General features: G+C 33.3%; 2 protein-coding genes and 1 long non-coding RNA gene across 6 annotated transcripts; 1 reads left to right on the top strand and 2 right to left on the bottom strand.

The window, feature by feature from the left end:
- The first annotated feature begins 39,137 nt into the window (after window positions 1–39,137).
- On the top strand, window positions 39,138–39,869 carry LOC129939720 (uncharacterized). Its single transcript, XR_008780572.1, has 3 exons — window positions 39,138–39,433; window positions 39,498–39,607; window positions 39,670–39,869. It is a non-coding gene; the product is annotated as an uncharacterized LOC129939720 (long non-coding RNA).
- A 133-nt stretch (window positions 39,870–40,002) lies between these two features.
- LOC129939719 (putative nuclease HARBI1) lies at window positions 40,003–41,731 on the bottom strand. Its single transcript, XM_056047836.1, has 3 exons — window positions 40,951–41,731; window positions 40,213–40,888; window positions 40,003–40,160 (listed from the first exon to the last, which is right to left on the bottom strand). The coding sequence occupies exons 1-3, from the start codon at window positions 41,218–41,220 to the stop codon at window positions 40,030–40,032; spliced, it is 1,077 nt and encodes a 358-aa protein (XP_055903811.1). The 5' UTR covers window positions 41,221–41,731; the 3' UTR covers window positions 40,003–40,029.
- Window positions 41,732–47,626: 5,895 nt separating this feature from the next.
- Window positions 47,627–69,099, bottom strand: LOC129938584 (neprilysin-4). 4 transcript variants are annotated; one of them, XM_056046229.1, is made up of 4 exons: window positions 68,955–69,099; window positions 68,728–68,842; window positions 57,114–59,949; window positions 47,627–47,856 (listed from the first exon to the last, which is right to left on the bottom strand). In XM_056046229.1, exon 3 carries the CDS (start codon window positions 59,942–59,944, stop codon window positions 57,272–57,274), a length of 2,673 nt encoding a protein of 890 aa, XP_055902204.1. In that variant the 5' UTR covers window positions 59,945–59,949; window positions 68,728–68,842; window positions 68,955–69,099; the 3' UTR covers window positions 47,627–47,856; window positions 57,114–57,271. The 4 variants fall into 4 exon arrangements, with proteins under 4 accessions (XP_055902204.1, XP_055902203.1, XP_055902206.1 ...); XM_056046228.1 differs by lacking the exon at window positions 68,955–69,099 and having other exon boundaries at window positions 68,728–68,906; XM_056046231.1 differs by lacking the exon at window positions 68,955–69,099 and having other exon boundaries at window positions 57,122–59,949; window positions 68,728–68,862.
- Between the last annotated feature and the right edge of the window lie 2,990 nt (window positions 69,100–72,089).

Below are 72,089 nucleotides of genomic sequence, written 5' to 3'. Positions count from 1 at the left end.
ACTTGATGCTTTTTTGGTAACAAAATTATGGATATATTCATAATAAAAATGCCGGAAACAAATACGTTCAACAATACTGAACAACATAATATAACATGATATTGTCAGTTTAAAACAATGTAAGACGGTTGTGAATAGACAGATTGTCATAGAAATACACTGGTACTGATACTGATTGACATAACAAACCGTGACAGAAACTATTGTCACATGTGACATGACAACGAGGGCGATAACTTGCGCGAATTACCAACATTTTACACAGTCGACACGACGCGACTTTCGGTTTGATCGAAATATGGGCATAGCAGACAGGTAGGTGTGGCTGCGATTTACTGGCGCTTTTATCATAATTACATTTGTTGTTCAACTATTTGTCCCGCGCACAATACCGTTCACCTCACCGCGCCGCCGGCCGTCCGTACTACCACCGCAAAACCGCTAAATGCTCGTACAAGCTAAGCGTCAACAAATGCCAAATGCCATTTGAATTGATTTACAGCAATCAAGTGGTGATAAAAAATTTTGAAATTATAATTGACTTTGGCGTCATACGTTAATGTATGTCAATTTTCAATTCAATGGCGGATTTTAAGTTACCGTTATAGACTGTATAAGTGCGCTATAAAATAACCAACATTCCCATAATTTAACAGCAGCTGTCTCAATTGAATCCTATTTAAAGAATTAACATTATTATTGTTATTGGCATAAATAATACTCTTGTCGAGTCAGGTGCGGTGCGGTAAGATGAACAAACCTTTTAACCCATGAGATATCCAAAATTTAAGCCATAAGCCTATTGTCTATCTTAAATAAATATGCCAAGGAATTCCTTTGGAAACTTCAATTTTGTTTTCAAGTACCTTCATATTGTTGTCTTATCATTAAGTGGTCTTAAAAGCTTTATACCTTCCTCGAGAAATATTTATGAATTGTTACGTTTGGGATTAAAGTTGTGCCCACTTTATACCTACTTGAGAGGAAATAGTTTGCGGAAACTTGCTGTTGAAGTCGGTCCACATTTACACGTTTATACACAGCCTTCGGGCAAATTGTGACAAACGGTGACAGTTGTTTGTAGCTACACTTTGACGACGACGTTAATATTCTTTTTCGACTACTATTAACATCAACTTATGACATAATATTCGAAATGTTTTCATTATATGGACAATGCAACAACTTAAAGGTATTTAAATTATTTATATGTACATATTACAACTTGAACAATTATAAAATATGTTTTCTAAGTTGTTTTGAGAAATGGAATTACTCGAGTATTGTGGCCCAGTGTGCAATAATGAAGTCCGGTTGAAACATTCAACTGCAACTTCATCAAGATTGAAATAATTGAGATAGTTATATGTATTTCAGATTGAGGAATATAAAATTTGTAGCCTATTAATTTTGTATGCAAATTATGTTGCACATATACCCATACCGTAATATTGCAGGTGCACCTAAGTGTGAAACTCAAAGCCGAGCATGATAAATAACTATTATATGTTGTATGTCTATGTAGTGATTGATGCTTCTACTTGTCTTGAGCTGTCTATCTTCATCAAAACAAAATTGAAACGAATAGGTAAAAATAATTAATAAATAATTGAACAAATATATTACAATTTAACATAACTAGGGTAAACAGGTCATTAAATTTAAGGTAAGGAATTTAGTTTTGACTGAATCTAATATATCATTTAGCGGAAAATACCGATTTGACATACTAAGGTCATACTAAAAGAAAACAATCATAGCAATAAATAATTGATGGACGTTAATCGCAACATTGGGTTCGTTTTAAATTTCAAAGTTTTTATTCATTTTTAGCGAAATGGTAATTGCCATCAGATTTGTTTTATTAAAAATTTAACTGTCAAAACATTTAACATAATTTTGTTTTCAATTTTCATAGGAATTCCCTTGAATTCAAAACAAAATAAACTTGTTATTTAAAGCTTTAAACTTAAATATAAATAAAAATACAAATTTTAAGGGGTCAGTCATAGCTATCATTGAAATCAATACGGAACATTTTTTGAATGGATACTAGACCATATTTCCTTTTGGTTAGAGATGAAAATTCTTGATCGGAAATCACGCAAACAAATTTGTTTGAGAAATAAAGTTTAATATGTATCTCAGTTATTTTTCGATTAAAATGTAGTTTTCTATTTTCCTGACGGAAAATCATTTTCTTGGACAGATGATAGTTTTATGTTTAAAAGTGATCGACTTTCACACAATTCCAATGACAGATTTCTGTCAGTAAACATTTTTCGTCGGATTTCAAACAGGATATTTTTTTCAATGACAGACATTTTAAGGATAGCTATAAACGACATGCCAAAAGAATTCCAACGATTGGTATTAATGATGAAAACCAATTATTGGTATTAATTATGAAAACCAATGATAACTATAATTGATTCCTAACTGAGGACTGAGAACAAATTCATCTACTTTTGACAAATTAACGAACAAGGGGGGGTCATATGATCCATAAAGCTTATACAGTTAAGTTGTATAAGTAAAGATATCGTGGAAAGATTTCTTAGTAATTTAATCATTTTCACCAAAAAGCGGTTTGCCCTCAAAAACAACTAAAATCTATGTTTTCACGCAATTTACTAGTTGTATAAGGTCTTTTCTAAAAGAGAAGGCAAATTTTCAGGTTCTTAAGAAAAAACATTGAATAAGAGATCGCCAATTTGATAATATATTAAAGTTTAGTTTTTTTGACGACCATTTCAAAACTGATTTTCTGTTAAATACTAAAAAACTTTTGAGATCTAAGAAATTTTAAGAAATCTACTTTGTGAAGTGAATTTGCTTTTAATGCTCTAGAACTGAGATTTAAATACAAATTTCAAGAACGTTTGTGTCCCAAAAACAGCTAAAGTGACACTTTCGTTAAACTAGTGGCTAATTGAAAAACATAATACCTAACCGTTTTATATCTTGTAATTTAATAACTAAAAAGAGATTGTGCAAGCAATGTGTAGTTTGTGAGTTTCACACAAAATTTTCTCAAAAACTTATTTTCTTCCAAAAAAATACTACAAATTTTCTGTATTCTACAATATTCTGACATTGACGAAATGAAGATAGCTATATCTAAACTTAAGTCAAACAAAGCTGCTGGAGCTGACGGCATTGCTGCCGAACTATTCACAGCAGCAGGCGATGATTTGGTAGGAAGCATGCACCAACTCATCTGCAAAATATGGTCGGAAGAAAACATGGCCGATGATTGGAATCTCAGCATAGTATGTCCCATACATAAAAAAGGAGATCCTCTAAATTGCGCCAACTACAGAGACATCAGTCCTCTCTGCCGTAATATGTGAACGTCTGAAGCCGTTCGTCAACAACCTGATTGGTCCTTCAGACCAGGAAAGTCCACTATGGACCAAATATTCAATTGGAAAAAACCCAGGAACTTCAAATCGATACCCACCATCTCTTTACCGATTTTAAAGCCGCGTATGACAGCATCCATAGGGAAGAGCTCTACAGAGCAATGTCTAGTTTTGGCATCCCTGTCAAGCTTATCCGTTTGTGCAGAATGGTGATGGAGAATGCACGCTGCTCTATCAAGGTCGGAAAAGATCCCCTCAATACATTTGATGTCTGAAAAGGTTTAAGATAAGGCAATGCACGTCATGCGACTTTTTCAATATCATTCTGGAAAGAATTGTGTAAAACTCAACCGTCAACCGTAACACTAAAGGCACAATCTTTCAAAGGTCCATCCAATTACTCGGATACACAGACGATATTGACATAATAGGAAGATCGACGGAAGCGAAGAAGATGGGTTTAGTGGTCAATGAGGGCAAGACCAAGTATATGCTGTTATCAAAAAAGTACATTGAACAACGACGGCTTGGACAAAACGTCACCATGGACAGCTATAACTACGAGGTAGTAGAGGACTTTGTCTACCTAGGCACCGCTATAAACACAGACAACGACACCAGCGCTGAAATCAAACGAAGAATAACTCTTGCAAATTGCTTCTGCTTTGGACTTAGAAGGTATTTAAAATCAACATCTATAAGACACTTATCATTCCGGTTCTCAATTATGGCGCTGAGGCCTGTACCCTGTCAAAAAAAGGCGAGAGCGTCTTATTATGCTTCGAGAGCAAAATTCTTCGGGTGATTTTTGGTCATGTATACGTAGATGGAAAATGGAGGAGAAGATATAACGAATAACTGTACGGGCTGTACAGCGACACTGAGCTAGTTAGCAGAGTTAAAGTCCAACGGCCTAGATGGCTAGGTCCTGTAGAGTGAATGGACATCAACGCTCCAGCCCGGAAGGTCTTCAATTCCAATCCTGAGGGACGGCGCAGTAGAGGAAAACCGCGACTCAGGTGGCGCACTCAGGTGGGTGGAGACCTTAACCAACTTGGCGTGCAAAACTGGAGACAACTAGCTAGGGACCGAGCTGGCTGGAGACGCATGTTGGTTGAGGCCCAGGTCCGCCCCGGACTGTAGCGCCACCTTAAGTAAGTAAGTAACTGATTCCAGGATGGCTTTGTATGTTTTCCTAGTCATTTGGTATCTTGGACTACCAAGTCTATAGCGCCATACAATCAAATTGAGCCCCAGACGATAACGCCTTTCTTTGCTAAGGTGACGGTTTAAAAATCACTACTCTTTCCTCAGATGATGGAAACAATAATTATAACCATCTGGTCCATCTTGGTTAAATTTTTCGTCGGAAAAAATAACCTTCCCCCAATCATTTGCGGTCATTCCATTTGGCACATCCCAGCTAATGTGATCTTTCTCGAAACACAAGCATTTTTTCTTTCTTGAGTCATTAAGTGGTGGTTTTTTCTTAAGCTTCAGGTGTTTCAAGTGTATAGCATGGCGAATCTTGCATTTAACAGAGGATACGCTGGCCTGAACATTAGCTTTCTCCCCAGTTTTAGCTGCCAATAAAGCTGAAATTGACGCTATTCTAAGAATACTTCGCGTTTCGCGAAATCTTAAGGCAGAGGAAGTGATAGTAAGTTTTGTTCTTGTAATGAATCTTTTGTCTAAACAATTTTTTATATCAAGTTTTTGAAATATTTTTATAATTTTGAAAACTGGTATTTTCAAAACATGAGAAATAGTTAAAATTAGAGTTTAGATTAAGCACTAAAAATTGAGTCGTAAGCGTATTTTTCAAAACTATTTAAAGATCAAATTAAAGTTTTTGAAGGAGCTTTGGTTTCCACAAGGTCGTCACATAGCTCGTGCTTCAATTGATTTATTGAACTTAACGTTTGGTATAACCGCATAATTTCACAGGGTCGTGAATTGACCTCCAAGATCGTGCTATTTAACTTGACTATTTACTGTTGGTATATGTATGTGTACAAATTATCATCCAAGCCAGTCGTGACAGGCTCTAGACAAATTTAAATTAAAAAATTATCTTTTGAATAAAGTGAATTTCATATCAAATTACAGAAATCATATCTTTTTATTTTATTTCAAAGTTCTATACCTCTATAAACACACAACTTATAACCACTTTTTCAACCACTTCAGTTCCTGTTCCTATGAATAGCTGCCTTAATTTCCAAGAGGTAGATCATCAGTCTTCACTGTTTAGGAATTTGAATCCATATTTAAACTATAAACTATTTTTGATACTTGAGTTGATTTTCAAGCTACGAACCCCACCAAATTTTGACTGACCCTGACTGAGTGTGTACTGAAAAACTTTACCAGCATATTATTAAATAAATGTGAACGTGAAACTAAATGTAAAAGGAATTCATTAATTTGTGTTTATTTTTGTAAATTTAACCATGATAGAAAATGTCAGTTGCGCAATGTGCATATGTTCTTAAATTTAAGGTTGGGTTTTCAATTGAATATCATATCACCTGCCAACTGACAACGACATTGACACCGACTATATGCAGAATGACAATGATAATTTGTTTCCTTTTAATAAAAAGAAATCGATCGTCGTGGCGCCCGTTCACGTGGTTTGATACAAATTAAACTAATAAAATAAAATGTCTAACAATTACAACAAAGTGAAGGTTGAGAGTTGCAACCATATTCAATCAACATTTTAAAAATGTAAAGTAATTCCCTTTTTGTGTGACATTCAAACGGCCTAATTTTCCTAATCACGTTTCAAAAGGTAAAGTCGATGGTCAATACATTAATAGGGACATTTATGGACTTCATTATAGGGACTATAAAAAAAGAAAAATCAAAAACCGCACCTCGCAAATAATGGCATTTGACAAAGTTGGTGTTATACTTCAGCACAACTATATCTTTCCATCATATTGTCAGGCAGGCAGAATGTGGCTACAGCTATACAGTACAGGATGACTTGACATGGTGGTGGTCGCGGTTTAGGGTGGTCTCATTTTGTTGCTGATGGAAATCCAAAAACAAGGTGAAAGTACTATACATAATTCATATACACTGCTAACCAGTAGGATAGGGCCACACATTTAAGAATATGGATTTTTGATTTTTATAGCAGGTGTACCCGAAAACTTTTTTTACCTGTGAATAAGTACGAAATTTACTATTAAAAATTTTAAAAACTTAGTGGTAAATTGAAAACAAGCATTAGAATTTCCACAATAGTGTTTCATTTACAACCGTGGAAGTGTGAATGAAGGCAATAAAGTCAAAGGTCAAAAAATGCTTTTCATTTTTAGAAATGAGAGTTCCAGAGAGTTGTATTTTTTGCCGTTCATTATTGTGGACAAAAACTAAAAGTCGACTGTAAAATAGTAGATTATAGCTCTCCACACCATTGCACCCGATGTACCACTATGATGTCTTTCCAAAATAAGCTCATCCTTTCTCAGATTATGGAATTACAAGTTGTTACCAACGGGCCGTCAAGATTAAACCTTTTTTCACCCGAAAAGACAACGCGTTTCTTTTGCAAAACTCTTCCGATGTACATAGGGAACTTGCCTCAAAACAGCCTTATTTTTTAGTTTTCTTCTCTGGATAGTAGAGGATGGGGCGTAGTTACTTCTTTATCTGAAACTCTCGGCTGAACGGCTATTAATATTAGAGCGTTGGCTAGTTCAGTGTCAACAATGCAGTGGGCAAAGAAAATTGTGAGTGGACACGTTCAAATATAACTGTAGTGTGCAGAAGAAACATAATGGAGCTCCCAGAACCATCAGGACGCCAGGAAACATCGAAAGGGTAAGAGCGGCGATTTTGAAATTCTCTTGGCGATTCGCACAGAAAAATTTGGCTGCTGTAGGGATTTCTAGTCGCACTGTGAGACGAATTCTTCATGACGAACTTAATTATCATCCATACAAATTGGCAGTTGTAAATACATAAATTGGGGGGCGCAACAGTCCGTTGGGAATCATTCCTGTGTGCGAGTACTGTTGTCAGGAATGGAAGGGACGTACAATTTTAGGCCGAATCCGAACGGCTAATTTGAGAAAGCACTTTTTCATGACATGAATTACTCTTGAAGGATTTGTCAATTCCTCGCAAGAGGCAGTACCCGCGAAAATTATTTTTTTTTTTTAAATTAAGGTGGCACAGGCAAGGATTGTACCCAAGACCCCTTGCATGACAGTCCAACGTGGTTAGTGCGTGGGGTGGGGTGCCACGGTTACTAAAAATTAGCAGTTATGCAACAACTTAAACCACGTCGCTGCATACAGAATTTGTGACTGTTTGATGTGCAATAACCAGAATCGGCAATTTTGGCCCATAGTTATGTCAGCATGATTGTGGATTTTTTTCTGCCCATACTTGAAGAAATGAATATAGTGGAAGTGTGGGTTCAACAGGATGGCGCCACGGCTCACACGGCAAGAAGGTCAATTAATATTTTTCAAAAACACTTCCCCGAACGACTCATCTTTCTTAGAGGCGATCTTTAGTGGCCAACACGATCGCCAGATTAGCCCCATTTGATTTTTTCCTGTTATCCTTAAATCGTTGGTATTTACTGATTGTCCAAAGACCCTTCGTCATCTTAAAAATAATATTCGTGCTGCTATCGACGACTTAAGCACAGATATGCTGGAAAAAGTGGAAAACAATTTTAAATTCCAACTATCTCAGTGCATTGATGAGAACGGTGGCCGACTTCGAGATGTTAAAAAACATAAAACAGTCTATTGATTCTAACGAGAATCGTGTTGTTGCCCGTGATGCTTTCATGTTTGGTATACCGTACTTGCCTAATGAAAATCTTAAATCAATCTTTAACTTGATATGCAACACAATTAATATTAAACCACCAACAATTTCTAATATATATCGCACGCGTCCAAAAATTAAATCACACAACAATTCTGCAATCATGATCAAATTTAATTCAGCGTATGACAAGAATTATGTTTTAACCTCAATCGCAAACTATCGGAAAAATAATAATAAACAGCTTTGCCTAAACGATATTCACCTTGCTTTTGATAGCACCTCTACCTCCGCGTCTTCTTCAACCATCCATATACGCGAAAGCTTATCGCAACAAAACAGATTTATATTAAAACGTGCACTCGAGATGAAAAAAAGTAAACAACTTTCTTCTGTATACACTGCACGAGGAGTTGTGTATATCAAACGTCAAACTGAAGACACAGCTGTTTCAGTGAAATGCATCGAGGGACTCGAAGACGTTGCCAGATCAGCAGTTTCAAATGAAAATTAATATTATTGATTTAAAAGCTAATTTGAATTTATATTAAATAATTGTTTGCTTTTCTAATAACCCTTATTTAAATTTTGATTTTTTCACTTTATTTCAATTTAATTTATATCTTTCATTTTGTTATATTTTGTATATTAAATTTTTGATTAGTAAAATTTATTTTCCTTTTAATTGAATTCACTATTGTTATTGATTTTTCTTTTCTCTATCTTTCTTATTCCTAGTTTTTTACTCTACTTTCTTTTTTGTAGTTTTTCTTTTATATCTTTTTTCTTCTTGCTGTAGTAATATGACAAACAGTTCAACATTATACTCGATGATTAGAGTTCTGAGTAAACAGAAAAGTGGTCTCCGGGTTTGTCACATCAATGCCCAAAGTTTATTACCGAAAATTGATGAATTTCGCGATCTTTTTGTTGGTTCTGATGTTGATGTAATTTGTGTTACGGAAACTTGGTTGAAGGATGAGTTAAGTGATGAGGTTTGTAGTTTGGAGGGATATCGTATTTTTCGTTTTAATAGAAAGGACCGTATTGGGGGAGGTGTAGCAATTTATGTTAAAGGAACAATAAAGTGCAGACTTAAATTTTGTTCTGAAGCTTCTAATAGTATTGAGTATTTATTTGTTGATATAATAGGTAACGAGGGTAGTTTGCTTATAGGTGCAATATATCGGCCAAATAGGTACATAGACCTTTCACCTTTGTTCACACTTCTGGAGGATGTTTCATTAAGTTCCCCTAATATTGTTCTTTGTGGAGATTTCAATTGCAACCTGTTGAGTTCAAATATTCTTACGCATAACTTACTAACGTTTAATTTAAGTCCAGTTAATACTAGTACACCAACTCACTTCTTCCGTGACGATGCAACATTATTGGATTTGTTTTTTGTTAGTAACACAAGTGATGTAGCTTTGTATGATCAGCTTTCTGCGCCAGCTTTTTCCAAACATGACCTAATTTTTTTGACTTTGAAATTTAGTTTTGATTACTCGTGCAAGAAAGTTACTTATCGGGATTTTCATAATATTAATGTTCAACAATTGGAAGAGGATACAAGAGATAAGAATTGGGAACGTATTTTTTATATGCCGTCTTCAAATGACCAATTGGAATTTTTAACAGATAATATTAATACCTTATTTGATACTTACGTACCCCTAAAAACTAAAATCGTAAAGCCAAGCAATAAACCATGGTTCACCCAAAATATACGAACTTTAATTCAGAAACGGGATGACGCTTATAATAGCTGGAAACAATACAGGTTGAATGAGTTACGGCGCGAGTATTGCTCACTTCGTAATAAAGTTGTAATGGAAATACGTATGGTCAAATCCCGAATGTATTCCATCCAGCTCGGTTCTTCTTTAAATGGGCGTCAGTTGTGGAAAAACCTACGAAAAATTGGCATTGGAAAGTCAAGTCCTGATTCAACAGAAGATCTGGATGGTAATGCTATCAACAAAATGTTTGATTCCTTACCATCACAGCTATCTTGTCCTTTGAGCTTAGATCCTACTTTTTTATTTATGGATCAACCATATGCAGATGAACCTGGTTTTGGTTTTAGTTCAGTAGACAGTACTTTTGTTGTAGAAATTGTACTTTCTATAAAGTCAAATGCTATTGGTCTGGATGAAGTTCACCCTACATTTTTGAAAATGATTCTGCCGATTGTTCTGCCTTATCTTACTTTTATGTTCAATACAATTCTGATGACAGGTGTCTATCCACGCCTATGGAAGTTGGCTAAGGTTGTACCTTTTCCCAAAAATGCAAAAGGTAAAGAATTTAGGCCTGTATCTATCTTACCATTCTTGTCGAAAGTGTTTGAAAGGATTTTACAAAGACAAATCAGCTTTCATCTTGCGGCAAACTCGCTGCTCACACCACTACAATCTGGTTTTCGTGAAAAGCACAGTTGTATCACGGCACTGTTAAATGTTACTGACGATATAAGGCAAGCTTTGGATAAGGATGAGGTTACGTTTCTAGTGTTGCTTGATTTTTCTAAGGCTTTCGACACTGTCAATCACGTTAAATTGTGTAACAAACTTATGCAAAACTTTAATTTTTCAGCAGGTGCTACAAGGCTTATCTATTCTTATTTGAGTAATCGAATGCAAGCTGTGCAAATTGGGGATAGTTTATCTGATTTTCTACCTAACGTTTCCGGTGTCCCTCAGGGTTCTATACTCGGTCCTCTGTTGTTCTCAATCTATGTCAATGAACTGCCATCAATTATCAAGAACTGTTCGGTTCATATGTATGCGGATGACGTCCAATTATACATGAGCTGTCCCCTTGGGCTCATTGAGCATGCAGCTTTTTGTGTAAATGAAGACCTAGAGAAAATTGAAAAGTGGTCTCAATTAAATGGTCTCCTCTTAAATCCAAAAAAATCTAAGTGCTTAGTAATATCAAGGAAAAGTCTTGATCTCAACTATTTTCCTTCGATTGTATTGAGCAATGGTTCAATTGAATATGTGGAAAGTGCGAAAAATCTCGGGGTTACTTTCAATCGCAATTTGACCTGGGATAACCATATTAATGCACTTGTGGGCAAGGTATTTGGTGTACTACGTACCCTATGGGTTACACATTCTCTTACACCTGTTCAAACACGTTTATTACTTGTAAAAACTTTAATAATGCCAATATTGATGTATGGTTGTGAAATTTATTGTAATTGTAATTATGTTAGCAAACGGAAGCTCAATGTTGCGTTTAATAGTGCAGTACGTTATGTTTATGGCCTACGAAGATATGACAGATTGTCTAGCTTTGCTAGTAGGGTGCTGTCTATGCCTTTTGAAAGTTATTTGAAGTTTCGTACATTAATTTTTCTCTCTAATATATTAATAACGCACCAACCCCAATACTGTTTTCATAGAATTAGAACTGCAACCTCCCATCGATCTCATCAATTGGTTCATCCTCGATGTTCATTCTTAACATGTGAGCGTCAATTTTTTGTAAACTCCGTCCGTCTTTGGAACTCTTTACCACGTCGTATAAAAGATATACAAAATACAGCAAGATTTAAAAGGAATCTAAAGGAATACTATTCAGGAAATTTGTGAATTTTATGATTTCAACTGAAATTTAATATCTGATTGGTTTCTCTTTTTTTTCTAAATGATATGTATTAATTTATTGTTATATTTTTTTTTTTTTTGCTCTCCTTGTAAAAATTAGCTTGTAACTAAATTATAAGATATTGTATCTTACTGTTATAAAGCATTCACGAAATAAAAAATAAAAATAAAATAAAATAATGTCGTTTTTAAAAAAATATAAAACAAAACTTTAAATGTACTTCTATACACAGAAACAAATAATTAAATCAATGCTACCAATACTTTTAAAGTTATGATTTTTTTTAAATAAGGAAGTAACCACGCCCACCCATTATCAATTTTGTTGTCTGATACTCAGTTTTTGGCCCTTAATTTAATCGATGGTAGAGTGGAATTTGAGTCAAGCCGCAGAATAACCCGCCTTTTTTTATGTTCTTGTTTCTGCCTTGTACCCTTTTTGATTTTTGCCATATTTATAACTTTCTTGCTCCTGTTAAGTCTCCTTGCTCTTTCACGTCCAGAGAGTCGTACATCCTTCAGAGCATCTAATTTTGCTCTTTCTGCAGATGTTAGTCTAATCAGAGCATATTTGAATTTCAAATTAAAAAAGAGGCTGGGATGCAACCACACTGATAACTTCCCATCCCGCCTGTTGATTTGTCTTGCTCAAACAATATTTTGCATATGATGAAATAGTTTGATTTTAAAATCTATTTTAGTTAACGGGATTTTTAGTCGAAAACCAATTTTTACCAATTTTAGTAGCATTTGAAATATGAAGTCAATGTCTTCTATTCTTCACGAGATATCGAAAACGGAACATCAGTTTTTACCAATTTTACGTACTATTTTTTGTAGACTTCAATTTTTATGAAAAAACTGACAGTTGCATTTTTGTAAAAAAAATTAACTTAATATCGAAAACAATATTTTCTGAAGCCAAGAAAGTACATTTTTGGCCAAGTTTTAGTATTGTTTTTTTTTTTAAGTTGTTATTTACTATAAAAAAAATATGAATTTAAATTTTTCTCAAAATTTGACTGAATGTTGACAACAATATATATAAAAAGATAAAATAAGCTTAAAGCTAATATCTGAACATTTTGAAAAGATATTTGAGTCGAAAATCAATTTTTATTAGTTAAATAAACTGTCAATTCGATTTTCTCAAAACTTTACCTGATGTTAAAAACTTTATTCTCCGTTGTACAAAATTAATTTGGAAATAAAATGGTTTTTTTTTTCGTAAAATATTCAAAGTGACAAATATTTATTTTCGTTTTTTTATTTATAAAAAACAGTTAATTTTTTTTTGTTTGGTATCACGTAACAATATATAATATAACATTTATTTTAAGTCTCTAGTGTTATTGGTTCGTGAAACGTCGAGAAATGTTAAAATTTGTAATTCGACAAATCATACGGATTACAATAAATTCCTATGAGAAGTTCATTAAAACAGTGAATATTCTATGCAAAAGTTTACAAAAGATGGCTTTTGTAAAGTTCTTCACGGAAATATTCGCAATGTTCTCATCAAAGTGGATATTTTTTTTTAAACGCCTTTTTAATAATTCATTATTCGATATTGGGAAATTTAGACACTCGTTTTTAATTTTCCCTTAAATTGTATGAACTTATGAACTGAAAAGCGAAAATCTATTCCAAAAAGTGTGGCTTCATCCTAGTGGTTCGCATTGTATGTTTGTATGCACTTTTTAAACACCCGTAGTCAGATTTTTGTTTTATTTTTCAAGTGGGTGAAATCATTTTTCTTGTTATTTTGTAGTTGCGAACCTGCTGTCACAAGCTTTAAATGAGGCTTGAGAAAAAGACAATGACATTTTTTTTTATCGGGCAAAATGTCAATTCCAACTAGAGTTGGGTTAAAATGATTACAAATAAATTCAATCATAAGTAATTGTAAATCTTTATACACTTCTACGACTACTTTAAAATGTAATTGAAGATTTTCTATTACTTATTACTTGTAATTGAAATGAAAGTTGAAATTAATTAAGAAAAGTTATCATAACTTCCCAGCTCCTTTTCAAATTCATAACATTTCATAAATGTTCTGTTTAAAAACAAAAACTAAAAATAAGACAAAACGTATTTACTATGATTTCAAAATGAATTTTTATCTACGGATCTGATCCTTAATTTAAATTCGAATGGTATTACTATACATATTGAAAGAGTGTCAAAACTTATTTCTATTGTTAGAAATGTTTATAGTATATTTTAGATGCGCCTAAGTTGAATATAACCAAAATTAATTGCCCTATATACTACTATCTAATTTTACTCGAATAATATAGTTACTATAATATGGAAGTAATTTATTGGTTGTTGAAGGTTGAGTGCTTATGCTTAATAGTTGAGGTTTCGACGTGTTGTACAGATGCGTGCAGTGAAACTGAATCCCGACATGAAATCTTTTTGTGTTTGCCCGGCAAATATTGCACATCTATACTTGATAGGAACATAATATGTATCTAAACAGAAAATGTTGATTTTATTTATAGAGAAAACAAAGCGCTTTGGTATTTAAATTTATTTATTTTTTTTGAAAAAATGGTTCTGAGAACCATATTGAGAGACAGATATAACGGGCGAAATATTGGAACTTAAAAAAAATGAGGCACGAACTCGAACCACACTAATAACTTTCCACTGATGGTAGCAGCAAAATGTTTTCAAATGTTTTTTTTCAGTTTTTATTTTAAAACTTGAGTTTAAGCTGCTTTATGTAAAGATGTATTCGAGAAAACACTGGCTTGCTATACCATTAAGTAAAATTTCAAAGTAATATTCAGCAATTTAATAAGCTTAAAAGATGATTTAACTAACGTTAAAAAATGTTGACATTTAACAATTTGCTAAAATTTAAATTACGGTATGGCTACTTTAACTTTTTTTTTGTTTTCAAAATAGTTCTTCTTTCGTATCACGTCTTATCACATGATTGTGATATATATGTTTTTCGGATGTGGACTACCAATGGCAGCGTATGATAAACTCATTAAATTCTGATCTTGACAACATTGTCCAATAGGGAATAAAACAAAACATTTAACGCTTCGAATACTCAACGATGTCTTCTGTCGTATGGTTGGCATTTGCATTGAGAAAACTGTATAGCTCTCAGTTCTAGGTATGTGCATCACTAACCACTTGTTGTATAGTGATCATTTAATCGAGATCGCCAAAAATGCTTATAAGTGTTAAGGCTTTCTCCGACGATGCAAAAATTGTTTAACCCTTCTGATACTTGAGTCTTTCGTATAGATTTGAAAAAGAGCTTTGAAAATGATGGGCGATCGTTTTAAACTGAGACATTTGCTTTTCTTGCACACCGACAAAGTTTCATGCCTTTCATTGTTTTACCGATATTTTTACAGACAATGCTCTGGTGAAATAGACAGTTAAAGTTGTCGCCTCTAAAAATCCAACCGTAATATCCGTACTTTTGGAATGCTCATCATTTTACCCTTTAGATCAATTTTGGACCTATTGTTAAGTATATTGATTCTTTCCTCAGCCGCACTATATTTGCCACTCATTACAATCATTACTATTATTGATCATTTTAAATGTTTGAATCTTCTACCACTCTATGAACATTTATTGAACCCAGCAAGCAATCTGGGAAAAACCTTTGGAAAAACTTGTGTAAATTGAGTTATGGTAAACAAATTTCAGAACCTAATGCAGTTTGTGTCTTTATCTGTTCCCAAAACACGTAATTCAATTAACTCTCATGGCTCTGCAAAAGATGTTTAGAGTAATGAAAACGACGACCCTGAACAAAGTTTTAACTTTACTTGTTTCACAGATGAAGATATCGTCGAGGCAATGCTGTCCATTAAATCAGGCGCCGTAGGCATAGATGGGGTCAATCCGAAGTTCTTGAAAATTGTACTTCCTCATATTCTAAAATATGGAAATATGCTAAGATACTTCCTATCCCTAAGATTTTAAGCTGTGCTTAAAGAATATAGGCCTATTTCTATCCTACCATTCCTATCTAAAGTCTTTGAAAAACTACTTGATGCAAAGACAGCCTTCTAGATACAAATCAATCGGGGTTTCGACAAAAAGAAGCTGTAAAACGGCGCTTTTACTTGTTGTTGGTGATGTACGCAGAGCAATGGGCATGAATCTTGCTACTTTCTTAACGTTTCTAGATTTTTCAAAAGCGTTCGATCACTTTGTGCTGTACCAAAAACTTATGAACGATTTCAAATTCTCTCATTTTTCGGTTAAACTTCTGCAGTAATACTTACCTAATCGACAGCAGCCAGCAGGGATCCTTCAGGGTTCTATTCTTGGACCTCTATTATTTTCACTTTACTTTAATGAGCTTCCTCGACTGGTTAAATCTTTTAAAGTTCATATGTTTGCTAATGACGTCCAATTATACTTGAACACTCCCGTAGATAACATAAGAAATGCTATTAACTATGTTAATGAGGATCTATTAGTTATACAACAGTGGGCTCTCAAGCATAGCCTCACTCTCATTCCAAGAAAATCTAGAACTTTGTGTATTTACAAACGCGCCATTGATAAGTCAAGCTTTTCACCGACCGGTTCTACTGGGTGGCTCAGTTATTGAATTTGTAACGTCTGCTAAGAATCAAGTTATTATTTTTAACGAGACTTTAACTTGGAATCACCATGCAGCTAGTACAATTGGCAAGTAATATAGTGCTTTGTGTCTACTGGGGACATCCCAATGGTTTGTTCCTGTAAGTAGTAAGATGTTGCTTGTAAGATCTATTCTATTACCTGTTCTGCTGTATGGTTGTGTAGTGTGCAATAGCTTAAAAACAAGGCGAAAACTTAATATTATATACAACAACGTGGCCAGATACATCTTCAATATAAGATATTATGACCATATTTCATTTCAACTGCTCTACCCCTCTATTTAAGCCAAATAATTAAGCAGTTAAAATTTAATTAATTCGACCTTCACGCTTCTACTATAAAACAATAGTTTAAAAGTTAAATTTCATGTTATCATGAAAATAAAAATCATGATAATTTATTAAGAGTTAAACATAAGCAAATTGTGCTCATAATTCGACAACATTAATGGTAAGTTCTTCTAAAATGAAAGTCTTCAAACATACCTCTCAACTATGAACCATCATGATTTACAACAGATATTACCAGAAATGAATACAGCACCTTGTTAACACTTAATCCCTTGAAGTGGAACTATGTTCATATAAAAGAATCTAGGAATAGATATGCCTTCCATAGAAATAACTTTGAACAGAGACAGAAGACTTCCTCTTCAATTTCAATAAACATAACAACTACAACCCCAGGGGTAAATGTCTAAGTTTATGCAGCCGAGAGCTAAGCAAGTGGAAACACTTACAAGTTGTAGATTAATATTTCATGAATGCATAGTAAACAGTCTCAAATTTCCATAGCACCTTCTTCTCTAGCAGGATGAGTCTGAGTACTTATACAAATGGATAATGGGAACGTGTCCTTTACTATAGGACAATAAGCAAGGTACAAGAGCAAACCTGGCTATGTTCTTACTCTATGGCAAAGAGCAGAAGCCGCTTAGCATCAACAGAACACGCTCAAGATCCCAACTTTCTGCTTTATGTTGACAATTACTTTTTTGATTTAATGAAACTAGAGGGCGCTTTCTCATTGTTGTCCCCGTAGTCCCCGTCGTATCGTTTCAGTCAAAGTCAAACTGCCATCGTTTAGATTTCTACGCTCTCGCACAAAAGACAACAACGCAAAATACTTGGAAGCATCCATGTTGAAGAAAATTGTCGTTTTCGTTGTTGTGCCGCGGCCGCCGCAGGGTGCACCATGTCCGAGAAAAGTTAAACCGTCCTTAGTCGTTGTCGCGTTCCGCTCCACTCCGTTTCGTCCAACTAAGGTGGCTTGCTTCAGATTGATATTTTACATAACTTTGTAATAACACTTATTATAAAATTAATTTGAACTTTTATCTCATAGTACCACACCAATAATTAAGGATTATTTACCTATTTACTTGTTGATATTTTTTTAATCTTTGGGATTTTGTTGTTTGTTTGTTTTAATGGAATTAATTTTTGTGTCAGGAGGGAGCACAAGCACTCAGGCTAAGGGTCATAAATGCAGAATGTCTTATTATTTATTGGAACTCTTTTTTTTTGCCAGGTGTCTCTTTGTTGTATGATAAATTTGATGAGGTGCTGTGCTGATAGTTAACAAGTTGCAATATTATTGATCACTTGTTTGGAATGATTGTTCTTAGAATAGATGAATAATTTGGTTCGGAAAATTCAAGCCCAGAAGCTGTATTTTTACGAAAAACTGTCTGAGTAGAGATGAATGTTGAATTTTTAAGTAACTCGAGGAAATACTATACTTTACTCAGTTAGAATTATGAATGTATATCAAATACTAGCTCAAAACAATCTGGGAATACAAATATTTATGGGAATGTTTTAAATTAATTTTATTAATTTGTATGTGATGCTGATGTCTTCAAAACTTTTCGTCCACAGTAAAAAAATAAACTTTACTTGTGCACAGGATATAAATAAAAAAACATTCGTACTGTAAATTAGTAATCGAACACTTAAACAATGCTTTCAGAATTAATTACCCATCATAAACCATACGCATTTAAAAAATGGTTATGATGTTATTGGCTGAAGACACAATGGCGAAGCTGTAGCTTGTGGTACTGTCAAAGTTGAAAACTACAAAAACAACACACAGCGCTACAATGCGAAGTTGAAGCCGACTGAAGTTCAAGTTGGGTGAACTTTTACTTTTGACTTCATTCTGAAATTTGTTCGGTTTATATGGATAGACTTCCAGTCGTTTCTTATGAAACCCTTTGCTTTTAGCGTTTCTTTAAGCTTCGAGCTTCATTCATTATGTTTTGGAGGAAAGTTGGAAACAACTGGGTGGGTCCAAAGTGACTTCCTAAAAAGTAAAAGTTTCATACATTTTATTTTATATTAGAATTTTAGTTTACTAACTTCCCATATTAATTTTGACATTTCCCGACGTTTCAAGGTTCCTTAAGTCGGAATGAAAGATTTTTAGAAAGATGTCTGTGCGTGCGTGTGTTCTTACGTTCGTACGTTTTTTCGTCGTCCAAAGCTCAAGACCCAGTTGAGATATCGACATCAAATAAATTTTCTTATACAGATAATAATACAGAAAGATGCAGAAAGGGCTTTCAAGAAAATTGCGGGGGTGTTTTTTTTTACCATAGCAGTTTAAAGAAAAGGTGAAAATGTTGGTTGACCCTAAATATCTCTCGAACCAATAACGCTGGAGACTTGAATTACATTTTATATTATATAAAATACATAAAACCAGTATATTTTTGGAAAAAAATCCAATTAACGGTTTTTTATAAACCAAAAAAAAAACATTACTTAAAGTTGGTAAAAATTGTTATCGACTCAAATATCTTTTCAAAAATTCAAGATTATGGCTTCCAACTTATTTCATCTAATAATAAATATTGTTTTCAACATTCGCTAAAATTTCGAAAAAAAATCGAGTTCACATTTTTTTACAAAAAATAGAAACGTAAAAGAAATTTTAACAAAAGTTATTAAAAATTGATTTTCGATCCAAATATCTTTTCAAAACTGTGAGATATTGGTTTTAAATTACTTTTATCTTTTAAAAAATATTGTTTTCAACATTGTGAAAAATTTTGAGAAAAATCAAATTGACAGTATTTTTTATAAAAATAAAAGCCTAAACAAGAGAATTAATAAAAGTTGGTAAAAATTTACTTTCCACTTAAATAGCTTTTCAAAAATTAAAAATATCGTATTCCAATTTTTTTTTATTTCACAGAAAATATTGTTTTCGATATTCAATATTTTTATTTTTTAAAAGTCCAACAGTCCGTTTTTTTCACAAGAAATAGTACGCAAATCTGGTAAAAATTGATGTTCAGTTCTTGATATCTCTCAAATTCATCCAATTTGTAAAAATTTAAGGAATGCTTAAGTGGGTAAACATTTGTTTTCGACTAAAAATCTTTTTAACAATACTAGATTTTCAAACTAAACTATTTCTTGATATGAAAAATATTGCTTGTAATTTTAAAATGTTTGAGAATAATTCCAGTGACAACTTTTTTAACAAAATACGAAAACCCACAAACTTTTAAGCAAGACAAATTGACCAACGGGATGACAAGTTATCAGTGCGGGTCGCATCCAAGCCTCTTTTATATTGATATTTTAGTTTATTTTATATTATTATTTGATATATGATTTATGGTGATTTTTTGTGTTAGGTATGGAAGGAAATGTCCCTTAAATGAGCACCAGTATCATGTTGGGCGTAGCGCTTGTATTTTGGCACGATTGATTAAATTGAACTGCAAGATAGTGGTAGATTTGCAAACGTACGCCTTACTACTCAAATAACCACAAAGGAAAAATGTGAAACGTGGAGTTTAATTAAATCTTTAGGTTTTGAAGACTATTCGGTTGCCGAAAGCTTCAGTGTGGAGCAAAAAGTGTGCCTATAGTAGCTCCATCCTGGTGAAACTATATTTTAAGACTATATGCATACGCTCAAAAAATATTTTAAGGTAGCCCCTTATCTTTCACCATTTTGCTTATTTGCACATGATTCTGGACTCTACACAAATCTTAAAAGAATGCCAACACTAAAAATAAAAAGAGGCTGATGTGCGACGAACACTGATAACTTCCCATCCCGTCTATCGATTTGTCTAGCTTAATAGTTTAGTTTGAAAATTTAGTTTTTTTAAATGCATTTTTAGTCGAAAATAAATGTCTACCAATTTTAGTAGAATTTCTTAAATTTTAACAAATTGGATGAATGAATTTAATTTGCGAGATATCAAGAACCGACATCAATTTTAACAAATTTGGATAGATATTTGAGTGGAAATTCAATTTTTAATAACTTTTAGTAATGTTTTTTTTTAGGTGTTTATTTTTTATAAAAAAAAAACAATCACTTCGATTTTTCTCAAATTTTTCCCAAATGTTAAAAACGTTACTCTTTATTGCACAAAATTGTTTTGGAGATAAAATCATTTTGTATTCGGAAAATTTTCGAGGTGACAAATGTTTTTTTTTTAGTTTTTTTGATTTATAAAAAAAACGTGTATTGGATTTTTTTCGAAAAATATATTTGTTTGGTATCACGCTAGAATATATTATATAGAATTTTATTCAAGTTTCTAGCGTTTTTTGGTTCGTAAGATATTTAGGGTTAACCAAAATGTTCACCTTTTTTTAAACTGATATACGTTAAAAAAAAACCACGCACGCAATTTTCTTAAGAGCCTTTTCTGCCTTTTTATCACAACATTTATTTGAAGTCGATATCTCTTCTGGTTCTTGAGCTATATGGACAACGAAAAAAACGTTGCGAACGTACTGACGTACGAACATACGTATAGACGCACGCACAGACATCCTTTTAAAAATCTTTTATTTCGACTCTAAGGACCTTGAAACGTCGAGAAATGTCAAAATTTTTAATTTGACAAATCGGGCCCATTAAAAAAAACCTCTTATGGGAAGTAAATAATACTCATAACATTATATAGGAAAAACATTTTTTTTAAATAAGCCAGAAATGTCTCGGGTCTCTAACAACATCTTAAATAATCCTTTGCTGCCTGCATTGCACATTTAAGACCAGTGGCAACATTGTCTTGCAGCCATCAGCGATGCCGCCTCTTAAATGTTAGGTTTCACATGGCCACTAAAGTGAAACTCCTGGTTTGACGACGACAACAGGCATACAAAACGGCGCTGCATAGAAGGAACAGAGCTGCTCGCGAGCTCTACGACCAGAAGAGATAGAAAAAAAGGAGAACGAAAAGCGCGTGATCGAGGGGATAAAGGGCAAGTTTTATCAAAAGACAAAACAAACTAAATTTAAGAAGCCACGAACCGAGGAATATGGAAAGAAAGCTTCTCCAAATTGAAGAACGATGACGAATCGAATTCTGTTGTAAGGGAGAAAGAACCATTCAACCTAGGCGACGAAGAACAACAATTCCGCCTACCCGACTTCGTCAAAGTACATATATGTAGCTACTTATATCGAAACAGAATTCACACAAAGCTGTTGGAGCACGGCATCGCTGCCGAAAATTCAAAGCAGCAGGCGATGACTTGGTGAGGAGTATGCACCAACTTAACTTATCAGCGAAATTTGTTCATCAGATACTTTCTGCCGTATCATGTGATCCTCTGAGGCCTTACGTCAACAACTTGATGGATCCATGTAAGTGTGGCTTCAGACCAGGAAAGTCCACTACCAACCAAATATTCACACTACGGCAGATCTTGGAAAAAACCCAGGAACTTCAAATCGATACCGACCGTCTCTTTATCGATTATAAAGCCGCGTATGAAAGCATCTATGGGAAAGAGCTTTACAAAGTAATTTCTAGTTTTGGCATCCCTTTTAAATTTATCCGTTTGTACAGAATTTCGATGGATTTAGAAGCAAGTTGAGTAGTAAAACCATCTATCGATCAACTACTAGGATGCTTCGGTAGAAAAATTCTTACGGTGATTTTTGGTCCCGTCTGTATAGATGGAGAGTGAAAATAACGAAGTGTACTCGTACCTTACCACCAGTGCATTTCTCAAGAACATCTTCTATTGTACCGATTTAAAAGCCAACTCCAAGCAAAATAGTTAATTATTTGAGAGTCACAAAGAAAATAAAACACGATTGAAAAGATGTCCACTAAGAAACTTTTCTGAGAAAATCAAAATAGTTTCAATTCTTTTAAATTTCTTAAGGAGTACACTTTGACTGAACCCTTATCCTTAATACCTTACACCTCATATTTGAACACTGTTTTGTTTGGTATAAAACTGTTCCTTAAAAAAAAAAAAAAAAACGTGTAAGTGCTCAAAAATATTATAAGGTATTGAATGGGATCCGACATCTTTGATATTATAACAAAGGTCACCTAAATACCAACACCGGACCGGATATCCCTTCAGGTAAACCTAAATGGCAACTTTTTGTTGGTCTATTTAATAACCTATATGTACATATATATCTACTATGTCTTTTATATTTAAGGTTAGAATGTTTTATCGATTCATTTGAGCCTTTTACAATATATCTTTAGAAGCTGTTGCCATGACACTCAATAAAACAGCTCGAAGGACCAAATAGTATCGGAGAAGATAAATTTATACAGACTGCAAAGTATATCCAGGAGATGAAATACTCAAGCCTCATGTGAATGATGCGAAATCACAGGAACAATTGGATCACGATTGTGCCCTGAATTCAAATGTGTTTACTCTTAGGGTAAGAACTTTTGAGGTAAACGAGAGTAAGAGTGTGTATGTGGTAAGAGAAATTACCGCCCTCTCCTCTAGGACGTAAACGAAAAAAGATTTTGCTTGAAGATGGTTGCCACTCTCCAACTTCTAACAAATTTAATGTGACTTTTTTATTGAAATTTGCCAATTGTTACTATTTTACAAAAAGCCCATAGAGGAAACTTAGACTTTGAAATATTTTCAGAATATAACAGATATGGCAAACCATGAAATAACTTATCCAAAACAAATTTGCAAATCACTGAAGGGTTTAAAAACCTGCGACATATCCTAAAAACGGCTAAAATTTACGAAAGAGTGCAATAAATCCAAAATAATTTGTATTTTTAGAAAATTTCAAACCTTCTATACGCGGCGGTGGCAACACTGAAAGCGGTTCCGTGACTTTATTATAGTATCTCATAGGTACTTAAAGGTCTTACAATATTCTGCCAGGTCATGGATGAATGAATGAAAGAAAACACAGAGAAAGAGGAGAATAAATAAGTTGAAAACATTTATTTAGTCTTTCTTTATATTTTTCGGAAAAAAAAGGTATTTTTGTTTCATTAAGTATGCAATGGAGGTAAACGAATGAAGCATGAAATCAAGGATTAGGCGTGTGTTATTTATTGGATTTGAGACCAAATCCTTCCTTAGGCATAGGCAAAGTCTAGTAAGTGAAGATCTCGCTATATACACTAATATGTGTATTTGCATTTGATGAAGCTGTCTTTATGAAGATTATCATGGTAGTTAAAATAAAATGCTTGTCTATGAGCTAAGCATATAAACAATCCTTTGAAAAAGAGTGAGGTTCATCCTAGATGTTTTGAATAATAATTTTTTTTTCTTAAAAAATATGCAAGGAAAAGAAAACTTGCTATTCTTATTGAACATTTAAAGTTCAATTCTAACAATAATAAGAATTAAATTATAATTTCTTATGAATAATATAAAATTAAATAATGGATTAGTAGCTTTTTGGTGATGAAAGAGTTCCAATTACTGAGTACGTACTGATCTTTTTAACAAGTTACATCAAATTGGTATAATATGCATCACAGTTCACCTCTTGAGGAATGACCTCTTTCGACATTGGATAAATTGCAATACTGACGATATAAGATAATTTAAATAGCCTTTATTCGTCTAAATTTGGGTGCATAGGAGCTTGATCTTCTATGATATGCTGAAGTCTTTTAAACTAAAAGTGAAAAAGAAACATAAAAATGGCGACAAATAAACGTCGATAAAACACATACTTACTTAATAACTTTTTTCATGATATTTCTTTTTTGATATAAAGTTTCAATGTTGAAATTATGTGTGAAACACTAAAATTTAAATGACCATCACGTGAACTTTTGCAAGCATCGATTCTTTTGATTCGACCACTTTTTGAGACATATTGGGCTGTATCTTAGCTATAACTGGACGAATGTTAAACGAAGGTTAATCTGCATAAACACGGTCTTTCACGTAGCCCCACAAAAAAAAAGTCCAGCGGTGTCAAATCGCATGAGCTGGTGACCAGTTGATATCGTCACGACGAACAATTACGCGGCCAGGAATTGTCTCTTGCAATATTCGCTTGAGTTGTGTGGCATGTGGCACCACTTTATTGAAACCTAATGTGCCGTAATACAGTCCTTATTCCTGACAACGACGAGGAATTCACACATTCTGGTGTTTGGCAACACTTTCACTTACATCAGTGATATTTTCAGCGGTTCCAGCTTTGGATCGTTGCCATCTCCATTAAAGATGATTGACAAGTATGGACTGTTATACAATTTGTAGAGACAGAATCGAGAAATTTGATAGCGGCCTGGCTATCAAAGAAAATACGGATATCAGATGTTGATAACACGTTTTTACGACAATATTATTTTATCGCCAAAAGTTCCTTCTTGAAAACGCTACATTGATTGGGAAGGTGGAAAGAGAAAATTAATTTCAGTCGTTCTAAGTACACACCTTCATTTGTTTTTGATCCACCAGTAAAAAAAAAATTGAATTGACTCGACTCGACTTCCAGGAGTACCCTATCCTCCCAGAAAGATTCGGAAGGTTCAGAAATCTGAAAGTTTCTGTCGGATTGCAGTTGGGGGAAGTTGTAGTCTGTGTCTTGTTCAGGAAAAAACCATTAAAATCGGTTCATTAGTTGCTGTGAAAATATTTCAATCAATATAAAGAAAGCTAAAGTTGTCCCTAGACGTTCAATATTATTGGGCAAAATATTCATTTCTAAAAGGTTTTCAATAAGGGTGGGAAGATGTGGCGTTTGTGTGTGGACGTAAGTCCGTTCTGCTGGAACTACATGTCCTCTATGTCCAAATGGTTCAATTTAGACCATACAAAATTAGATATCGTTATGTAGCGCTCGCTGTTGACGGTGACCGCCGTCTTTTTCAAAAAAGTACGCGCCAATTACGCCACCGGCCTAAAATCCACAACAAACGGTAACTTTTTGAGGATGCATTATCACCTGGTGAACCTCGCGTGGGTTGGTGTTGTTCCATATACGGCATTTTTGCTTCTTAACACAGACATTCATCTTATAATGAGCCTTGTCAGCGAACAAACTGCGTTGTCTATAGTCATGAACTTTGAGCTCCTGGGTCAGCTAGATCTTGTACGGGTGTAGGCAAAAAATTTGCCAAGTTGAAGTCTGCGAAAGTACGAGTTCGGCGCAGCGCTGCACGGCTACCTCAGGTTCTGCTGTTCACTTTTACGGGCCGCAGCGATGTTCTCGGCCGATCTTGTGTTCCTTGAACGTACGGGTGTTGGCTGATTGTTGAACGTTGAAGAGTCGACGGCGTTAACGAACACTTATTTTGATAATAAAGTTTTTTCATTTGAACGCGCTGTGTAACTTGCCACGATGATTTGGCATAAACAACTGAATAACAAACAAAAGATTTGACAGATGCCAAGAAAATAAAATGGACGCCACGGGGCCACAAAATCTACCAACGCAAATTTAGAAACCCTATATAATTGGTGCTCAAGAAATTAAATTTCTGTACTACTTGCTGTTTATCAACTGCGGAATCTCTTTAACTGTATTTTGAGAGTATTTTTTCATTGTGCACTTTTTATAAGAATTGCATTCATAAGAAATTTCAAGCTCGATATTATAATCAAGACTAATAACGATGGTAAAGGAGTCAAAAAAAGTGAGTCCCCTAATTCCGTCCGTCTGATTGCCTGCTTAAAAGGTTTAAAGGTTTTCGTGTTTTATTAAAAAAAATTCAGTTGAATTATTCCAAACAAAAATTTAAATAACCAATAATATTTTCTATTTTTTTAACGAGATTTTTATTCGAAACCCGATTTTTACCACTTTTAAAGATTTTTAGTCGAAACTCGATTCTTATCAACTTTAGTAGAAATTCTTCAAAGTTTTAATTTATTATATAATCAAATACAATTGGTTGAATGGAACTAATTTGAAGTCAATATCTTTTATTGTTCACAAGGTATCGAGAACCGAACGTCAATTTTTACCAATTTTGCATACTATTTTTTGTAGATTTGTTTTTAATTGAAAAAAGGGATAGTTGGATTTTTATAAAAAAAAAAACACTTAATGTCGAAAACAATTTTTTCTGTTGGGTAAAATTAGTTTAAAGCCAATTTTTCAAATTTTTGAAAAGATATTTGAGTCCAAAGTAAATTTCTACTAAGTATTGTTTTTTTAAGGTTCGACTTTCCTCAAAAGTTCACCAAATATTGAACACAAGACGAACGTACGTACACACACAAGCACAGACATCTCTCTAATGATCTTTTATTTCGACTCTAGGGACCTTGAAACGTCGAAAAATTTAAATTTTTTAATTCGACAAATCGGACCGATTACAATTACTTCCTATGGAAGGTTAAAAATGCTTGAAAAAATTTCAAATGGGCCGTCTTCTAGAAAATTTGTATTTTCGATTTTGATAAAAAATATTAGCCTTAAAAAATAGCAAAACGTGAAAATACTTTAATACTTGCTGATCTGCAATGCAGTCCTTATCTTTTCGAAGCGTATGTCCAATCCATTGCCATTCACGCCTTTGTATTATAGAATCTATAGATTCCTGGACTGTCCTTCTATGAAGGACCTCATTTGATATACGGTTTGACCAGAAAATCCTTAGAATGTTACGAAGACATCTACTCACGAAGGTTTGTAGCTTTCTAAGTAAGTAAGTAAGTAAGTAACAAATTCATTTTTATTAGTATATAATATATACAGAGTTAATAATTATTTATATGAATATTAAAGCTATGGCTAAGCCGTCAGCCTGGTTGGTAAATATAGGTACTTTTATTATTTATAATATTTAAAACTTTAGATAATAGATACAAAAATCAAACATATTCTGTTATTAAAAGCATTCGGTATTTGTAAATTGCACTCAAACCAGTCACATCCGTTTAGAATTTGAAGTGTTTCTTGCATTGTTAATGTTTGTTTACCAAAGAAACGTATCCTTTGTTGTTTAAATATAGGACATATACTTATAACATGAAAGCAATCCTCTTTGGATTTAAGATTACAAAGGGTAAAAAATTGATTGAAGCTGCCGTTGTAAGGATTACCGTTTAAACTGAGTGTCTCGCTTCTTGCTTTAAATATTAAAGATATTTCTTTGTAACTCAGTGAATCGTTGAAGTAATTTCTATTGAGTCTTGTATTGAGTCTTCATTCTTTTGGATAATTTTATAGAGCTGATCTTTTACATTGCACAAGTTGTTTATGTCTATACGGAGCATTTCTCCGCAAGAGCTTCCAATATATTGCCATTTCGCGAACCACCAATCCCTATTCCTCAATTCATATAAAAGCATCTTTTTGGATACTCTGGAGTTCTGAAAAGCACATATTTTGATTATAAAATCAGCCTGTGCTTTAAGTGTATTTGCCATGAGTTGAGGTAAGCTTGCTTCCAAGTAGATTGCGTAACTTGGTGTGTTGAGTGGAAGATTGAAAAGTTTTTTCAAAAAATTCCTTTGGAATTTCTCAATAACCTCATATTCCTCTGATCCCCAAACCTGAGAGGCATAGCACAAGGTTGATTTCACAACAGCATCAAAAATTTTGTATTGTATCTTTCTATTAATGGCTGAAGTAACCTTCCAAGTGCTGCACGCATAAAGAATCACATTTGTGCGAAACAGTTAAAGTTTTGTCCTTATGCTGATAGAGTTATTCCTCCAAATTTTCGACAACATATCGAACGCCGCTTTTGCTTTGCCGATGCAGCAGATGACGCCTTATTCGGTTCCGCCTTCGATGAAGACGATACTTCCTAGGTACTGAAAGCACTCCACTTTTTCCACCAGTTGCGAGGAAATATTTATTTGAGAGGATGGTCGGGTTACGATACGAGGCTGATCATTTTTATTTTGCCTGAATTAATTGTCAACCCCACAACTTCTGCTTCTCTCTCCACACGTGTAGTCATTTTATGGAGGTCCATGATCCTAAGAGAGAGTAAGCAAATATCGTCTGCGTAATCCATGCTTTTAATAGGATGTCAAAGTCCATTGGAATCCTCCTCTACCTGACAAAGCTGCTCGCAGTACATCGCTTATCACCAACAAAAACAATATTGGCGACAGAATACAGCCAGTCTGACTCCACTACGGATTTAAAAATCATCTGACAACCTACCATATTGTAGAACGCGACATGTGTTGCTTTAATATTAGCAATTAGATTTTCTGAGATGCCTCTCCTCCGTTAAGCTAACCAACTTTACTAACTTTACTCCCTGTTAAAGCTATCAAAGGCCTTCTCGAAGTCGATAACATGAAAGTGTACTGGTGATCGATATTTACGGCACTGTTCAATAATGATCCGCAGGGTGTTAATATGATCAATACAGGAGGATCCAGCACGGAATCCTGATTGTTCGGCATCGAGTGTGGCCTCAAGGTGTTCTCTGATGCGTTCCAGTATAACTTTTGCTACTACTAGTATACAACGGCAAAAAGAACGCAAATTCCTCTCCAGTTTTCGCACTTTATTAGATCTCCTTTTTTTGGGAGCTTGACGATAATTCCCTTCTTCTACTCATGGGGGAAGCTTCTTTTATGAGCGGATGAAGCAATTCACTTGATGACATTGTCGCTGCTTGTAAAAGCTCTGCTTGATGTGCCTGATGTGTTTTTGAAAAACCAACACCTATATATTTTTAAATATTAGAGTTAACTTCATGTTCACCTGTGGAGATCTTAATTAAATTCAATTATTTTCTCTTAACATTAAACTATTTAGAATCTTAAAACCACGTATGTATTTATTTATAATACGATATGAATGTTACAGCGTTCATAAAACAGCTAGACCGGTCTTTACCATCGATTAAAAATCAAACCAATTAATTTATGAATGCGTATACCCACATTTAAATAACATTTCAATCGTTTACCGTTTAAGGCCGTAAAACTCCAGGGGGTCCACTTCCAGCAGGTACATTGAGAACAAGCTTCTTGCTATTGGCTTTAGATTAACATGTTAACTAAATGCTCTTTGCAGAAAGGGCACATTAAGCTTTGGTATAAATATAACTAGTGTAAAGTGGCATTTTATCTGATCTGGTCGATCTAATTCGGAGTGAAGAACATTAACAATTACTTGACTTAAGTCGACAAAACAATAAATTAATATATTTAACGAATAACACTTAAATGGGACCAGATCAAGTGCAAATATGTATTTCATTCTTTTTCGAACAGAAGAACCTTGAAATGCCCCATTTGGCAATAAAATTGGAATAATTATTTTGCAAATTAAAAGGAACGACTGCAACATCGCAGCAGCAGAACATGATGGGCAGAATATAATGTGTGTATCGATGTTATGTGCTGTACATGGATTGATGGAGACATCTACTTTGAATTCCTTTCTTGTTTTTACTTCATGGAGCCTTAAGTGCATACTCTGTTTTTCAACAGTTGGCAGTCTTGTTGAGATGTGAGGTGTGAGGGTTTTAAATTATTCCTTTAGTTGAATTGGCTATGAGGTGTTGGAAAAAATAGTTGATGGGCTCAGTCAATAAAAGAAGTGTGTTAAGTACGAAGGAAAATTATTAATTCAAGTGAATTCATTAATCAAAAGATACATACATTTGTTCACTTGTAAATGGAGGAGCTGCTGGCTAGAAACAATTCGAACCGAAGGAGTAGTGTGAGGGAAGGTATGGTGCCGTAAAGTTCATAGAGTTTATTTACTAACTTAATGTGGCGCTACAGACCTGTATGAACTAGGGCCTCACTCAACAAACTTCTTAATTTAGCTCGGTCCCCAGCTAGATGTCTCCAGTTGCGCACTCCAAGTTGGGTGAGGTCACTAGTGCGTCCCCGATCCGCAGTTTTCCTCCACTGTCCTGCGGATGTGCATTCGAATAATTTACGGGACGGAGCGTTGTTGTCCATTCGATCTACATGACCCAACTATCTGGACTTTAATTCTTTTAGTGTGTCAGTGTCGCTCTACAGCCCGTACAGTTCGTCGTTTTATATTTTCCGTAACTCTTCATCTATGCAGGCGGGGCCAAAAATCACCCGAAGCATTTGTCTCTCGAAGCATCGTAAGACGCCCTCATATTTTCTTAACAAGGCCCAGGGCTTGTCTAAAACCTTTTTGTGACATCGGTGCGATCTTGTCCGACCTTGCAGCCTTCATTCTCCATAGTCATTCTGAACAGACGGATAAGTTTGAAAGAAATTACTTTGCAAAGCTCTTCCCTAAAGATGCTGTCACATGCGGTTTTAAAATCAATAAGGAGATGGGGGGTATCGATTTGAAGTTCCTAATGTGAATATTTGTTCCCTGTTGGACTTTCCTTGTCTGAAGCCACATTAATAAGGCCCTATCAGGTTATTAACGAACAGCTAACGATGTTCATATCATACGGCAAACTATGCTGAGATCTCACTTATCGGGCATGCTGTTTTCCGATCATATTTTGCAGCTGAGTTGGTGCATACTCCCAACCAAGTTATTGTCTGCTGCTTTGAATAATTCGACAGCTATGTTGTCAACTCCAGCAGCTTTGTAGGACTTCAATATCGAATCTTCTAAAAGTACTTCCTTGTTTTGGCTTGTTTAGGCATACCTCAGTTGGTCCTTCGGAATGTTCGGACATCTTGTATATGGAAAATCTGGTTGACAGTTGATTTATCAGGAGATTTCCACTTTTCCCTCCTGGACATCCAGATGTGTGAACTGCGTACTAGCTACCAGGACAAATCGACAGATGGGATGGGAAGCAATCAGTGTAGGTCGAGTCCTAGCCTCTTTTCTTCCATTTCATTTCAATTTCCTATCGTACATTTAAAACTTAGGACTTTTTAAAAGTAGGTTATTTCTAAATTTATAAAATATTATTATAAATAATATAATTTTTAAGGCAAATAGAGTCTGGAATTCCATCCACACTGTATATCTTTTACAAAATAGTAATGATAAAAATGTTGTGTGAGTTGGAAAACCATTCCCTATCAGTTTTAGTTGTTTTTGTGCTTTGTAAATAAGTACTCAATTAAATTTTTGTTAAAAAATAACTTAAAGTTAGCAACAATATTTTGCATATGAATTTATCTTAGTTCTGTTTTGTACATTCTTATTTGTTATACAAAAATTGACGTTTGAATTTTTCTAAAAAAATTAATGCATTTTTAGTCACCTAACAGTTTACTCACAATTTATTAATAGAATGAGTGAATTTACATTTTATAGGGCCATAAAGAGGATAAGTGCTTTAAAAAACATTCACTTGGGTTCATTCAAAGAATTTTTGTTAGTATCTTAAATGTACACTTTAAAGATAGTTTTATTTTGAATAGCGAATGGTTTTATTCGATCCCAAGACCTTCGGCAAGACACTCTTATATACACATTACCCATGAACTATACTGAAATATACAGCCTCTGGTCTGGCTTTGTATTAAATAATATTGTTATTCTGGCCTGTGTGAAATTCTGCCTTGGTCTGTCTCTCATATATTGATGGTCAAAAATAGTTAATTAATACTTATAATTGTGTACCATAAGTAATCAATTAAGCCATAAATGGTTCTACGCCATACGTTATTATATGCAAACAATGCTTTAATTAACATGCTTGACAAACTATAATTATCACTTAATTGAAATTATGATTACAAAATTGGTAAAACAAAATCAATTAAATGCCAAAGTGCAGCAAAGATTTTGATCAGGAAATTTGAATATATATGGGCCCGACCGCAGCCTTACATTGGCAGGTTCGTATATTCTTTGTTTTTGCTATACCTATAAAGTATACAAATCATGTTTGCTTAAAAATGTAAACAGAGGTATTATACATGAATGTCCAGTCCATACCTATCCAATAGGTTACTGTCTTGTTACCTTTTAATATGTAATGTAGGTTAGCTAACAGCTAGAAACAAAATAAAAGTCTTTGGGGCAAGAAGCAGAGTTGTTGTAGTTGCGATTGTCTTGGATTATTATTTACATTTAAAAAGAATCGATGTTGCATAACAGATATTGAATCGAAAACAAATGAAGGGGTTTATGAGGTGTGTACTCTGACGAATTAAATTAAGTCTCACATTTGGGCTCCCCGCGGAACTTTTCCCAATAAATATATTTTTAAGCTACATTCCACCCAATAGCTCGTTAGAATTATAATAACTAAAAACGATAAAAAAAAAAATTAGCGGGTACTGCCTGTTGCAAGGAATTGAAAAATCCTTAAAAAGTAATTCTTGTCATGAAAAAAGTGCTTTCTCAAATTAGCCGTTCGGATTCGGCCTAAAATTGTAGGTCCCTTTCATTCCTGACAACAGTACTCGCACACAGGAATGGTTGAGAGTTGTAAGTCACTAGGCCCTGGTTCACAACGGACTGTTGCGCCACCCAATTTAATTTAATTTTAAAAACGATCAACGTGTTATAATTTTTGGTGATTTTAATCTGCCTAATCTTTGTTGGATTTATGATTCAGATGATCTTAATCTTATTCCATACAATATTAGCCTAGAAAATTAATGTTTAGTTGTTGATTCTTTTACCTCTTTTGATTTAGCTCTAATTAACAAGTATAAAAACAGTCTAGAAAGAACACTTGATTTGTTATTTTTAGATAATAACCATTTTTCTTTTGAATTCAATGTTATTAACTTTTTTAAACCAAATCAAGATCGAATTACATATAATTTTTCGAAAGCTGATTTCAATAACTTTTCGAGTTATATTAACAACTTTTCGTTGCCACCAGACACGATCGAATGTCAAAATTTATCAGAATACTAAAACAATTTCTTAAACTACCTGAAAGAGGGTATTGTTCTAAAATTAAATGTTTCAACACATCTAAACCTCCTTGGTATAACAGACAGCTTATTAATTTAAATAATAAAAAAAAATAAAGCATACAAATATTCACGAAAATCTCCATGTAATTCCAATCTGCGTACAAATTACTTAGATTTGGAGAAGAATTTTAATGTTCTTAATAAATTCCTATACAAGAATATCAATAAAATTGAATCTAAAATTTATTCCAATAGCAAATATTTCTGGACCTTTATAAAAAATTAAATAAAATAAAATAAAATAAAATGGAATACCAAAATGTATGCAGTATTCAGAATCGACTTTATTATTAAATCAAATTATGTCAATTCAAATAATAATTTAACTATCGGCTTATTAGTAAACTATGTGTGATGCCAAAGTTATTTGAAGAAATAATTTGCGGAAAGCTAAAATTTGTACGCAAAGAAAAAAAAATATCTCCTTTTCAACACGGTTTCGTTTCTGGTAGATCCACTTCTACGAACTTAGCTATTTTTACTAATCATGTAGCTGTTGAAATGGAGAAGGGTCACCAAGTGGATGTAATTTACACAGATTTCGCTAAGGCATTTGACAGGGTCGTCGCCATATTCTATTGAGAAAAACTTAAAAAAATGGGGGTTCATTCTAAAATGCTAAATATTTAACTAATCGTTGAAAGTATGTACATACATATTGATTCAAATCTAAATCCTATAATTGTTTCGTCAGGAGTTCCCCAGGGAAGCCATTTAGGTCCGATCTTATTCCTCTTTTTCAATTATGACTTTCCTAATATACTTCAAAAGTCAATGTGTCTCCTGTTTGCAGATGATCTGAAATTTTTTACACGTATACAAAGTTTAAGCGATTGCGATCTTTTGAAAAATGAAATCAAAAGACTTTCTGACTAGTGTTAGACAAATCAATTAAATCTGAATATTCCTAACTGTCGCAATCACTCTCTTTCAGTCGCCGCAAATTTTTGATTGACTACAATTATAACATTGGAAATCATACACTTAAAAAAGTTTTAACAAAAAAAGATTTCGGTGTTATTTTTGACCATAAATTGACCTTCGCAAAAATATAGAATTTTGAGTTAACAAAGCAAATCCCATGATTGGTTTTATTTTTCGAAACTCTGTTGGCTTACATAATTCGTATACGTTGAAGAGTCTCTTTATGAACGGTCAGTTCTAGAATATCATTTGGAATCCTTTTTATAACATCCATAATCGTATAATAGAAGTAATTTAAAAAAGATTTACACGATATATGTTTAATAATTTGCTGGGTGCCTGGAAATAGAGACATCGCAGAGAATCGTAGGGCAAATGAACTCACCAGAAATGGTACAATACAATCCTCTCTACCAGGTTTGGCTAACACTGGCTACCCAATCGCTACGAAGACACTATGAATCAAGAATTGACATCGTCATGTCAAGTCACGAAAAACATCTGGCTTACACCAAATTTAATGCGATCAAGGTGCTTCCTATCTCTAAGCAGATCGAATATAAGCTCGATAATCGGTGTTATAAATGGGCACTGTCTAATAAGAAAGCATGCCAAGCGGCTTGGCGTATTTTCAAATGACTTTTATAGAAGCTGTATAGATGTGAAAGAGGAGGAAACAGTTCTTCACCTTCGCTTTACATGCCCTGCTCTAGTTCAGAAACGCAAGAATTACCTAGGAGAATTCTTCTATAACGATCTCAATCTTTTAACATAACGACACGGTTTCATTGAGCTTAGAAGAAAGCGCCAAGATTCATGCGGTATAACAATGGGCCATTAAACTGGTCTAAGAGTTTGCTACTTCATCACAGACAGCCAATTTAACCTAATCTAACCATATACGGTCTTAATAATATTTGATGATCAATTTTTTTAAAAATCGATATCTCAAAAAGGCACAGACCTACTGGATAAGGGGAAATGAATAATCGGTCACAGAGGTAGGGGGAGGTTGACAGTGTTGCTGAACGCAACATACAAAATACGTCTGTTAAAACCACGAATTTCGACAGCCTGAGGAATCCTTGATTATTGCGTATTTTTTGCCTACGGCTTGGTTGATTTGAGTGTTCCAGCTAAGATTTGTATTAAATGTCATCCCAAGGTTTTTGACAGCTTGAACATATTCAATTGCAACATTATTTATTTATTCATTTAGCATTTCGAGTATTTTGGGAAAATAAGGTAATTCAAGCAGTTTTCTACCGATCTTTCAAAAAATCAATTGGTCGTAACCGACCCATAGATATTTTACAGATCAGAAGTAATAGAACTTACACTGTCTTAAATAGATTGAAAGGAACAGTTTTTAAATAATTGGTCAGCATACATGTGAATAGAAGAAGTTGTTATTTACCTGGGAAGCTTTATAATGTAAAGGAAGAGGAGTTTGGAATAACAACGAAAATTAAGAATTCAAATTTGGAAAAATCTAATGAAAAATTTAAGTCAAAAATAATCCGAGATAGTGAATACTTTTTCATGATTTTGCAATTGTAAAAACAAGGACTTAGTTACCAAGTTAACTCCATAGGTACCTATGCACATATTTTATAATTTAAAAACATGTTTAAGAAATTCGAATTGAAGATAAAATTTCTTGGGAATATACGATATTTTACTTCTACCGAACAGGCGAATAACTTAAAGGCACTTTTAAAACAAAAATTCGATCATACTTCATATCACATTAACCTATGTGTAAGTAAGTTTTAACAGACATATAAAAGATTCAAAGTTAACTTTTTGAACTAACTTTAACTTTAACCAATTGAAAGTGTCCCTTTTTATTTTTTTTTCAATACGCCAACCCTATCGCTTCTTCTTTTAAATTCGTTGCTCTTTTTTTCCATATCATGCTTTGTGCACCTACCTCGTCGCAGTACAGCAGCGCTGTCGCTGCCAAGAAAACGTTCAACGAAAAATCTCACAAGAACTTCAATGTTCGAGGAAGCAACTCTACTACTTGTAAAGTTGTATCCTCCCGCAAAGCCGTTGATTTATCGCTAAAGTTTTCCTTAGATGTGCTGTGATTCCAACCGAGCGCAATAAAAGTAAGCAGAAACAGAAATGTTGACGGAAAGTTTTATTTGTTTCAAGGAAGAACGGGAAGGGGCGCGGGCCGGGCGGTGCTTTGCGCTGCTCCTTCGATTCTATATAAAACGACAAGTGTGCCTGAGATAACATGTGACTGTGGAATTCGAGAAAGAGATTGTAATTAAAATAAAAGACACTATTCGCAGTCGTGTGTTTGGTTTTTGCAATGCGATACTTACCATAACTTTAAAACTGTTGAAGTGTTCGGTGCTAACACAGACATCCTTTACAGGAAACAATGCAAAAGTTTCAATGTCTTATTTCGTGGATAATTAATTGCATCTTTTTAAAGTTTTTGTTGGTTTTAAATGTGTGTTATGGCATGAACAGGATAATAATAATAAACATAAGATTTTTGTTGACAATTTAATTCAATTTAATTACTTATGTCTTAATGGTCCCGTCAATCTACACGTTTTTTCCCTTAATACCCGTACTCATTAATATGTTGTTTTTTGAATATAAAGGGTTTACCAATTTTATGAATGCGCCGGGAAAATCGAACAGTCATTGTCAATTTATTCAGTAAACTTATTTATCTTGTAAACTACCCGTGGTGTGATGGTTACATCAACTGTCATGCGAGAGGTCTTGTCAATCCGTGCTGTACCACCTAAAGTTTTTTCGACGGGTTGGGCCTCTTGCGAGGAACTGACAAATTCCCCAAAAGTAATATTTGCCATGAAAAGTGCTGTCTTATGGTTGCCTTTCAGATTCGGCTAAAAACTGTAGGTCCCCTCCTTCCCTGAAATTGACTCACACACAGGAATTGTTGAGAATGGTAGGCCCTATTTCTCAACAGACTGTCGCGCCACCTAATTTATTTATTTATTTAAAGTACACGAACGAACAACATGTGCAAATTTTAAACATTTTCTACCGGAATTCGGAGTCGAAGAAAATCGATTTATTGAAGAATTAGTTTGATAAAGATGTTATCTTAAGAAATAGGTCAACCGGTTGGCCACCTTTTTCTTGCGATTTAACGCCTCTAGACTATTTTCATTTAGCTAATAGTCGAGTCATAGAAAATTAATCATTAAAAAATTTTAACAAGTCATAGCTATTAAGTAAGTCATACAAGGTTCTGTCATTCAATTGGTTTCTTTTAGAAATGTTTTGATATCAATTTACAAAAAAAAAGAGGTGCTCTAAATTAAGAATAAAATATCAAATTCCATAGAATCAACAATATTTTTTATTGTTAATTACTATTTAACTGATTAAGGATCACAAACGCTACTAAAAATTTATAAGCATTAAATTTAAATCCGAAGGCTTCCTTTCAATATTCAAATTACACGATGTGACATCTACTGTCCTTTAAACTATTACAAACCTCGTGGCGCATTCTTAAGTCAATCGTACAATAACAATCTTGAAGAATCTGACCATAGTTTTTATAATTATCTACTTAATAGGTACTTCATGCACCTTCCATACCCAAGTCGAAATAAGTAGTAATAATGTTTACAAAAAATTAAGTCTACTTAAGGAAGATTTCTCTAATGCTAAGTATGGTTTACGTGCAATATTATTTAAAAAGTTTGCTACTTATCTATGTATACCACTTTCAGTACTGTTTTGTCTTTCCATTTCTCCAGTTGCCTTCCCAAGACTTTGGGAAGATTCTTTTCTTTTTTCCGGTTCATAAAAAAGAAACAAAAAATTATTTTATAAACTACGGGTTATTGGCTTTCAACGACTCTCTCTATTTTCATAGTAGACCAAATTTTTGTTACTATAACAATATGGCTTCTTAAAAGGCAGATCCACCACAACCAATCTTACTGAAATTGTGTCCAAAACGCTAAACTAATCAGAGAAAGGAAATAAAGTGGACGTTATCACTACAGACTTTAGTAAAGCCTTTGATAAAATTAATCACATTATTTAATGGCTCATATTGTCCCTAGCGAACCGCCGATATACAATTTGTTTAAGGTTCTGAATCTCCAATCCCATTTATGCAAAGTCAGGAGTTCCTCAAGGGAGACACTAATTGATAATTTAACTGTCTTTATTTACGCTATAATGCGAATAGCAAATGCTATTACTACTTTTTAACTCCAAAATAATCTTGACTAATTTTCGACTTCGTGCGACAAAAATTTCTAGCAGGCGTCCAAGCTGCGCCTAGCTTCAAACGTGCATACAAGTTTTGACTCCCTTATCAGTCCTTCCTACCTTAGAATCAATCCCTACAACTCGTTTTAAGTTTTTTTTTCACTAAAAAACTATTGTATGGGCCTTCGGCCCCATGTTTAAACATTATTTAAAACTAAATACAAAAAACTAAATACTCCAATTTTGAGTCAGTTAGAAAGTGTGTCAACTTTTCCACTAACATTTCTTTCGTGACCAATTTTTAAAGAAGCTTATATCGTTTCAAGGAAAGTTAAAAAACAAAAACGATAAATGTATAACCTTATTAAGTTAAAAATTCACTTAAAGCTAAAAATAAAAACTACAGTTCAGAACTCCTACTTTTTCCAACTTTAAAAGGAAATGGAAACATGAAAAAAACTAATAAACGCTTCGAATTAAAAACAAAAAAGTTGTTTTAAATACTAACAGTCTTATTTAATAGAATTCGCTAAACAGATGAATAGTTATACAGTGCATAAGGATTTATGTAGGCTCTATGTAACGTTGCGTAAATTCCTATTTATAAACAGTTCTGCTATACATTTTAGTTATACAATGCTTATGTCAAAAAAAGTACCAAAATGGAGCAATCTATTCCATTTATCTGTCTATCAAATCAGCTGTTTGTCATAACAAACAAAATATAGAAATTTGTGTTGTGCTTTTGTTGAAAATGGAATCGAAAACAAAAAGGTCTCGTACCCCGAATTGGGATTCGTCCGATAAAGTAAGTAATATCAGCGTTAAGAACCTTTGAATAAAATCGATAAAACTTCTTACATTTCTTTTAGATACTCCTTCGACAGCTAATAGAGGACAAAATTCAAATAATCGAAAACAAAAATGTTGACACCAACACATCCCGCATGAAACGAGATGCCTGGCGTGAAATAACCGATAGGTATGTACAAATATACATAGATAATCTTTGTTTTTTACTAATTTGTTTGCAATGATTTTCAGTTTCAACGGTTTAAGCGCAACAATGAGGGAAACATCTCAAATGCTTGAAGATGCTTGAGATGGAAAGGAGACACAAAGAAGAAATGCACCAGCTCAAAATGAAAAAATTGGAAGAGCACTTTTCTCTGTAGTGATATTTTTGTATTCGTGAATTTGTTTTTGTTTTTTATAAGTGTTCTTTTTGTTTCATGTTTTTCTTTAGTTTTGTAAGTAACGTTAATGTTTTCAATAGTTTTAAGTTTCTTTTTTTTTCATGTTTTTCTTTAGTTTTGTAAGTAACGTTAATGTTTTCAATAGTTTTAAGTTTCTTCCATGTTTCCCAATAAAAATATATTTAAAAGACATAAGAAAATGAATTTTTTATTGATTGCGGGTGGAAAAGTATTGTTCAATAAATACACGCCGTGTGAGATTTTGGTTGCTTCCTTCCTGTTGCGATCTTTCTTGATTTTCAGTTGAATCTGCTTGATTGTCATCGTTCACATCATCATCTATTTAAACAAAAAATATTATTAAGGTTTTTAATTTTGTTTAATTTTATACCTGTGGGTGGAAGAACATCCTGCAAATCAATTGCCAAGTTATGAAGAACTGCTAAGGCTATAATAGTTGTTTTGGCATTTTCTAAGGAGCACCTCATACCTGATAACAAAATGCGGAATCTTTGCTTCCAGACGCCAAAGCATCTTTCCACCGTGTTACGAGTAGCTATATGAGCTATATTGTATCTTATTTCAGGATCCGTTCGAGGATTCAAAACGGGGGTAAAGAGGATATTAGTACAAGGGTACCCACCATCCCCAAGCAGACGACCATTGAACTCCCCATCATCAAATCGTTGTTTGATTCTGCTTTCCCTAAAAATTCGTGAGTCATGAGTGCTGCCTCTCCAGCGGCAAACAATGTCATTAATTTTAAGGGATGCGTCGCACACTACTTGCGTATTCAGCGAGTAGTACCCTTTTCTGTTAATATAGTACTGCCCTGATGGGCCACCTACTTTTGGGATCCTTATGTGGGTACAGTCAATGGCCCCAACCACCTTTGGAAACTCCCGTATTTGAGAGAACTTGTTCATAGTTCTTATCTGGTCCGAAAAAGAAGTTGGCATTTTAATGAACAAAGGTCTTTTGGTAGCTAATGCTCTTGCCACTCGCTTGCAAATTTGGCAAAGCGTAGGTTGGCTAAATCCGTGGATGTCTGCTCCATCGTCTTGAATCTATAAACAAATCATAAAAGGTACGGATTTCGAATTGGTGTGAACATTTAGTACAAACTTACCTCGTTCCGTCCCCAATATCTTATTGCAGCCATTACTTGGATATCTATGGGGATGTGGCCTCCTCTATTATCGCTGCTGAGGTCCGAACGGATAATTCCAATTATTTTGTTGATGTTTTTTTTTGAAAATCTATATTTTTTTTTAAATTCTTCGCTTCTTAAGCTCATTGGGTTGAACCTTTTTTTATAAACTTTCCGCATTCTCGGAGTTGGTAAAACGCGATTTAAATTATTAAAATCATTAATAAACGAGCTAAATTGGAAAGGCATTATTGTTTTCTTTTAAATTTAAATAATGGAGAGAAATCAAAATGACATTTACGAAATAATAACAACAATAATTTCCAAAAACACTCTAGTAAAGATATAAATCCTCGGTAGCTATATTGGTTTGCCTACAAACTAAACCAGAAACGGACCTCATAAAGTAATTCTTAGTGTGCGTGTTTTCACGCACACTAAGACACAAATAATGAGGTCCGGTGCTGGAAATTTAGTTTATCAGTTATTTGAATTTCACATTTATTCATGGACATTATGTCAAAATTACAAATACAACAATGTAAACAAATGGGTTTTGGAGGGTGATACGTACGAAGGATGTATATCTTCATTAGAGTGTTTTTGATAATTTCCTTATGTAGGCTCTATTCAACCTCAAAACGCGTTTAGCTTATTATGGGACTATGCAACGTTGCATAAGTTTTATAAATAGCATTTTTGCGTTTAGAGGCATTATAGAGATTACATAACTTTATGTAGGCTCTATACAGCGTTTATAAATAAGACTGTATAGAATGTATACAGAATTATAAATATAAAGTGCATTACTTAATAAAGTTAGGAATTACTTTTTACAATTTTGCTTTGAAAGAAGATGAAGAAGTTGAAGGTGAATTATTCCTCTTGTTGTTTTTGTGAATTTTATAGAAATTAAGGCAAAATTAAGATTCATACAATTTTTGAAAACGTAGAAAAATATAAAAAGGGTAATTCAACCGATTTCTAATTAATTTTGTTTATTCCCGAATTTACATAGTTATTTACCCTAACCCGTACAGATAAGAGGTTACATATGAGCTGATTATAATGTTTGTACATGTTTAAGAAGATGACATATCACTAACTCTCTGAGGAATTAAACATAGAAATTTAGTGCAGATTCAGCCAGACCCCATTTTCAATTAATTTTGTATGTTCTTTTTTTTCTAAAACTATGGTTATTATAGATGTCAACAAACTCAACTATTTCGCAAAATTTCACTTACCAATTGATGGGGGGTTTATATTTTTAAGCAAAGCATGCGGAAAATCCGAAAATTGGGATATTTCTAAATATGTCAGTAATTTAATTTTTGTTTAAATAAAGTTGTCTTACAGTACCAATGTGGATGTAGTCAATTGAGCCGATGGCGATGACTTGTGGAAACCCAGGTATACCAAAAAGTCAAAGTTTATGTCTCGTATCTGGGTTGAAACGATTGTTGACATTTTAACATAATAAGCTCTTTTAAACGCAATCGCTTTTGAGAAAAGTTTACATATCTCACAAATAGTGGGTTGGCTGGATCCATGGAAATCCGCTTCATCGTCATAAAGGAAGGGTTCACTAATCAAAAATAAGTTATAAGTTTTACATTGGATAACGTAAAGTGCATATATCCTTCCTGATTGCTTCCCTAATACCGTGACACGTGAATATATTGCATTTTTAACCGATAGTGAAGAAGAGCATGAGGATTCGGAGCTATTGAACTTTGGGAGTATACAAATATCTCTGAGGAATATCTCTCACCCATTGACTTTGTCAGATTAAATGTGTGTTTTAATTTTTGTTGCAAATTATTGTTTTAAAATATTAGTCTACACAAATTAAAGCTTTATTCAACGATTTCGGTTGAGAAAACAGTCTCCAAATATTTGTTTGAGAAAATGAGCTACTGGGTGGAGGAAGATACCGATTTCGATTTCGTTTGCCCTCTTGCACAAAGCACTCTGTCAAAAGTATTTGGCGAGTGTTTAACACTGCTACAAGACCAAATTTTCCTAGAATGGATAAGGTCTTATATAAGATACTCAGTGGTAAGGAAAGCTTGCATAACCTAGGAATAAGAGTTAAGCTAAGTCAACAATATTTGATTATCAAAAGTGCAATTTTGTATTGTTTGAATTCTTTAAAAAAATTTGAATTTTATTTTTTCAAAATTCTATATCTCAAAAACATTCAACATTTTTTTTACTAAATTCAAATATAGAGCGTATATTAACAATCACTAAACAACAGCGTACCAAAAATATTCTTAGAACAAAATTAAAAAAAATTATATATACAAAATTAATTTTAAAAAAAAACACTCTAACGATTTTCAAAAAAAAAATTGAAAATCAAGGGTTTTTTCGATTTATAAAATGGCATTTAAATTTTTGAAGACAAACTTATTTTTTAGGTATAATTTTGAATCTTAAAATTGTTTTTTTTTTTTTTTTAATTACACACATATTTTACTTGCCTTCGCCACATTATACCTACATATATAGGTATTACGTACAACCTCTACAACTACTGTTTACGTGTCACTTAAATCCAAAACGCACAAGAGCCTGACTCTAAACAACACATGAAAGCAATTTATTGTACCTGTTCGTATGCTTGTTTTCTTCCTTAACGAACAAATTTTAACTGAACGTAATAACTCCATGTGATTGAATTGTAGTAAGCACCTTTTACCACCAATAACATTTCTTCTTTATCATCATAAACATGCCTTTATCTATCTATCTATCTATCTATCTATGGCTAAGAACGCCAATGAACTATTCTTTATCCGTTTTAGACACCTACCTAATTACACAACCAATAGGCGATCGCTTTACAATTTAAACATACATGTTCTGTCTCTTTCTTATCTTCAAATTATTTATTTTCCATCCTGCTTCTTCTAATTAAAATAAAAATAAAGCTATCCAAAGGACAAAGCTTCGAATGAACTTTATATAAGTGCTTACAAGTATTTTTCATTTTTGGGGTGAGCTGTCCTAGGATGAGTCAATGGAATTAAACATAACAATTTGGAATTCCATGTTCATTAATTTGGCACTAAGTATCTTAGTAAGCATTAACAATTGTAAATAAATAAGTCATGTTATCACAGAAACAAACTATTATTGGGATCTTATACCTACTTCGTATTCTTTAAGCTCATTGATTCGTATACGTATACTAACCTTTAGTTCTTGTTCTCACATTAGCAATTTTCGTTTTTGATGGACAGCGTTTTCTGTTACTTGATTTTTGAGAACCTCAACTTCCTCTTGTTTTATGGCCCTTATATCTGTCAAGATGTCAGTGATTTTTTTTATGAAAAGCTTCGGTGGAACTTGATAAGTTTTAAAACAGTTCTATCATGTTCCTTTGGCTGAAGATGGTTGTGCATTTTTTATTTGTTCCCCAGACGAACAGGAACATAGGCAGAGGCAGTATGACTATTGATCAGTCTCTAAACTCACATCCGACAATGAAGGGAAGAATTTCTCTTTTACTCTTGGGTTGTAGACGGTTGGTTTATAGATTCAATAAATGTACGAGTATCTCATATACTGCCGACTTTTTTTTGCCAAATCCACTATGGATTCCCGCTTTGTTAAATTTTATTAAATAGGCCAACACCAGTTTTCTTGTTTGAATTTTTATTCAATTCAAGTTTTTGTTTTATGCGTTCGTAGTCGGTCCATATGTCTTAATTGAATAAAGCTTGTTATCATAATGTACAAAATATGTGCACAAATTGCTTACTTTTTTCACGCTTTACAGATTTTGATGGGAGCGTTGAGCTTATAGTAAGTTCCTCATAACGTTTGTTGCGGTGATCCCTATGTGAGCTTTTGGCTTGGCTATTCGTTGCTATTGACGCATATATAGCCAACTATAACTTCTTTTTGGGCTGGTGTTGTGTTGAAAGTCCTTTATTTATAAAGTGACATTAAAATTTTTTGTAACATTTTTGTAGAAATACTTACATTACAAGCGTTCTCGAACATTTGTTTTTGTATTGCATTCCATTTCGGACAAATACAATCCGTCAAAATAATAATCATGAGTCTTTCCCAATTCAATAAATTTCTCTTCTATCGATATTTTAGGTTTTCTTTATGTTTTTGTTGTTTTATTTAACAATCACCAAAATTAAATTAATTAAAAAATTAAATCACTTTAAAAACGCTTATTCCACCTTTATTCTGCGTGTTTCCTAAACCAGGGAATAAGAGCTAGGCTGTGGGTTAAAATGTTCCATGAATAAAACCAAAATGTTCGTGGAATAGTAAAGTTAAGTTTAAAAAAATCCCTCAAGAAAATCCACTATAATAACCTAAAATTTCCACCAAGTTCTGCATACTTGGGTTGTTTTCATGTGAGTTTTTACAGCAAGTTGTGATAATCTGTAAACACACCTAGGGATTCTCTTTTTTATATGTTTCTGTAAAAATTATTATCATTTTCAATTGTTTGTATTGTGTCTGTTTTCTGTTCACCTCTTGTGTCCCCATTGGGTCATCGTCAACAACAGTAATAAGTAAGTAAGTAATTCATTTATTAACAGTTTTTAAAATAAGTACATAAACATTTGTTTTTGAATTTAAATGCTTTGGCTTGCCGTCAGCTCGACTAGCAACTTACATTTTTTTACATTGGTCAACTTTGTTTTCTTAATCTGCAAATTTCCTTCAGATAGTTGACAAGATTTGTCCAACCTTGTCCATTCTATATTAGAATTATCTCTTGTAGAGTGAGAAAGAATTTTTTTTATACGAGAATCACTTTTTTTTGAAAATTGGACATACGCTTATAAAATGGAAGCAGTCTTCTTTTGTTTTACTATTGCAGAGTGTACAGAACTGCTTGAAACTCCTATTGTATAGTCTACCGTTGGGACATAAGACTTCGCATCTAGCATTGAAAATTAAAGAAATATCTTTGTACCTTAAAGATTCATTGAAGTAGTTATTGTTACTCAGATTAAATTGTAACTGGCTATAATAATATTTGGCTTTCTGATTAAATAGCTGTTTTTATAAATTGATTCCGAATCGAGTCTTCATAAGCTGGATAATTGTATACATTATTTCCTTTACATCAAAAATGTAACTTGTATCAATTTGCACATCTTCAATAAATGAAGTGGCAACTCGTTGCCATCATCATTTACTCAGACGCTCATCTGGAAAACTTAAAACTTTAATAATATAATCGGCTTGTAGTGTCAAAGTGCTAGTAAATAACTTTGGTAAGCCAGTTTATTTCTGAAATCTTCCTCGCTTAGCAATTACGTTGGATCGTTCTTGGTTTTGTATATTTTTCTTTTTCTTTTTTGTTTGATAGCCGATGTTTTGAATACTCTATTCATTTTGTTTTATTAAAAACATTTTGAACTTAGTCTATGATATAAGACCTAACCCTTCGTTATTCCACGTTTATCAATTTGGCTGTAGCTTATTTATTATTGGTTACTCAAGTTTTACTTATCAATTAAGATTTACATCCCATCTACCAAGATATCTGATCTGATATGTATGCATGTATGTAGCTGTCAACATCTCAGAAGTATGCCACTAAATTGTGTTGGTTTTGAAGCATAAACGAACAAAGAAACAGAAACTGTGTTTTATACTGCTTAATTTTGGTATTCTCGTTCTCGGTTTTTTTCGAAATTGTGAATGTCAAAACATTTCTCTTACTCTTTACCTTAAAATGTCTAGACGTAATACAGAAACTAAAATGGCTTTGTTTCGGCTTTTATACTCCTACGGACCAGCTTTTAGCTTATTGTTCCTCTAACACTCGTTTATTTTTCTTTAGCTACTCAGTATTGAAAGCGATGTAAAATCAGAATAGCTTTACAAGTTAGTCTATGAATATTTTCAAGTCAGAGAGGCAGATTGAAAACGACGTTTCAAGTTCCCTAGAATCTAAAAAAAGATTTGTAGAAAGATGTCTGTGTGTATGTGTGTACCTAAGTCGTCGTCGTCCATATTCCAAAAACTAGAAGAGACATCGACTTTAAATAAATTGTGTTATATAGATAATACGAAGGACAGATGCAGAAAGGACTCTCAAAAAATTGAGTGGGCGTACGAACGTATACGTACTCAGGAACGCACAGACATCTCTCGAAAAACCTCGAGAAATGTCAAAATTTTCAATTCGACAGATTGGACCGATTACAATAACTTCCTATGTGATGTTATATATTGAATTTTTTCTAGCGGCCCTTCACTACAATACTCTTCCTAATCTTAACTTAAAATCCATCAAATGAAAATGAAGGTCATTATCATGTCGTTCATATTTTCTTGTATAATTCAAAGTTTAACTTTGTTGTTTAATAATTTTCTAGTTACAATTTTCCGTCTCATCCTCATAAATTTTGTCTTTTATACATTTTGTTTTCATTGGAACTGTGTTGCTATTTCTTCATTTTGAAAAGGAGAGCAAAATCTTGAATTGAATTTTATATCCCTGCTGTAATGCTAATTACTATGCATTTCATGGGACTTATTAACTGTACATAATAATCCTTTACAAAATATATTTTGTCAGTCACTTTTCCTCAAAAACAACAACATTTTTCCATTTGTTATTTTTAATTTTAATTCTTTAGAAAGAAATTGTTGTTATAGATAATGTTTGCATATTTTTTGGTATATTTAAAATTTTTATAAAAAATAGTATTATACAAATGTAAAAAAAAATATAAATTTACACTAAATTAAATATATTTTTAAAATTATAGATATTTGTTTGTTTGGTTTGGAAAGAACTTAAATATCACAACGATAAATTTATTGCATTAAAAACTAAACAGGAAAAACTTATGATGACAATCTTTTAAAGCAGCAAGTTTCAGGAATCTGAAAATAAATAAAAAAAACTTTAATGGTACAAAAATAAATAACGACTTTTGATACAAAAATTATAGATTAAGTTTTATTTAAATTTTTAATTTTTTTTTTGTTTATTATATCTACGGTAAGCAAAGTGTAATGTTTACAAATAAAAATGGAGGATACGAACAAGGTGAATATCAAAAAATAAAGTTTATATAAATCCCAATGTACTGAGGATGCGTAATCTAAAATCTATTTGACTTTAACTTTGAGAAACAACAGACTCAGGACGTAAATAAAAAAGAGACTTAACAGAAGCAAGAAACTTTTAGGCAATCATATTCCTGGTCAACAAAAATATGGGAACAATCAAAAAGTGCACAAGCAGAAACAACAACTTCATGTGAAAATAGGTTAATTCTACGGCTTTTCTCAAATTCTTCTCATAAGGCGAAAAGCTAAGTATCAGCCAAAATAGCAACGGTTCAAAGGATAATATAAAAGAGTTATTGAATTCAATCAGAAGACGTGGCATAGCCCCAATATTCAGATCAATTGAAAATACTCTGAATCATGGAAAGTTGCTAAAATTATTTCCCAAAAACGCTAAAAGAGAAGCGGAAATACCCTATTTTGGGTATTTCCATTTTTGTCGAAAGTTTTTGAAAGGATCCCTCAAAAGGAAATTAACGTCTTTTTATCTACAAACTCACTGCTCAGCCCTTATCAATCTGATTTTCGGAGGACACACAGCTGTATTACCGCACTTTTAAACGTTACTGATGACATTAGAAAAGCATTAGATTAAGGCGAGGTCACGTTTCTAGTTTTGTTGGATTTTTCGAAGGCTTTCAAATCCGTTAATCATGTCAATCTATGTAGAAAACTCACGCTAAATTTGAATTTTTCATCTGGACTAAATTTATTTTTTCTTATCTAACTGATAGAGAGCAAGCGGTGCAAGTTGGTGATACCCTGTCAATTTTTTTGCCGAATGCCACTGGTGTACCACAAGGTTCCATACTGGGTCCTTTCTTGTTTTCTGCTTATGTAAATGAACTTCCAACTTCATTAGTTAATTGCAACTCTCACTTGTATGCAGATGACGTTCAGCTTTGCTTCAGCTTTCCACTTGGCCTTATCGAAAATGGCGAAAATGGTCAATGAAGATCTGAAGAGAGTGGCAAAGTAGTCTTTGTCAAACGGACTTATGTTGCACCCTGAAAAATCCAAATGTCTTGTAATTAATAGAAAATCTCTTGACCTTTCTTATTTTCCACCGATTGTTCTGTGCAATGCTCCAATTGAATATGTGGTTACAGCAAAGAATCTTATAAATTAGGTGGCGCAAAAGTCCGTAGAGAACCAGGCCCTAGTGACTTACAATTCTCAACCATTCCTGTGTGTGAGCAATAGCAGGGATGGGCTGGACCTACAGTTTATATGCTGAATGCGAACGGCTAATTTGAGAAAACACTTTTTCATGACAAGAATTACTCTTGGAGAATTTGTCAATTTCTCGCAAGAGGCAGTACCCGTGAATAAAACTATAGGTGGCACAGGCAGTGATCGAACCCAAGACATGTCGCATGACAGTCCAACGCACTTAAAATACCCTATTTTGGGTATTTCCATTTTTGTCGAAAGTTTTTGAAAGGATCCCTCAAAAGGAAATTAACGTCTTTTTATCTACAAACTCACTGCTCAGCCCTTATCAATCTGATTTTCGGAGGACACACAGCTGTATTACCGCACTTTTAAACGTTACTGATGACATTAGAAAAGCATTAGATTAAGGCGAGGTCACGTTTCTAGTTTTGTTGGATTTTTCGAAGGCTTTCAAATCCGTTAATCATGTCAATCTATGTAGAAAACTCACGCTAAATTTGAATTTTTCATCTGGACTAAATTTATTTTTTCTTATCTAACTGATAGAGAGCAAGCGGTGCAAGTTGGTGATACCCTGTCAATTTTTTTGCCGAATGCCACTGGTGTACCACAAGGTTCCATACTGGGTCCTTTCTTGTTTTCTGCTTATGTAAATGAACTTCCAACTTCATTAGTTAATTGCAACTCTCACTTGTATGCTGATGACGTTCAGCTTTACTTCAGCTTTCCACTTGGCCTTATCGAAAATGGCGAAAATGGTCAATGAAGATCTGAAGAGAGTGGCAAAGTAGTCTTTGTCAAACGGACTCATGTTGCACCCTGAAAAATCCAAATGTCTTGTAATTAATAGAAAATCTCTTGACCTTTCTTATTTTCCACCGATTGTTCTGTGCAATGCTCCAATTGAATATGTGGTTACAGCAAAGAATCTTATAAATTAGGTGGCGCAAAAGTCCGTAGAGAACCAGGCCCTAGTGACTTACAATTCTCAACCATTCCTGTGTGTGAGTAATTGCAGGGATGGACTGGACCTACAGTTTATATGCTGAATGCGAATGGCTAATTTGAGAAAACACTTTTTCATGACAAGAATTACTCTTGGAGAATTTGTCAATTTCTCGCAAGAGGCAGTACCCGTGAATAAAACTATAGGTGGCACAGGCAGTGATCGAACCCAAGACATGTCGCATGACAGTCCAACGCACTTAATATCATGCCACGGGTATTACAGCAAAGAATCTTGATGTGACTTTTAATCGTCTTTTGACTTAGGATGATCATATAAATGGACTCTTTTGAAAGGCTTATGGAGTACTTCGTACGTTATGGGTTACACAATCTTTCACTTCATTAAAAACGCGTTTACTTCACGCTAAAATCTTGGTAGTTCCATTCCTGGTTTTTTGTTGTGAAATGTATTGTAAAAGTGCAGTTTCACGAGCAGGCGAAAACTTAATGTAGCTTTTAACTCAATGGTTCGTTATGTTTTGGATTACGTAGATATGATAGGATGTCTGATTTTGCCTCGCGTTTACTAGACATGCCTTTCGAAAAATATACAGAACTTCGTAGTTTGATTTTGCTTTCCGACGTACTTATCGCACATCAACCACAACATTGTTTTGACAGAGTAAGAAGGGCGACCTCAAACAGATCTCATCAGCTAATTATCAACCCTTACTCATATTTCACATCGGAACGAGCATACAGAGATTGGTTAGATCTCACTTTTCAATTTAAACATTTTTAATAATCATTGAATTTTTGTATCTTATGATATTTTTAATAATTAAAATAATTTTTGTTCGTATTATCTTGGATCCACCTTTCTGTAAAATAAGCTTTCAGCTACTTTATAAGATTTTAAATCTGGCTGTTGCTAAGCAGTTGCGATATTTAAATAAAATAAAAATAGCCATGGCTATCTTTTAAAGTTTATGAAAGTGGCAGACAATTTGAAGACAAGGACACCTTAGTCGAAGCTTTTCATGATTCGTTGTTCCAAATTTTTTATAAAAACAAAATATTATTTCTGTTCTAAACCGTTTTATAGAGATTACCATCTTGAAATGGCGGACATTGTCATTGTAAAATCAGAAATTGTAAATATTTCACTCATTTTTGTTCTAAAATTTTGCATGTGGCGTTTACTTACTTTTATATCTTAACATATCCCTTAATTTTATGAATTTTTAATGAAGGAAAACGTACCTATTCACAGGTAGTAAACGTTTCCGGGTACAAAACTTTCACCAGCTATAAAAAGCGAAAAAAAAACTTCGTTGTCGTTTCTCAACAATTGGACTGCATGAAATTGCTATTATTTCCACTGTAAAAGATAGATCTTCCATAATACATAATAACTTTATAAAAAAACTTTTGTTTTAGGCTAATTTAAAGATTGTATGATAAGTCCGATGAGTTTTTTTTATGAAAGCTTTCTGATAAAAAAATACATTTTTTTTAATTATTTCTCCATTTTGTTCAATTTTTACTTGCCTAGAATTTATTTTATTCTCACTATGCTGTAAGTATCTTAAAAGTAATTTATCATGAATTAACGCATACAGTTGCTCACAGCTTGTTTGATACAGTGTTTATTTCCAAAATAAAAACAGTATATCTCTTAAGGTAAAATATATAACAGAAATTTAAATGTAGGTTTGTTTAGAGTTCATGTTCATGTTCAGAGAGCAATTTGTGGTTTTAGAATACCCAAATTAACGTTCATATTCTTCCCACTAAGAAAAAAAAACGCAATTTTGATAAAAAAAAAAAATATCTCACAGCTTATTTGATACAGCTAACTAAGTGGTCCTAAGTTCTAAATCTTTACGCAATAGGCTGTTATTTATTTTTGTTTTCCGTCGCTAGGTTAGTTCACGATCATTTTTTCATAATTAATAGGGTAATTTCGTAAGCCAAAATAACAAACCAATCTTTATTTAAAAAAGAGGATGGGATGCGACCCACACTGATAACTTCCCATCCCGTCTGTCGATTTGTCTTGCTTAAAAGTTTGTCTATATGTACTAGTATCAATTTTACCAAATTTGCGTACTATTTTTTATAGATTTTATTTTTTATGAAAAAACGGACTGTTGGATTTTTATATACAAATTACTGAATATCGAAAACAATACTTTCTGTAAAATAAAATAAGTTTGAAGTCAATATTTTTAATTTTTGAAAAGCTATTTGAGTCGAAAGTAAATTTTGACCAAGATTTAGTATTGTTTTTTTTAAGAGTTTTATTTTTTGTAAAAAACCGTCAATTTGATTTTCTTCAAAATTCTATCGAATGTTGAAAACAATATTTTCTATAAGATAAAATTAGTTTGAAGCCAATATTTTATAGTTTTGAAATGATATTTGTGTCGAAAATCAATTTTTACCAACTTTTGTTAATTTTTTTGTAGGTATTTAATTTTTTGTACAAAAACTATCAATTCAATTTTTTTCAACATTTTACTAAATGTTAACAACAATATTTTTTGAAAGATAAAAGTAGTTAAAAGCCAATATCTACAATTTTTGAAAAGATATTTGAGTCGAAAATCAATTTTTACAAGCTTTTATAAATTTTTTTAAGGTTTTTATTTTTTGTAAAAAAACTGTCAATTCGATTTTTCTCAACATCTTTCAGAATGCTAAGAGCAATATTTCTTATAAGATAAAATAATTTTGAAATCTAACTTTCAAGTTTTTGAAAAGATATTTGAATCCATATTCAATTTTTACCAACTTTTGTTAATTTTTGTTCGGTTTTTAATTTTTTATAAAAAAACTGTCAATTCGACTTTGTTCAAAATTTTACTGAATGTTGACAACAATATTTTTTGAAAGATAAAAGTAAATTAAAGCCAATATCTCAAAGTTTTGAAAAGATATTTGAGTCGAAAATCAATTTTTACCAACTTTTATTAATTTTTTTTTAGGTTTTTATTTTTTGTAAAAAAACTGTCAATTTGATTTTTCTCAAAATTTTACTGAATGTTGAAACCAATATTTCTTATAAGATAAAATAAGCTTGAAGCCTAAATTTTAAGTTTTTGAAAAGATATTTGAATCGATATTTAATTTTTACGAACTTTGAGTAATGTTTTTTTTAGATTTTTATTTTTTATAAAAAAAACTGTCAATTCGATTTTTCTCAAAATTTTATCAGATTTCAAAAACATTATTCTCCGTTGCTCAAAATTGTTTTGGAGATGAAATCATATGTTAGTCGTTAAATTTAGGAGGTGACAAATTTTTTTTTTCAGTTTTTTTGATTTAGAAAAAAAACCGTTAGATAGATTTTTTTCAAAAAATATACTTCTTTGAGATCACGTTACGGTTTATTATATAAAATTTAATTAAAGTCTCTGGCGTTTTTGGTTCGTAAGATATTTAGGGTTAACCAAAATTTTCACCTTTTTTTTAAACTGCTATGGTAAAAAAATCACCCACGCAATTTTCTTGAGAGCCCTTTCTGCATCTTTCTGCCTTATTATCTGTATAACAAAATTTATTTGACTTCGATATCTCTTCTGGTTCTTGAGCTATGGACGACGAAAAAAACGTCGCGAACGTACGGACGTACGGACGTACGAACGTACGTACACACGCACGCACAGACATCTTTCTAAAAATCTTTTATTTCGACGCTAGGGACCTTGAAACGTCGAGAAATGTCAAAATTTTCAATTTGACAAATCGGACCCATTAAAATAACTTCCTATGGGAAGTTAAAAATGGATCGTCGCACAAAAATTGAAGTTATGGTGGTGATTAACCTACATAAAAAAGGACAGTCGGCAAATTCGAAAATGTGTAAGTTTGAGTGCCTCATCAGTGCAGCATATAATAGAGGAACTTATTTATAAAAACCGTGTTAAGAGCAACTGAGGAAACGCATATACTCAAACCTCCGACTTCGGGACAGTGTGATTTTTGCAGACGAATCTAAATTCAACATTTTTGGGTCCGATGATATGTCCTACGTCTGGCGTAAGCAAATACGGAACTCGAAACGGAGAAACTGAAAGCTACAGTGAAGCATGGTGGAGGAAGCACGGTGGAGGAAACGTGATGGTACATATATGCTTGTATGTCTGCAGTAGGGGTTGAAAATTTGGAATTGATACGATGAACAAAAGTATGTACCTAAATATATTTAAAAAAAAAGGGGCTGGGATGCGACCCACACTGATAACTTCCTATCCCGTCTGTCGATTTGTAATGCTTAAAAGTTTTTCTATATATACTCGTATCAATTTTTTCCAAATTTGCGTACTATTTTTTGTAGATTTTCTCTTTAACTTCCCATAGGAAGTTATTGTAATGGGTCCGATTTGTCAAATTGAAAATTTTTACATTTCTCTTTTTCTGGGCGTGCGTGTGTACGTACATACGTTCGTACGTTCGCGACGTTTTTTTTTCGTCGGCCATAGTTCAAGACCCAGAAGAGGTATTGATTTCAAATAAATGTTGTTATACAGATAATAAAGCAGAAAAATGCAGAAAGGGCTCTCAAGAAAATTGCGTGGGTGGTTTTTTCACCATAGCAGTTTGAAAAAAGGTGAACGTTTTGCTTAACCCTAAATATCTTACGAACTAAAAACGCTAGAGACTTGAATTAATTTTTATATAATATATTGCAACGTAATATCAAGCAAGCGTATTTTTTGAAAAAAAAAAAATCAATTTAACAGTTTTTTTATAAATCAAAAAAACTGAAAAAAAAATTGTCACCTACAATATTTTACGACCAAAATATGATTTCATCTTCAAAACACTTTTGTGCAACGAAGAATAATGTTTTTGACATATGATCAAATTTTGAGAAAAATCGAATCGACAGTTCTTTTTATAAAAAATAAAAATTTAAAAAAAAAACATTACTCAAAGTTGGTAAAAATTGAATATCGATTCAAATATCTTTTCAAAAATTTGAAATTAAGGCTTCAAACTTATTTTATCTTATAAGCAATATTGAATTCTGAAAAATGTTGAGAAAAATCGAATTGACAGATTTTTTGCAAAAAATAAAAACCTACAAAAAAATTAATAAAAGTTGGTAAAAATTGATTTTCGACTTTAATATATTTTCAAAACTTTGAGATATTGGCTTTAAACTACTTTTATCTTTCAAGAAATATTGTTGTCAACATTCAATCAAATTTTGAAAAAAATCGAATTGACAGTTTTTTTTACAAAAAAATAAAAACCTAAAAAAAGAGTTAAAAAAAGTTGGTAAAAATTGATTTTCGACTAAAATATCTTTTCAAAAATTTTAAATTATGGCTTTAAACTAATTTTATATTATAAGAAATATTGTTTTCAACACTCAGTAAAATTTTGAGGAAAACCTAATTAACAGTATTTTTTGCAAAAAATAAAAACCTAAGAAAAAAAAAAACAATACTAAAACTTGGTAAAAATGTTCTTTCGACTCAAATAGCTTTACACAAATTAAAAATATTGTCATCAAATTTTTTTTATTTCACAGAATTGTACAACAAATACCTAAATTTTGAAAACTAAATGCTGAAAAATCTAATTCTTTCAGTTGCGCCTATAGTTTCGTTTAGTCGCCATTTTGTTTTTAGTGTTGATTTTCTTTCCTGACCTTGCTCCGATTTGTTTGATAATAGAAACAAATTGTGGTCATTAAATTTCATGCTTTAACTTAACTTTAACTTTATTACAAATTCAAAGTCCTATCACTACATGTTCTAAACGCTAAATTCAAATCACAGGTTTCGTTATGAGATAACATTTTTTTTGAAGGGTTGTTTGTTTAAGTTTTTTTGCACTGTTTTTGAAGCTACATACAAATTTATATTTATATGGAACCATTGATTACAGTTTTTAAAGTATTCAGCTATGTTCCCAAAATCGAGTGAAATAAAATCTAAATCAAAATTTATAATCGAGTAATACTGTTTTAGGGTTCGAAATTTGTCATAATTTCGAATACTTTTTGAAATGCCTTCAAGTGAAATTGAAGTAGCTGACATACGTACCTGTAGGTTTGCAGTTCTTTACGATAAAAATTAGTTTGGCAAAACCTCTGTCGTCGAAGCTAACTTTTTGAATGTGTCAGTTTTTAAAAGAACGTGTTATGGAAAAGACATTTGGCGTGCTAAAAAATCATTTTAAATGCTTTGTCCGTTCCCTCAACTACTAAGTAAAAGCAGCGACTACTGTTTTTAAACAATTTCCTCTGATCGAATTCAAGTCACTTGAAAATTGGAAATATCGTTTTGACTTCGAAAAAAAATTAAATCGATATCGTAAGAAATTAACTTCAGAACTTCAATTTATATCGATATCAATTTCATTTCGGGTGAAAGTGAAATGTAGAACCCAGCTGTTTTGGCTTTTTGTAAAGACACGCACAAGAAATGAGTACCTACATATAAAAAGGTCAGATTTATCAAAGGTGAATAATATTTATGTGTATTATATTATATTTAAGTATTGTACAAGAAATACATTGAGCAAATGAATGTTAAAATAAAACTATAGTGTACAAATTAATAACTTCTTAACAAGGAACCAATGAAAACCACCGAGTTATCAAATCTAAAGAAATCCCTCTATAGACAATATCTGAGGCAATCTACAAAATTTATAGAAATCCATCTACGTATATATAAACTATTATCTCCATCAACATTCACTTAGGAGAAATAAATTTTACAATAGGTTCAAATTATTGTCTGCACATCCACAATCTACATCTCATTATCTACAACATCTCCCATTGCAACATTCAATTAACAATTATAAATACAAACAAAAACAAAATTCAAAACAAATTGCACTAGATATATCATGAACAAGCAACTTAACTACCAAGAACAATATTAATTATTGCAAAAATAATGAAAGTGAGCACTTACCGACCTACGTCACCACGCATTGATTCAATTAAATCTAATTTAACGAGGCAAAGACTTCGACGACTAACGATGGCATTGATAACAACAACTACTCCTAGGATGCACACAATTCTCCGCATAAAATTTTACAAATCGTCTTACTGGTCCCTCCTCACCAATCACCATACTCCACACTTCTGGGCTGGATTCATGGGCGAGCCTCTTTCGCATTGGAACTCTCTGGCAAAGTCCTCTGAGTTCGATAGCGTTCCGATGACACGAAACCGTCCCGGACTATGAATAGCAGTGTTGAGTTTGTTTCTTGTTGCCTCTGGTCGCATAGCTCCGCACCAAACTTGTGCAAAATTCAAAAAGAACAATTGTGCCCCAGTCATATTCACACCAGGCAACATTTCCTCTTTTCGTTCGGCCATGCTGCTCTTTTTCAGCCAGCTCTGGTAGGCATGGAACGCTTGTCGTATTCCACCATTGTCAGCAATATTCTCGCCTTGCGTACTTTCACCATTGAGCGTGATGCCAACCTCACTCACTGTGTAGTTTCCATATTGGGCAATAAGACAGCGTGCTCGCTCATCGAAGCCCTGCACTGCCGAATCCGTCCACCACTTGTGGATGCTGCCATTGCTGTCAAACAGCCTACCCTTATCGTCAAAGCCATGGGTGAGCTCATGACCTATGACAACACCGATCCCTCCGAAATTAAGAGCCCGCGGGAAGTGGCGATGGTAAAACGGTGGCTGCAGTATTCCCGCCGGAAACATAATCTGATTTTTATTGCGACTATAGTAGGCATTGACAATAGCTGGCGGGGTCTGCCACATGGTTTTGTTGACAGGCTCTAGCATTTTTTGCTGCTCTGTGCGCGCTGTATGACGTAGAACATTCAAAGTATTTTCGAAATATTTATCCGGATGAATATCGATACCCCGGTATTTCTCTGTTAATTCACTAGGCACCAAAATGTCATCAGGATAACCGATTTTTAAGGACATCACATTGACTTTTTCCTCGGCCAAATGCTTGGTGGTGTTGTCTATCCAATCGGTCGTTTGGAGAATATCCCGGAAGGCCTGCTGCAGTTCATGTGTCATTTTGAGAGTGTCCTCTTTGCTGTTTTCGTCAAAATATTTTCGAACAAACATGGCGCCCAGCGCCATTCCCATGTTTGAATTTACCTGAGCGATGCACACCTTCCACCGAGAGGGACTTTCTTCGCGACCAAACAGGGCATGAAAGAACTTCTGCTTGGAGTCCTCAAAACGGTCATCAACGTTGTTGATGCGATGTCGGACAAAACGCCACATGAGGTAATTAGCCACTATCCGGGGTTGAGTTTTAGCAATAAGATTCACTAGGTCGTTCATGTAGTTCAAGGCGAATATTACGACATTTTCTGATTCATCCACCGGTCGCTCCTGAACAATGCTCAAGTATGTTTTCCAGTCTATCTTTGGGACCACTTGACTCAATTCAAGCACGGTCATCTTCTTATACAGCTTAGTTACATTAACTCTTTCTTCAGCCGGCGATGTTATCGCAGCCAGATGGGATTCAAAAGCGATAAGCTCTTCAGAAGTTTTAATCGCCTCAGCTTGACTAGCTCCAAGAAGATACATGACTGTTTTCATAAAATCCTTATAAGCCTTCAAATACTTGCCTTGAGCATCCTCGAGAAAGTATTCACGCGTTGGAAGACCAAGACTGGTTTGATCGAAATGAATGATATTCACGTTGGAATTCTTAAGATCTGGTCCCACCCATTCGACAATTAGAATATCATTGTTAAAAAGCCTAAGTTGAGCTGTCAAATTCAACCAATCAAATCCATCTGCAGACCAATTTTTATCTAATACTGGCCAACCTCCAAGAGATCGGATTAGATTAAGCAACGGTCTGATGCCACGCCTTTCCAACAGCACGCTATTAATACAAGACTGGTACAGTAGCTTGGCTTTTGTCTCAGCATCGACTTCTTTTGTTTGTTGGGTCAACCTGTTTGTTTGACTATCGGGAAGACTTAATAAATCTCGCTTGTATCTTTCCAGAAGAGTATCCAAAATTCTTCGGCGTTTGATTATATGTTTTCGAATGTGTGATGATTTTAAGACCTGGCTTAAAGTCTCCCTAGGGTCTAAACGTCGGGCCACAATGTCAGATTTTGCCTCAGGATCTTGGTAGTAATTATTGCTTATTTGGACAACTTCGGGCTTTGATATTTTTTCTTCCAACAGCTGCTCCAGCACAACATCCAGGTTTTCCCTCAACATTTCAAATGTATCAAAACCAGCTTTATCCTTTGGAATGGGATTAATTTTCTCCCAATTTCCACACGCGTATTTGTAGAAATCCTTGCACGGATCTACAGTTTTGTCCATGTACTTCATCATAGTTTCAGCTTGGGCCTGCCGAATGCTCTCCTTTGAATCTTGGGCCTTCCATATGAAATGCAAGGCCATTGACTCACCACTACTTATTGGCGTTGCAGGGTTCTGGCGAAGACTATGGAAGCTATAGTTTGAAGCGCGTTTCGAACGGCTGGCAGAAGCTGTCTCAAAATTTACATCCAAGCACTCCCATGGTATAGCAGCTCTGTCTCGTGGAATAAAAGAAGTTCGGGCATCCCTCATTAGATCTAGTTCTTCAATATCCTGAGCCTCGCTGAGACCAAATTGAAGCGACATACACCGCGACACTCTTTCAACTTCATCTAAATCCGACTGCAAAATAAAGTTGTCCTCGCTGTCGTCGTCAATTGTCCTCTGAATATTCAAGGCATACATCATGCCATCAACCCGCACAAGCCATACCAGAACCAGAGTTATTGGAAGCATGATCACTGGAAGTAGTATTAAAAATTTACAGCACGTAAAACCAGGACACCACTGAACTCGTCCAGTTTTTTGGTTTACACCTAATTTGCATATGCATTGGTCGCTATCACTGATTTTATTGATATTCAATTGCTTTCCTTTAGGGACCTTCATAACTTTGAAGTTAAAAGCTAATTCCCATTCATTTAGGATTAATAATAAATATTTATTTAAACTAAAAACTAGCAGTCAAAAGTTGAAATGGAAACTTTATGGACGATGGAATCGTTTGGTCAAATCTGTTTTGATCGCGCACGTATTTCATACTGAAAAAGAAATCAGTGCGCGATTTTTGTTTAATGGAATCAACAGATGGTGATGACGATGGAGGCATCATCCATTCCATCTCTCTGTGGGATGTGCATTTAAGGTATGATGAATGTAGATGAATGAATGAATCCATAATCATTCCTAGTGCTCTAGCAAAGACAGTAGTTAGGGAAATATTTCTCAAAGGGAAAGTTCCTAAAAATTGGATAGATTAATGAATCTTTTAAATCTAACAATCCAGCAAAGCTTAAAAGTTTTAATCAACTGAATTAAATGTCCCGTCAAGTTGCTTGTATATTTTTTTAATAAGTTCAAACTTATTAAGTTGTCGCACTAAACACCTCATTTGTAATTAACCTATATGTCTTTAATACTTAAATTAGTCGTCGAGCCCTATTTTTTAAACTGTTCTGAGTTCAAAATAGTAAGATGTTTTCTTGGAATCAAAGAATTTTGAACAGATTGAATATGTTAAAGAAGAATATTTATAGACAACTTCCCACCAATGTTTTAAAAAGTTCTAAATAATAAGATTAAAGGGTTTTTCGCCAAGTAGCGTTTCAAGGATAATTTAATTATTATCTGTGTTCAAAAGGTAAAAGCTCCTAAGTCTACTTTGTGGAATTTCTGCAAGCTTTGTATCAAAAAAATTAAGAAGGATACGAAGAAAAGAGTTTTCAGTAATTTTGACTTAAGTGCTTTTACCAAAACAACTTTACTCATTTACTAAGTATCCTAAGATGTTCTTAACCGTTATTGTGTTTTTATTTGTATTCCTTTTTTATTTGTTAAATATGGTGAAACATCTTAAGTCAATATAAGAAATATAAATGAAAGAAAAGTTGTGTTGTAAAATGTCTGAAGTTGACATACGCGATTTTACTTTTTGATTAATATCTAACATAAAAACAACCTAAGATATTTTACCAAAATCATTTATCTGATAAATAAAATAAATTGATGCATAATACGAATCATCGACTACTTAAGTTTTTTACCTTTTGCAAGACCCTACGACCCTACCATCTTAAGATATTTTGCAAAAGGTCATAATTTTCTTGTCTTAAAATATTTATTAAAGAGGGTAAAAAAGAATAATAGGTTATTGAAAGAATATATTAGAAAAAGTGTTAAATCACTTAAGTCGACTTAAAAGCCCATACCTCATGAGCACAGATTTAACAACAAGAAAAAAAAACATTACAAAAGTAAGCCTCAAAGTTATTGCTTACACAGTTAATAAGAAAATGTTAATTTTACCTTAAAAAAAACATTAATTCAAAGCAAGTATAGATGAGTTGGAATCCCCTTCCTATAGATACGGCTATGACACTTACAATATATAGAAAAGAGAGAGACAGACCAAAAAGAAAAATGTCAAATAAACGACAATAAATTTGAACTCGTTGAACCAATTTAAGTTAATTTTGTATGATGGTTCTGGTACGAAAAAAATATAATTTTGTTGGTTTTCCTAATGGAATCGTATTGTTGTTATTTCTAAGAGAAGTAGATATATGCACATAATATATATTTAGATGATACTTTACATGTATAAATAAATAAAGACTTTATTGTTAAGCTTTGATTTCAAACATCAACCGCTTTCTGGCACTTTTATTAGATTAAATTATTTTTTTTAGTAGGTGATGATCATTTCAAATGTTTATTAGTTTAAGGTCACTTAGGACCTTAGCCATGACATAAATGGGCTTAGATATTAGTACTTTAATAATCTAATGATGAAAGCATTATTTTTTGTTTACAATCGACATATTCAAACAATAATAAACATTAAATAATTAAGTTGTTATGTAACATACAAAAATTGTTTAAATATGTGCTTTGTACATAAGATCTTTATAATATTTCGATTTTCAGGGCCCTCTGCTTGTGAGTATAATTATTAAAACTAAAGACATCGAGAAAATGGTTAAAAAGCATATTTGGATTTTATATTTAAATTTTACTTAACTTTAGCTGCGTACACGAATACAGATTCTTTTTTAATATCTTCTGCGAAATCTGTAATCTTTAAAAAAATTAAAATGACAAACGCACCCTTCAGTAATGTATATTTTTAAATGCATCTTTTAAACAACATTATGTGTAAATAAAAATGTTTTATTGCAAAACAAAAATAAACGAAATATATAATATTTCGCAGACATTTTCTGTCACAACTCTGCTATAATAAGCTACCCCAATTTTGCTTAATTAATACCTCCGCTCTCGAAAATTTAAGTAGGAATGTCGCGTGTCATGTCAATGAGTCGTTTCGTTTAATAGAAGGAATGCTTTTAAAAGATGTTACATGGAAAGTGAGAAATAAATCTGTTAAGCAAATTATGATCCCTAACTTGCGTGAAATAACATTTTTTTATGACTCATATTTTAGGTAAATCAGACATTTATTTCAATTATGATGTCTGTTAAGTACTAAAGTTGAATTACATAAGGCTTAAGAATCGTGCTTAGCTTAAGATTTTTATTGACGACAAGCAAGGTGTTTATATTACGTATGCACATGATGTACGCACAATGTTTTTCTATGAAATGAGAAATTAAATATAATGTTAAACATTTTGGGGTATTTTTGAATATTTTTGAGGCTATATGAATGACATGAAATATTGGAATTAAAAAAAAGCTTGAAAGCGACCCACACTGATAACTTTAGATCCTATCTGTCGATTTGTCTTGCTTAAAACTTTAACAAAATATAAATACTTTCAAGTTAATGTCTTTCTTTGTTTTCCTAATACTTGAGTCGAAACAAATTTTTTATCAGTTTTGTGTTGTTTTTGTAGGTTTTAGTGTTTCGTTAAAGAAGTTGTCTTTGAATTTTTCTAAGGAATTAAGAAAAAATTAAAGCAATATTTTGCATACTATGAAATAGTTTGATTTCAAAATCTATTTGTGTTAACTAGATTTTTAGGCTAAACCCAATTTATACCAATTTTAGAAGCATTTTTTGAAAGTTTTAATTTCTTATATAAACAAATAGATTTTCCTAAGAACAATATCTTACGCTAGCTAACTTCATTAATTCACGAGGTACAGAGAATCAAACATCCATTTTAACCAATTTTGTGTAGTAGTGTAGATTTTAATTTTTATGAAAAAACTGAACCTTGTATTTTTATAAACATTTTACTAAATGTCGAAAACAATATTTCCTATAAGATGAAATTAGTTTAAATCAAGCATTTTGAATTTTTCTCAAAATTTTACCAGATGTCAAAAACGTTATTGTTCGTTGCCTAACATTATTTTGGAGATAAAACATTTTGTTTGTAAAATATTCGAGGTGAACATTTTTTTGATTTATAAAAATAACGTTTATTGAAGTTTTTTTTTTCAAAATTATATATGTTTGATCACAGTATACAATATAATAATAACCACTTAAAGTCTGCTCTCACTTTATGATACTTTCAAATTCAACCTGAGGCACAATTGACAGTCAAATTTAAAATTCATTAATTTTATTTAGATGGCATTCTTTTTTTATTTTCCTGTATATATAAATAAGACAAATTCCTTTAGCTTAAGAAATTGAAATAATTTAATCAAATTTTACTTTTGTTTAAAATAAATAGAATAAACAAGAACAACTCCTTAATAAAAAAAAAAAACAAGAAAATAAATATCTTCGAAAATTGGAATTGTTGTGTTAGCCAAGAAGTTGAATTCACATTGAAAAACGAAAATAGGATTCATAATGTAAGCAGAGAGGTAAGAGGAAAGAAGGTGGATACTTACAATGAGAGACCGCTTCTTGTCTTCACTCGAATGGCCGTGCAGCAGTTCTTACAAAATTATACATCAGTAAAAGAAATGAAAGAAGTAAGTTTGCTAATGAAAATGTAACACAGGATATATCTTCTTAAAATTTGCATTGGTAGTTAACCGTTAGATATTATGACAAATTATACGTTAAGTTTTGATCACGGACGGGAGCTAATTTAATCTTTAAAATTTAGATAGAAGATAGAATGTATGAATGGCTAAAGGCCAATTAGGAATTTTCTCATAACCATACTGGGGCTATTGTAAAGCATAGTGGTTAGTTAGTTAAGGTATAGGGATGTGATGCAAGTTCTGGCTATCGGAACTAACTTTCATATACTTCTTTCATTTCTTTCTTTCATCATACTTCTGACATTATAAAGTCACTATTTCCAAGCAAAATAGAGATACATTATTCAATCGCATGTTAATTAATTTGAATCCCTAAATCTTCATAGCATAGCAAATAAAACTAATTAGGCCGATTTTATTCAAACGATATGTTAATTGAATTTTAAGTCGCTAGCGTTATGTTTTGAAGTCGATAACTTTACTGGTTCTTAAGATTTGAACCACGGAAAATGCTTCCCGAACGTATAGACGTACGAAAGTACGTATGTATCTCAAAAACTCTTTTATTTAGATTCTAATGTCAAAATTTTCAATTCGAGAAATCAAACCGATAACAATAACTTTCTATGAGAAGTTAAAAAGACAATACAATATTGAATTAGAATTAAAGCTTAAAATATTAAAACTTCTATGATCCTGTACTAATTTTGTATTCTTTATATTATATTTTGATGCTATTTTCTTAAATTTAGTTTTATTTTCTTATTATAGACTTCGAATTTAATACAAAATTATTAAAATGTAAAACAAATTTTTAATATAAATCGTGTATTCAAAATAATGCCAAGTTGTTAACCAAGTAAAGTATCATTACAATAGCTGGTATCAATTGTATTTAGGTACCATAAGTTCTTGACAAAAATAGTTTGTTGTCATAGAGAGCTAGGTAAGTGAAATTGTTATGTACCTGCAATTAAAACCAGGTTTTGTAAAAAAAAAAAATAACATAAAATAATTTAAAATAAATTCTTAAATGTTTCCAAACAAAACAAAAGAACTGATATTTACAACCGGAGAATAGGGGTACTATAGAGGTATAGCCATGAGTTTGTCAGTACATATTTTTTTAGTTAAAAATGTACTTGGCCGCCCTTTATGTTGCCCAGAGTATAAACTATTGTTGAGACTCTGACTATACGTAAAAGTTGGTCATATTCTGAAAATGCGTGCATTTGGTATTGATGAATCCCTTCTTCGGTTAGAAATTACCTTTCGGACCGTTCAATTCAAGTAGTCTTGGACGGGTTAAAACTAATACCCACAAATTAAACGCTGGTGTGCCCCAGGGCTCCGTTTTGTCTCCGACACTTTTCCTTATTTTTATAAATGATCTTTTGTCTGAAACTTCTAACCCACTCAATTGTTTCGCTGATGACAGTGCCCTCAGCTTTTCATATTCGTTTCTAGATTCTCATCCTTGTTCTTCTGATGTGGACTACCAACGGCAGCGTATGATAAGCTCATTAAATTCTGATCTTGCCAGCATTGTCAAATGGGGAATCAAAAACCGTGTAGAATTTAATGCTTCGTAAACTCAATGCTGTCTACTGTCACAAAAGCGTAACGTTCCCCCTATGCCACTATCCATGGGTGGTACTTGCATCGAAAAGACCGAACAGCTTTCAGTATTAGGTATGTGCATTACAAACCACTTGTTGTGGAGTGATCACATATTTGACATCGCCAAAAATGCTGCTAATTGTTTAGATTTTCTGCGAAGATGCAAGAAGTTTTTTACTTCTAATGATCTGGCTATAATCTATAAAGCCTATATTCGTCCGAAACTCTAGTTCAATTCCCCTATCTGGCCAGGTGCTCCTAAATCCTACTTGAGTCTCCTAGACAGAATTCAGAAGAGAGCTCTAAAAATGATAAGTGACCGTTGTCTACCTGAAACTTTTGTATCTCTCGAGCACCGTCGTAAGGTTTCATGACTGTCATTATTTGATCGCTACTTTCATAAACAATGCTCTAATGAAATAGCCAGTTGCATTCCTCCCCTCAAACAATTCAAACGTAATACCCGTTCTTCTAGGAATGCTCATCAGTTTACCCTTGAGCCTAGTTTCAGACGTATTGTAAAGTACAGAGATTCTTTCTTCAGTCGCACCACACGAATGTGGAATGCTTTACCAGACTCAATGTTTCCCACTCATTACAATGTGCAAACAATCAAAACCAATGTGCACCGGTATCTCCTTTCTAATCCTATCCTACCTTCTTAATTGCTCGCACTGTGATTAATTATGATAAGGGTATTCATATCCCCTTGAGTGCGCGTATAATACAAAAAAAATACAAATATTCTAAGAGTTTTGTAAATTTAAAGATTTCAAAATTTGGGTCCTTTAAGAACTGAGACAGACATCTAACGGCAAATTTCTTGACAAAGTTCTAGTCTCTAAAACTCGGTGTGTTGATAAATTCAAAACGCGATTAAGTTCTAACTCATTTTGTTCATCAAGTTCTCAAGCGTTAGAACTCTAAAAAGTACTTTGACTTATAAGATGCTCAAATTCGGGGTCTAGGATATTAGAACTCGGCTTAGCAATCTTTTTTTACTTCTTTTAAAGACCTAATTCTTAGATTCATTCCAGTTTGGGATTTCATTTCAGACCACAAGAACAGTTAATGTGCAATAATACAAACAATTACGTTAATATGGGCGGTTTGCCAAAAAGTAAATTATTGTAGTGGCTGACAGTTTCATAAAGTGTATAAGTAAAATATATCCTTTTTGTACGCCTTACTTCAGTTTTACATATTTTTTAAATCAAAAATTAATCTGTTTATAGAGGAGAAGATGCCCGTTACGTTAAGTGCAACTGAAGAAGTACTTAAAAATACTAAACTTTTGTCAATATTGTTACATTTTTCATCTAACACACTATTTCGAAAATATTTTTTATCATTTAAATTTCATGTATCATAGATGTTCTAGAGATTGCAGGACTTTAATATCTGACAGCATTTTTCTTCAAGAAACAGTGGACAAATTAAAATCGAACCAAATTTCTTTTGATCTTTATTCAAGAAAATACAGTTGAATTGTTTGAGGGCAGGAATACAACTACCTATTTCACTAAACCATTATTAGTGAAAATATCGATAAAACAATATTAGGCATGAGACCTTGCGGAGGTGTTCAAGAAAAGAAAATTTCTCTCACCTATCATCTTCAAAGTTCTTTTTCAATTCCATCCAAAACACGTCAAGTATACGTTATAAGGGCACCAGCCAAAATATGAGAATTATACTCGACATTTGGACGGATTGTAAATTATAGCCAGTTCAGAAACGGCAAACAAATTCTTGCATCGTTGCACGTTGCAGAAAACCTAAACACTTCGCAGCATTTTTGGCGATGTCGAATATGTGATCCCCCCACAACAAGTGGTTTGTGATGCACGTAACTATAACTCAAAGCTGTTCAGTCTCCTCAATGCAAGTACCACCATGGATATTGGCATTGGGGGAGAGTTGTGCTGTTGCGATAATTAATAGCATTGAGTTTTCGAAGCATTAAATTCTACGACTTTCAATAAATACTTGGCCAAATACATATGTACAGCTTACAATGTAAAATTTTATATTTGAATATGTTTTTTGTAACTAAATAAAAAAAAAATAGATTTACAAAATCATTTTTGATAATCTCTTTTTCTGTAGATTTATTTCATGCCCGCTTTTAATACCGAAATTAATAAAATCCTGGTACTATTGACAAAAAATAAAACGTAAACAATAATTTAAAATACAAGTGACAATAAATAAGAAAATATTTATTACTCATTCGAAATAATTGGTATCTTAATTAAAAACTGAACTTTTAATAAGAAAAGTTGCACAATTTTTTTTTAACAAAATGGTCCTTAACATAAATCAGGAGAATTGGTCGAGTGCTATGTTAAAACTGACGCTCATTTTTGTAGTACAACACTAGCACATATACAATTTATTTACGACAACACTCGTCCATATATCATGATCCAAATTTATTCCTATTACACTCTTCGACAAAATTATTTGCTCAAGTTTTAAAAATGCCCGTTCTAAGCATTATTTTTATATTATTTAATGTATTTCAAAAACTTGATACAATAAAAATGTTTATACAATGGACTCGTTACAAGAACAAAAATTGCTTTCAAACCGGTTTACATTTTTTTTGTTGAAAAATCTTTTAACAAAAATGGTTTAGCGTTCCTTTTACTTTTGTAAAGGCAGATAAAACTGAATATTGAAGAAAAGGATCATAGGTACAGAAAACCACTTTCGAATTTTAAAAAGTATCATCTCAAAAACCTGTCGTGGCACATTATCTCTTTATCACGTTATCTCTGCAATTTAATACTGCAATAATAATTAAATAGTATGTTTAACAATAACTGTGTATTTAGTAAAAAGATTGATTAAAAGACAATTAGCTCATCGAATATCAATAAAACCAGAATAAGCGTTTTGCTATTGTTTCAATATTATACTAAAATTAACTTTTAAAAACACAAAAACATATGCAATAATATAACAAAATAAGGGTAGGTACTTACCCTCTTTTGATAACGAGCTAAGCCCGTTTTAGGAAACTTCCCGAATTGTGCCGCTTGCAGTTCTTTTCCCACCAGAAATTAATCCAGAATATATAAAGACAACCGCGTCGCGCTTCTATCGACAATGAAACAACACTAAATTTATTGAAAATGCAAACAATCGTTGCTAGATAAAAATCTTCTTTCCCAAACAATAAAATAAAAATATACATAAGTTCACCACTCACAAGATGCAAAAATATGCAATTAAAAAACTACAATACGAGTAGGTACTTAAATTGCTCTGTCACTGCAGTGCCGGGAAATTAATTGTGAAAACTAATTATTTCTTTAATTTATTTCAAATTCATGTTTGTTAGAAAGTTCAATTAATTTAAATTCTTTTTCTTGGGTGTCTTCTTTATGTAAAATATTTTAAGGTTGTTATGTACAGATGTATCTACGTTATTTACTATGTGCGTGCAAATACTTATGAAGTTGACTGAGTTTAAAGTTTAAGGTTGAGAACGATGTTACACTGCGTAAGGTTAATATTCATAAAAAATCGCTAAAATATAGTTCCAAAAGAATATTTTTGAAGGTAGACTTCATAATTATTTAGAGTGTTATACATATATTTTGGGACCATGATATCTACTTGCAACTACAAACGGTGCCTGCGGCATGGCAGATCGGGTAATTGGCGATTGCCTAAAACTTGGTTAAGGTCAGCAATGCAACTTTCTTGCCATGTCGAAGTTCTTGCTTTACATCCTCGTGGTGGCCCCCTGGCAATGATTTGTATATCTCTATATACATACGTTAGGAAAAATTGCAAGGGTCTCGAAGCCTCCTGACTCTTCAGCATAGGTTTCGGAGATTAGCACTCTTCATAACTGAACTCCATCCCGCTACGTAAACCGAAATTACGCCTCGAATAATTAATAATAAGTCGTTGACGACTTTTGGCTATTGTACCCGGACAAAGATTGGTTTCCGGAATATGAGGTCGCTTCTGAACGCAGGAAGTGAAGGTTGGCAAAATGCTAATTCCTCCAATAAGAGAGAGAATGTATGCGGTACAGGATAGATATCTTAGGGCTAAGTGTAGTGCGATGGTTGGGATCAGGCAAATACAAGTCACCGACACGTAACACTGTACTGCTCTACTCTGGTCACGATCCAGGAAACGCTCAAGAAGCTGTAATTGGGTTACTTCTTACAAAAACGGCAATCAGGAGCCTTATTTCGTGGGAGCCCTTTGGGGAAAGGCTTATCAAAGCTACGTTTCAGAGTAGAGTACGGCTCGTCACCATTATACAGTGTTACGCACCGACGCGACGGAGCTCGCATCTGATGAAGAGAAAGAATGCTTTTATAGTCAACTGGGATCCGCCTACAACAACACTCCTGGCGGAGATATTATTTTGGTTATGGGAGACCTCAATGCTAAGGTTGGCAGTGATGGGTGTACACGGAGTTGGCAATTGCAATGATAATGGTGAGAGGTTCATTGACTTCTGCAATGCCAATAGCCTTGTGATTGGTGGCACTATGTTTGAACACAAACTGTGTCATAAAATTAGTCGTAGGACAAGCAAGCGTCTTCAAACCAAATTGACCACTTCCCGATTAGTCGACGCTTTAGAAGCAGTCTCTTGGATGTACGAAACAGAAGAGGCACTGGTATGGGACTTGCCCGTGACCAACACTTAATAATAGCTACCCTAAGATTGCGTACAGTTTGAAGATCCAACGGAATAACACAAGCCCCCAAATTCAACATCGCCAGACTAAAGGACCTCACGACCCGTCAACAATTTAGGGACCACCTGTCATACGAAATGACAACAATCAGCAGCACAGTACATGACTACATCGAACACCATTGGAATGCTGTGAAAATGTTTTTATTTCAGGTGCTGACAGAATAGTCGGTGGGAAAGAAAGAAGCAACAACACTTGGCTTTTAGAAGAATCTTCGGCTAGGATCAACGAACGCAAGCAGTTAAGGGCTCGAGTAACTGCTGCAGAAGGGGAAGAAAGAAACAAGCTGGAATCCGCCGTGACAAGCGTAACTACATCAACGCATAGGCGCGAGAAGTACAAGATGCTGCAAACAGGTGCGAGTGTTTGCAAACAACGTGCAGCCGATACCTTCTGAAGCGCCGGAAGAAACTAATCCTCTAATCCGCACCGCACCGTCTAAAGGTACGACTTGAAGGAATTCAAGCAGAGCTTTTACAAGCAGCGCCAATGTCATCAAGCGAACTGCTTCATTTTCTCATAAAAGAAGCCTGCACCCTATGAGTGTAAGAAGGGAATTATGGTCAATCTTCCAAAAAAACGAGATCTAACAAATTGCGAAAACTGGAGAGGAATATGCGTTCTACCTGCCGTTGCTAAAATAGTACCAAAAGTCGTACTGGAACGCATCAGAGAACGCCTTGAGGCCGTACTCGATGCCGAACAAGCAGGATTCCGCGCTGGATCTTCCTTTATTGATCACATCAACACTCTGCGGATCATTATTGAACATTGCGTTAAATATCGATCACCACTACACCTACTGTTCATCGACTTCGAGAAGGGCTTTGATAGCGTTAACAGGGAGTATACCTGGTTGGCTTTACGGAGGGTAGGCATCCTAGAAAAACGAATTGCTATTAGCCGCGTTTTATTATCACCATGATCTGATCCGGATCTTGGATTTACATGCATTACAAAAACAACACAAGATCCTGCTTTGTGTTTGGATCTCAATTTGAGATCCAAATTTTAATTCTTTTTTTCACAACAAGGAGCGCTCTATCATTGTGATTTCAAATGTAAATGTTGGTATCATTGCAAACAAATTAAATAAAACCTGTATTGCCATATAAACATTTTAATTTGACTGAAATAAAATATTTTTTTTAAATAAAAAGCGAGAAGTTTTATATTTATTTATTTGGTATATAATCCATGAAATAATTAGATATTTTAACAAAACAAATTAATTGGTGAAATTCAAAGAATTAAGTCCAAAAAAATGTATATTTGACATAATTTATGGGTATTATTTTCCCCAAAAAAAAGGAACAAAAAAAATTATTGAGCAAAATGTTCTATGGGCAACCCTGCTTTAAATGTCAAAAAACATAAATAAAATCGAGAAAGCTGCAGCAGAAAAAAATGTTGAAAATACTTTTACATAGGAATTTTTTGAAATCATTCTTTAAATTGAAAATGGTTGTAAGGAACACTTAGGTGACATAAATTAGAACTCAGAACCATCTGAACCATCTCAATGAAGAGAGTAGTTTTGAAATGACAGTGGTTTGTATGTAACACTTCCAAGAATTTCGAGAGAAAATCATACAAAATTCTTAAAAGTGTTACAT

This window comes from Eupeodes corollae, chromosome 1, assembly GCF_945859685.1.
Source record: "Eupeodes corollae chromosome 1, idEupCoro1.1, whole genome shotgun sequence".
Lineage (NCBI taxonomy): Eukaryota > Metazoa > Arthropoda > Insecta > Diptera > Syrphidae > Eupeodes > Eupeodes corollae.
This window is presented reverse-complemented; position numbering and strand designations above follow the sequence as displayed.

Bases quoted from the DNA above. Each gene is read 5' to 3' on its own strand.
- LOC129938584 (XM_056046229.1), bottom strand. From the start codon at position 59,944: ATGCTTCCAATAACTCTGGTTCTGGTATGGCTTGTGCGGGTTGATGGC.
- LOC129939719 (XM_056047836.1), bottom strand. From the start codon at position 41,220: ATGCCTTTCCAATTTAGCTCGTTTATTAATGATTTTAATAATTTAAAT. The intron at 40,889-40,950 runs GTAAGTTTGTAC...ATTTGTTTATAG, and splicing joins GATATTGGGGACGGAACGAG to ATTCAAGACGATGGAGCAGA. The intron at 40,161-40,212 runs GTATAAAATTAA...TTGTTTAAATAG, and splicing joins GGATGTTCTTCCACCCACAG to ATGATGATGTGAACGATGAC.